At 37.9% G+C, this 56,248-nt stretch overlaps 2 protein-coding genes across 7 annotated transcripts; one reads left to right on the top strand and one right to left on the bottom strand.

The window, feature by feature from the left end:
- Window positions 1–410: 410 nt before the first annotated feature.
- LOC591840 (brain acid soluble protein 1) lies at window positions 411–29,745 on the bottom strand. Of its 6 annotated transcripts, none has more exons than XM_030983091.1 (8): window positions 29,318–29,745; window positions 21,304–21,375; window positions 16,062–16,094; window positions 15,111–15,398; window positions 14,296–14,361; window positions 12,844–12,903; window positions 11,840–12,202; window positions 411–4,727 (listed from the first exon to the last, which is right to left on the bottom strand). In XM_030983091.1, exons 1-8 carry the CDS (start codon window positions 29,490–29,492, stop codon window positions 4,669–4,671), a joined length of 1,116 nt encoding a protein of 371 aa, XP_030838951.1. In that variant the 5' UTR covers window positions 29,493–29,745; the 3' UTR covers window positions 411–4,668. The 6 variants fall into 6 exon arrangements, with proteins under 6 accessions (XP_030838951.1, XP_030838952.1, XP_030838953.1 ...); XM_030983092.1 differs by having other exon boundaries at window positions 14,296–14,358; XM_030983093.1 differs by lacking the exon at window positions 12,844–12,903.
- Window positions 29,746–33,087: 3,342 nt separating this feature from the next.
- LOC756999 (microcephalin) lies at window positions 33,088–39,684 on the top strand. Its single transcript, XM_011670703.2, has 6 exons — window positions 33,088–33,171; window positions 35,783–35,909; window positions 37,124–37,209; window positions 37,928–38,046; window positions 38,286–38,376; window positions 39,098–39,684. Exons 1-6 carry the CDS (start codon window positions 33,136–33,138, stop codon window positions 39,473–39,475), a joined length of 837 nt encoding a protein of 278 aa, XP_011669005.2. The 5' UTR covers window positions 33,088–33,135; the 3' UTR covers window positions 39,476–39,684.
- Window positions 39,685–56,248: the final 16,564 nt, after the last annotated feature.

The following is a 56,248-nucleotide window of genomic DNA, read 5'->3' as shown; positions in this document are numbered from 1 at the left end:
TCATTTTCGGAAGTGCCATCGACAAAAATTAGGTTTGAAAGCAGCCCTAAAAATGAAAGAACCGCACTTCCTTGTTCTTCCGTCAAACCCCTCTCTTCTCATAACCCCAATCCAAACCTCTCTCTTCAAACAGGCTCAGTCTCTCTCTTCCTCTTTTTTTTCCTCTCTCTCTCTCTCTCTCTCTCTCTCGCTCTCTGCGTCTCCCTCTCTCTTTCTCCTCTTTGCGTCTCTCTTTCTCTCTTTCTGTCTCTCTCCCTCTTTCTCATACTATCATCACCTTGTAAATATGTTTTTATTTTGTTTATTTGTATATTTAAAAAAATGTATATATAAATATTTTATTAGTTTAAATATTTGTACCAAAGTGTAGATTGCTGTACATGTACAAACAAGTCAAAAGAAGCAAGAAGTCATTGATTAAACCATTTATTCCAAGAATGTTATTATCCGGTCTCTGTATAAATGCAAGTACGTGCTCCTCAAAACGACAAGGTACATGTAACGATAGCTAATCAGCATGCCACTAAGAGTAATATATACACAGAAATTGCAAAAATTAGGTGAATAGAAAGAAAAATTAACAAGATGCATGTTTCTGTTGCATACACGTATAAGAAGTCATGATTTAATGAAACAACTGAAAACAGATATATTTACAAGTGCATAGGATCATTAATACCATTTTTCTTCTGAATTATCCAGAAAGTTCCGTCCTCCTATCCAACTCCATTTTATATTATGGGCTGAGCCAATCAATCAACATATATACAAATCATCTATAAACTTTACCAATATCCAATGTTTAAGGGCAATATTGTCTGAAATAAAATTAACATTTAATAATTACGATTCACTAGTGTCCATATCATTTCTTTTATAGTTTGCTGCAGCAATTTTTGAGGGGGTTCACCTTTAATAAGAATGAGGCTAAAACATGTTAACAAACCATATATTTCCCTGGGATCATTATAAAATTAAAAGCCTGGACGGATAAACATATCATACACAACTGGCGTTCACTCTCTACTCTTAAGAAACCTTCCCCTGAAATATAGCCCCTCGTCTTGCATCATTCAAATTGTTGCCCATCTATGCCTGATTTTGTCATCATTACAAATTCTATTTGTTCCTACGTGCGTCAGATATCTAGCTTTGAGGCGCTGGATGCAATGTAGCATTAATAATTAATGCATTGAGATGATTAAGGCACACTACACTCTATATTTACATACTTCCTTCCTTTTGATCATGATGTACTTTTGCACAGAAAAAAAAAACTAAATAAGAATACCGGTATTACTTAAGAAATTATGTACATCTTACTAAAACAGTAAAAATCAATGGAATGTGCATATAAAAATACAGGCTCTGCTTTCCGAGTTGATTTCACAGTTCAAATATCACATACACATAATTCCTAGCTTTTTTGAAGGGGATAAAGGATATGTATTATGAATTTCCAAGCAACCTTTTCTAGTTGAGGAGTTTATACTCTAGGTGATATCACTGTATAGATGTTTTATGAATGTAGAGTTGTGTTAAAATGGCAAAATTGAGATCAACCAAATTAAAATCATTGACAGAGAATTAATGATTATTTCAATCTGTCATTGTTCGAGTGAAGTTTAAAGCCCTTAAAATAGTCTAATACAGTACTAATTGCTGCAACCACCTAAATACAAAAACACTTGTTGATAAAAGTCACATATTTATGTCACTTGGGTTGAATTTGTTTTCCATGTGATTTAACTTCTGCAAATGTAAGACAAATAACCACCACTCTCAAACTCAAAGACCCCCCAAAATGTTTTGGTTGTAAATATTGCCTGTGGTGCGATATAATCATGTAACTCAGTTTCTGGCGATTATTTTTCTTCCTCATGTATATTTTGGAGTAAAGGACTGATTTGATATTCTGATAAACCCATAAAATGCATGTTTGCAAAATGAATGCCACAATGGATCTGCTTAAAGATGGTAGTCAATGCTCTAATAATCTAATCATGAAAGATTGTTTTCTCTTCAAAAAAGAAAACAAAATTGAGTTGGGAGGTTTTATCAACCAAATTTTGGGCCCATTTTATGAATTTTTTTTACAATGATGAAGAGAAATTGCTGTCAAGATTACATTTGATCGGCTGCGAGAACAGCATTTTGGCAAAAGGGTGACTTTGATCAAGTTTTATGGAATGGATTAAGGTTTCTGTGAATACTGAAAGTTCATACATTGCAACCATGTGGAAAATAAAAACACTTTTCATCATGATTTAGAAAGAAAAAAAATGTTGCTAGGCCTATAAAGTTTCATTGATATTGCTCCTGCTTAATCAATCCTTATTCCATGATTGTAAAAGTATCAACCATGCACTTCCTAGAATTTATTAAAACATGCCTTTGGCATCAAACTCTAAAATTAATTATCCAAGACATAACTTGTGCATAAACTTAATATTGTCTATTAGGAGCCAGATGGACATTCCCTCGTACACTTTTAGACAGGTAATACCCTTCTGGCTTTCAACAGATGATATGCATCAACACTAAAGTCCACATTTTTTCACACAAGACTATAAAGACCTAGTGAGACCTCACTGATAACTCTAACGATAATCAGAACAATAACGGTCCCAAAACACTTCCCTGTTGGCAAGTCAAAAACGAATTGGAAATCACTGTTGTAGGTCAGACCTCATCAATTTACGCTGAGTCTCCCTCAATTGTTTTTGTCGTCTTCTTGGGATCGCTCGGCCAACATTTCTTTTAGGGAACAGCCGCGACAATTACACAAAATGTCACTGCTTTGAGGCGACAACAGCAAAAGGGATGGAGGTGATGTTCGTAGTATTTGAATGAAACTTTTTTTTTTTGGTGCATAAATTTGTGGGGTGCGACCTCTTCAATCGTTATCAAGGAACTCGATCTGACCAGGTCTTTAAGACTTTTTTCCCTCGCCATAATTGCTAATTAATGGAATGACCATGAGTATTTTTTTGTTAGTATAAATTATACTATATACAATATAAGCCTTATATACACAATATACAAAACATACAATATCATGAAACTCTCAATATATACCTGTTTGAGACAGGCATACACACGTTTCAACATATAATTTACAACACATGTACTAGTTTGAATACATGAAGGTTTATATTTTACCATACAAGTATACCCACCCTACCGAAACATCATAATCATATAAAGTTTGTAAAACAATTTTAAAATGTTACAACTTGATGAGTTCAAATTTCACAAATTGTTTTCACACTCCTTCTTCAGAAGTTCTGATTTGAAGTCAATTTCCTTTGGAATTATACATTTTAACCCATAGGCTACAGGAACTAGGTGGTCCTGACTAAAATGAAGGGAATCACAGAATTCACTAGTCAACGGGTTGGGTATAAGCATGAGCTTTTAGATGAATATTATTTATGACACACATCTTTTAGGAAGGTTAAAACCTGAAATCTCTAGACTAAAGCGATTTTAACCCAAACACTTTTTTAAAACCCTTAGAGCTACAGTAATCACACATCTTTCAAAATATGGACGGAATTCAGAGACCCTAAACTCACACAATATGTTACATACATAAATTTCTTACACACTAAGCATTCATTAAAATATCTTTAAATCACCACAAAGATGTTTCTTTTAAACAAAAGAAGAGTTGGCAGGAGAGACGTAGAGTTGTCTAAAGCGATTTCAAACTCCCACAGACACACAGTAAAACCTGTTTATAAGCAACCACCTGTTTAGAAATACCACATGTCGATAAAGACCACAAACTTTGTTTCCCTTGATACTTATTTCTTGTTGAAACCTGCACTACCGAATAGAAACCGTATACGAAGACTACCTGCCTACAAAGACCCTCTTTCTTGTATTCCGGTCTTTATAGGCAGGTTCCACTGTAATTGATAACCGAATGAAATCCCATTTCCCTAGAATCATAATCACTTCTTTGAAATCAGCTGCCTAATTGTCCTCTGAAATATATCTCAATTTATTGACTGTAAACTGTCTTTCCTATAAAGGCAGCATTATCCAAAACTGGTGTTTATTAATTTGACGTTGTGTTTTTCTACAGTCCATGAAACCAATAGCCGACAAGACCAATGTCCAACAAGACTGACCACCCTCTAGACTGGCATTGTCAAACCTCAGTCACACTGTCGAACCACTTCCAAACCAACTGATTTTTTAGCCTTGGGGGTAATGTAATGTTTTGGTCAGTTTGTAGTCGGTCTGGCTTCGGTCTCAACGATGTGACCGGAGTATCGATCTCGTGGGCCGTCAGTCTACTAAGATGTCTCAGTTATAACGATAATCAGTTTTATTTGAGTTTACTCTTCCAAGACTTTTTCAAAAACTAGTATCTTCTCCCCACGTTCCCCCCCCCCCCCGACATGAAGAGAAATTTTTCTTGAAGCTACGTCATCCACTGTGCGTAGCCATGGCAACAGGATGATGTGCTAGCTGACTTGTCAGTGTTTCTTACGAGTATTACTAACTCCCCCCCCCCTTCCTCTCATCCATCACATGAAATGAACATTCTAAAATAACATTTTCCTTGATGTCGTCTCAGTGTCATCCACTGTGTGTATCCATGGCAACGAGATGAAGTGCGGTCTTGTTTGTTAATGGTGGTTAAGGGGTGCGTCTTTATTCTGCTGCTTGTTCGCCTGTAGCTTGTTCATCGCCATCAGCCTTGGCTTGTTCGCCTGATTGTGCAGAAAATAAGAGAGAGAGAGGGGGAGAGAGAGAGAGAGAGAGAGAGGGGGGGTGAGAGGGAGAGAGACAGAGATATGAGAGCGAGAGAAAGAGAGAGGGAGATAATGAGAGAGAGGGAGATAATTAGAGAGGGAGAGAGGGAGAGAGAGAGACATGAGAGAGAGAGAGAGAGAGAGAGAGAGATGGGAAGAACAAAAAAGTAAGACATTATGACTAGCTGCTTTCAGGTCTTCAGGTCTACTGTTTTAATCAATGTTACAGTTCTTGGGAAATATAACCTCAGTAAAATGAATAATGCATGTGTCAATTAATCTCATGTTAAAATTTGACATGGAATATTGAACTTGCAAACCTTTAAAAAACAGATTTTGAAAAATTATATTTGTAATTTTGGCATGGTAATATGTCTTCACACCATAAATGACTTTATAAGTTATGATCTATGATAATTGCTGAACCAGATCGGCGTCCCTGCAATTTTTTAAAACTTTCCTTTAAATGTTTCTCATAAGAACTATTTAAATGAGTAGATCCAAACATACAGATTACACATTTAAGGTAAATACAATATGTGTACATTATCAGCTTGTCTATAGTATTAAATGCTGAAAACCTTTTTCAGGGCTTTTGAAAAACAGCAGGGAAAAAGGTATACACAACATCATGAAAAAGAACTGTCTTCAGAAGAAGGAAAAAGGTTTGATGGATAAAGGCATAACATTTCCAAACTATACATTTCAATCATTTGATGTGGGAATAACATAACAATAACCATTTACAACACATATATATAGAATGATAAAACTACAGTATTGTGAAACGGGGAAACTACATCGAGATACAATAAGAAGAACTGACATAACATATACATTGATTGTGAATAAAACAATTACTAATATTAGATTAGATTTTTGGGGGGTAAAAAGGTCAAATTAGCAGTGTTGGAAAGCATAAGATTAGGATAAAATATTACAATGACATGCTAGATGAATATTAACCCCAAATCTGTAATTGAAAACATATGAAATCATGCATATGAATTGGAAATATAAAACAAATGGATGAAAAGGGGTAATTATTAGTAGTAAAGATCATTGTCTCTAAGCAGGATTGGCTCACATTCTTTAAATAGAATTGAGGCAACATGTGCACACTTACTTTTCTCTCAATAATTTAATGAATTCATTCATTCATTCATTCATTCATTCACTCACTCACTTATCCACACACTTACTCATTCACTCACTTATCCACACACACACTCACTCACTCACTCCCTCACCCATCCACTCACCCACCCACCCACTCACTCACCCACTCATTCATTCATCCACTCACTCACTCATCCACTCACGCACTCACCCACCCACTCACTCACTCACCCACCCACTCACTCACTCACCCACTCATTCATTCATCCACTCACTCACTCATCCACTCACGCACTCACCCACCCACTCACTCACTCACCCACCCACTCACTCACTCACCCACTCATTCATTCATCCACTCACTCACTCACCCACTCACTAACACACCCACTCACTCACCCACCCACTCACTCACCCACTCACCCACCCACTCACCCACCCACTCACTCACCCACTCACCCACCCACCCACCCACTCACCCACCCACCCACTCACTCACCCACCCACTCACTCACTCACTCACCCACCCACTCACCCACACACTCACCCACCCACCCACCCACCCACTCACTCACTCACTCACTCACTCATTCATCCACACATTCATTCCTTTTTGCCCTGTGTGGTGATACTTCAGACAACGATAGCTGATTTTACCATCTATAGGGGTTCAATAAATAATCAACGTACATGTATATTCATTGTAATATATTGGCTGATATTCTAACATAATTGTTATTTTTACGAATGTAAATATATAAGTATGTATGATTGTCATGTACATGTATAATGATTTGTACATTTTTTAGAAATGGAATGAATGAAGAACTGTGCTACATATCCTAAATTTTCTGTTTGGTACCACAATGGCGTTAAACTCATAATATTTTTAACAGAGTTAACTTCATAATGGCTCTATACAGACAAAATGAAATATTTTCATAACTGACAATATATGCCAATAACTGATGCTGTAGGAAAACATTGCTCATAAATCTTTCAAATAAAGCAATTTTTAATAATCATAGTTTGCATTTCCTTGGTTCAAAACCAAGTCGATGCACCACTGCCCTCTGGTAAGGGATCATAATCCTCATTACCAGGTCCCTCAGAGACGATCTAAAGCTGTCTGTCCACTGGTTGCTTACTAACAAGCATTTATGCTTTCTTAGCAATCAGGTAAAATAACCACCACTAACACGGTAACACATTAGTAAATCCATGGGAGAACATACTTCTAGTGACAGTCTCTTTCTGTGTAATTTGCTGGTTAAAAGCCTTCTCAATCAACAATAAATGCATACCGCATATCAAAAACATAGAAAGAAAAATAGTTATAAGAGATAGAATAGGAAATGGATCACCGATACTGAGTCCAATACTGAGTCTGTGCTGGCAGATAAGGAGTATGAAATCTCTAAGATTTAACACATTTCTATACAAATATGATTGATGGAACAATCATCATTATGTTGCCATGGTTACTCCTATATCTCTTAGGAAATGGCAGCATGAAGAGAAATGCTGCCTTACTATTTTTAGAAGAAAAGATTCAAAGCATTTTTCATGGTCAGTTCGCTGGCACAACGAGCAATAGCAAAAGTGTAAAAGAAAAAAACAAGTGAAGTATGATGCGTGTTTCTCATCATCAAATTGAGACGTAATATAGTTGGACTGAAGATTGCAAAATACATGAAAGAAAAAGAAATATTTTTGTTCTCTCTTATATTCATTCTCTCAGTGGATGAAATATCTGATTGAATACTACCAAAAGTAGACCTAAAGCAAATCAACTTCAATTTCCAAAAGTTCAGGTTTGCTTTGCTTCATTAAAAGAAAGGAAACTCTAAAAAGTAGATTAATAGTCAAATGATATAGCTCTGTACTTTCATCTAATAGATTATAACAAACTTCACACTGTACAACTTGCATACCCTACCGATTAAAGAATATTCAGTGGTTGCGGTTTGGGTAAGGAAAAAACGTCATATTCCCAGAATCCCAGGGCCCTACGTACATGAACATATTTCTTCTGGACCATTATTATTATTTCTCATTATTTCTGATCTCTTACTCCCTCCCTCCCTTCCTCCTACACTCCATTCCTTTTTCTTTTTTTCTCTCCCCCCCCCCCCCCCCCCCTTCCCCTCCTTCCCCCTCTCTCTCTCTCCTCCTTCCACTCCCTCTCCCTCTCCCACCCTCTCCATATTGAGCAGTAAATTATCCATTATAACACTGCTCAATTGCAATAGGACTTATGTCCATATGATCATTTTTTAATCACAAATTTTTGTGTAAACCTGCAAAGTAGCAACAAAAACAAAATAGAAAGAAAAAATTGTATAAAATGTGCACAAGGATTAAATTAAAAATACAAAATAATGTAAGTATAATCCAACCAGAATTCAATAAAATAGTGTGAAATTAATTGGAATAAAAATGATTTATGATTAATCTATGACAAAAAGATATATGTTTAAATGTGTACTGGTAGGTTTAAATTCATTCCTTCTCTTTGTCAATAGAATATATAAGATGGAAAATGAAAAGAAAGACCAAAGGCAGCGCGGAGAGGTGATGAGGCTATATATAGATATCTGATGCAAAATGAAAAGAACAAAATCATAAATCAATATGATTACCGGTAACAACATACATCCTTGAATCAGTTGGGCAAATCATTGTCAAAGAACACAATGATATGTACAGTTCAACATTGCCCTTTAACCCAATTCAATTAAAGGCCCACTGTACTACTTGTAGCTACTTGCTCCCTCTATATAAAAAACAATGCCTAATCGGTGACCATTGGTCCCCCATGATCCTCTTTTTCTTATGTTAATTGAGAGCTGACTTGATGAGATAGCCACCTGTCAGTGACCTTCCTGGGTGGTCTAATCCCTCCTAGCCAAACTAGTACAGATGAGCTTTAAACAAATTTTTACGAAAAATGAACATGTGACCTTTTGCAGCTGAAATATCTTTTTCATTGATAGCGCTGAGGGCATAGTCCTTGTGCATGTACCGTCGTCAAATAAACGACTTTTGTGACGGCCAATTGACGTTCCATAATTCAATTATTCATTGATCACTTTTCAATTCCTCCTTTTGTACTGCGACAATAGGAGAGAATGGCTTCCATGCCTGGCTTTATATTCATGGGGATCAATGGTATATAAGCAGCCACTCATGCATAGATCGTGATGGTATTGAAGATGAAATCATTCGCACTGAGGGTGTATTGTGGAATACAAAGACAATAATGAATTGTTATTCAATTACTGTTATCGTATTGGTTATATGGATATTTCCTGGATACCTTTTGGAAAGAATGGTAGAAAAAAAATCCTGTCATAAAATGGGTTATCTGAAGTTAAGCCAAACTATGTGGAAGCACTGTGGCATGTTGGTAAAGGCTCTTGGCTGTCATACGAGAGGTACTTAGTTCAGTTGAAGTTTTTAAAAGTAATCTAAATTGTATCTTTTTATTTGGCATACATGTATAATTAATTGTTCTCATTCATTTTTGTATCTTAACCCTGTTGTCATATTGTGCGTATAATGCTGCTACATGAGCAGTATTTATACTGATGTGGCTATCTTGACCAAACTATTACAATCAAATATTATTAACTGATTTATTTGTATCTAATTAGTGCCATTAAAATACTTCTCATCTCTTCCCTTCCTCTTTCTTTTTCTCTCCCTTTCTTTTCCTCTGTAGATCTCCCCCTTTACCTCTCCATTTCTCTCTTTTCTTTTCCCTCCCCTCTTCTCTCTCTCTCTCTCTCTCTCTCTCTTTCTCTCTCTCCCTCTTTCTCTCTCTCTCTCTCTCTTTATGTATATTTCTCTCCCCCCTGGCATACTTTAAAAAAATGTCAATTTATGCATCAAAACACTTCTTATCATGAAAAAAAAATTTATCTAATGATATCCATAGATCAACAAAAGTAATGCAGTATATTCTCATTGACGTTCAGATTTTTTTGTACCTAAAAAGACTAGATCGAGCTACCGCATATAAACCCCTTTCAGAGTGATTATTTCCCTCATATAATGGTAGACATAATACACTGTTTGTCTACGATCTGAGAGTGTTTTTTCAGTGAATTTCAGTTCTTGCCATTTATTTGAATTATATTTATCTATCTATGCATGCGTGAGTTAATTGAGCGGCAATTGAAGGCAAAGAACGCAAGGAACATCTCATGTAGAAACATTTCATGTGTCACCGTGATCATGCGTAAGAAACACGTAACCAGATGCATTGCGTGAGTGGTCTTGGCAGTGGCTTAAAACACGCCTCATAAACAACGAGAATTAGATATCCGTGAAATCATTTTTTTTTTAATGGACTAGGCATTCCATGAGGAAGGCTTGGAAGCATGTACATTTGGTTCTATATTTAACATCTTTTGTGCCGGCACAAAGCTCTTTCAATGATTAATTAAGGCATATAAACCTGTACTTTTGTGTAATATTCATCTTACATGTTAGAGAAATATTGCAGTAGTGTTAATAGAAATACTGTGTAGTAGTTTATTTCCCCTCTCTCACACACTCTCTCTCTCTCTCTCTCTCTCCCTCCCTCTCTCTCTCTCCCTCTTTCTCTCTGTCTCTGTCTCTCGATCTCTCTCTTTCTGTATATGTTTCTGTCTTAAATCTTTCTTTCATGCCTTGATCTCTCTCCTCCCCCTATTCCTCTCTCTCCTCTACATCTCTCTCTGTCTCTCTCTCTCTCCCTCTCTTTATGTCTGCTTGATTGAGTTCACAGTGTCACAGTTGGGAGAATTCTGGAATCTATTAGATCAGTTTTCCCAATTTTTATAATTAATAATGGTCTGTTTTCACTCAAACTTTCAGAATATCTTTCATTGTACATCTAGCATTATTAAAAGTCATCACCTTAGCACCATTTTTTCTCATCTGAGCAATGTTACCTATTCCCTTTAAAGGGGTTACGCATGCGGCATGGGGAATAATGTAACTAAAAGGTAGTCATAAAAGTATAATGATTGGTATCTAAATTGATGGTGAGAAACTATTGATGACATGTAAATGTTTAGATAGATACAACTGGTTTCCTTTAATGTGGGATATATACTAGAAAACTGTTATGTGATACTTAAGAAATTGTGCATGAACTGGGAATACTAAACACAAGGCTCATGCATGGGCTTACATGAATTCATCTCTGAAGGTGACATATATCGTCCCTGTTTTCACGAAGTGACGGTAGTGAGGAAAATCGTCACGCAAAGTGAATGCAATTTTTTTTCACTACCGTCACTTTGTGAAAACAGCGACGATATGTAAGTATCTAAAAAATGAGATGCTCAAAAATTTAGGACAAGACAGAATTATCTCACTCTGAGATATACTCTCAAAAACTACTTTATGATACTGCAATGAATTGTGCATGCAGTGGGAATAAATAAAGAAGGTTCATGCATGCGATCATATCTGGAAGTGACACAAATGTTGTAATATTTGATGGAAAATGATCCTCAGAACTTGGCAGGCACGAGTAGACACAAAGGAAACAAAGGGATAACCTCACTTTGATGTACACTTGAAAACTACTGTGAGATGTTGGGATGGGACAGTGGAACATGCATCAGGGGTAATATAATTAAACAAAACATTCATGCATGAACTTATCTGCTACAAAATGTTCATGTATCATACTTATATATAAGGATGTGACAAAAAATGTATAGGATTCTGAAGAATGAAGCTCGAAAACATGTTGACGACAATTAAGTCCTTGAGTAGAAAACGATGGGTTGACTTCACCGCGTGACTAAAAACTACTGTGATATGCCGGGAAGGAATCATGCAGCCATAAGGGGTATGATACAAAATGCTCATGCATGCGCTAATATCTGGATGTGATGTAAAGCCGGGCACCATGCAACATGCCTAAGGTAGGCATCACCTAGCTAGCTAACCTTCTCCCGCCGTCTCTCCCTCATCTTTTGCCGGTGAACCTCTTGCGTCTTCTACCGGCGACGCCGCTTCCGATACTGTTTCTCCAGCGCCCTCTGCTGGGGAATCCTTGTTTCCATCCGTTACGGGCGTGTCTTCTATCGTCGGCGTTTGCTCGTCGCTTTGCGCCTGAGCATCGTCTGCCACGTTTACCTCATTGTCCGTCATTTCGGCGTCGTTATTTAACGCCGATACCTCAACTTTATGCTCCCCCGTTTCGGCGCTAGGTGATGATGATGGATTATCATCACTAGGAACATTTGGTTCATTAAAGGCTGATTGCTCATCGTTTTTCGGTGATGCCGTAACAGGTGAAGCTGTGTTTGCTTTTGGTTTGACAAAAGTCAGGGTTAACACAAGGATAAAAAGTTTGACATTAATATTAGTCTTCCCTCCAAACATTCTACTGCTCTGTAAAAAAAAATGCATTTCATTCTCACATACTCACATACATGTCATTAAGACTGATATGTATTTATATTTCATCAATCTATTTGTACTCTTTTAAAGCTGAAGAAAGAGAAAGGGACAGGGTATAAAGCAGCAGGTAATTTTTAGTTAGTCATTGGTCAAAACATAAACTAATGAAAGTGATAAATGATTTAACAAGAAAGCTTTCTATCTGCTTTAGAAAATATAAGTTCAATTGGTGAAAACACACACAAAAAATTAGATGAAGAAAAATTGAAAGCTAAGCACAATTGCTATAGAATGGTAAACAAGCAGGTACAATTTCTTTTAATGGAAGCTCTTTTTAATCATATGACTGCTATATGAATAAAAGTAAAAAGGATATGTGTAGTTTTAATTGGGTTTGCTTAATTTCTTTCAACCTTTTTGAGTTGTTATCTTAACAATTGGACTCTAACTTTGGATATTACAGGAAGGAAGATATATCGAGGTATAGAGATATGAAGAAGGAGAAATTAGCTTCTTTCTTTGTGACTTTATCTAAATAATGATGTACCTTCGTCTTCGGCTTCTGCCTGAATCTCTACAGCCTGGATTTCCATATCAACAGCTGAGTCTTGGATTAGAGAGAGACATGATGAGAGGAAGGGAGAAGGACAGGAGGAGAGAGGGAGGGAGGGGAGATATTGAGAGGGGTAGGAGGGAAGGGAGAGAGAGGAAGAGAGGGAGAGAGGGGAGAGAGAGAAGGAAAGGAGGGAAGAGGGAAGGGAGGGGAGATAGTAAGAGAGAGGGAGGAGGGAAGGGGGATAGAGAGGGGAGAACGAGAAGGAAAGGAGGTAAGAGGGGGAGAGAGAGGATGACAGGGAAAAGAGATAGAGAGAGATAGAGAGTAGGTGGAAGATGGGGAATGGAGGGGGAGATTGAGGGGAGAGAGGGGGAGGAGAGCAGAGAGGGACAAAGGGAGGGCAAAATACAGTTGAAGAGAGAGCAAAAGAATGGAAAGGGGAAATATTGAGAGAGAGAGAGAGAGATACAGAGAGAGAGTGGGAGAGGGAGAGGGAGAGAGAAAGAGAGAGAAAGGAGAGTGGAGAGAGAGGGGAGAGGAGAGGTGAGGGGAAGAAAGGCTCCAGGGGGAAAATAGCAAGAGAGAGAGCACAAGAATGGAAGATGGAGAAAGGGGGAGAGAGGAGATATACAGAGTCCCATCACAACACAGACAGAGAGAGATAGCAAAAGCCAGAGATTGTATAAAGAGTTAGTTACGATTTTAAAGATAGCTAGCTTGTAGGAATATATGCTTTACGTAGGAATATGCTTTACAATGAAGTTATCAGGCCTATTCACAATCTAAATATTAGTAGGCGAGCAGCGAAGCCAAGATTCTAAGATTAGCTGTCATCACTTAATAGAAAGGAATATATGTATGACCGACGTTAAACGTAAGCTTCATCTATAGCTTTGTGTTCAAATTGTATTAGACAACAACTAGTTTAGTCTTTTGATTTCTCTGGCTTACATCTTGTTAACAGATGTATAGCTTGTTCAGACAAAGTTATACAAGACTCACTTGGAAAATCGCTGTACACTGAAATGCACACATACACACTGGATAACAATCATGTATAAAGCAACACTGCATAGAGATAGTTTAAGAGGCGTCTGACTAAAGCAGACCCTGATTCTATATCAAAATTCTATTCAAAACAATGCTCAAATATGCATTTTGCTACACTACATTTAAGTTAATACAACGTTCAGACTTACAAAATTAATTGCTTATGGAATCGAGGGGGAAGCAGGGGCGGATCTAGCTTTTCGCCAAGGGGGTGGTTTGACCCAGGATTTTACCAAAAATCACGCCGTTTTACTTTTCTTTCTTTTTTTCTTTTCATCTTCTTTTTTTTTCTTCCACTTCCCGCCAAAGGGGGGGGGGGGGTTAAACTGCCGAAACCCCCCTCCCCCTAGATCCACCCCTGGGGGGGTGGGAAAATTTTTTAATATGATTTACCTTCATCTAACTGAAGTTCATTTAAATCTGATGTTGCTGGATTTTCACCCTCATTCCCTGTTACTTCTAGCAAAAGCATGATGCAGAAAGAAAAAAGAAAAATGAAGAATGAACATGGTTAGTACAGTTATTATTGTAGAGAGCCGGGTGTGTCAATTCTGACCGATTTGAGCACTATAAAAGAACCCATGATGATTAGAATTATTTTTAATCTGCAAGTGCCATTCCAACAATAATTTGTGTCATATAAAATGGAAAAGGTGGGCTTAGATCTGCTGTATTTAAAACAAACAATGGTTGCTTGATACAAAGTTAGGCTTTTAGTGATAATGCTTTTTTAATTTTATTTGAGAGATGCAAGCAAAATAAAGGCATAGATTTGTTATCATTCTTTTTGAGAGGCAGGTGCAAAAAAGGAGACTTGTTAAAAGTGATAGATAAAAAGTGAAAGATATAAACATTACTATGCACATGTAAGAAAACTATAATTAATGCAACACCCTATTATGCACATTTGTGAGAAGCTGCTAGTTTCATTTTGTAAAAGAGAATTAGTTGAGAATCACATTTTCATACAAGAGCTGTTAGCTTAAAGTAAGCCACAAGAGTAAAGGAAAATGCACAGGCAGATTAAATGTTTCACCTGAAATAAGCATCATAAATTAGTTAAGAATCACTTTTTGATAGATTAGCTGTCAGTTTTTAAAAGTAAGCCAATTAAGAGAGAAAGGAATACACACAAGCTGATCAGAGACTTTGCCTGTCATAGAAAAGCATTTTAGCTGAGAGCGGATAAAAAGCAGATCACACAATACCTTCCGTTGGCTCTTCCGCTGGTTTTGCTTCCGTTTCTTCTGCCGCGGGTGCTGCGGGTGCTTCCGTTTCTTCTGCCGCGGGTGCTGCGGGTGCTTCCGTTTCTTCTGCTGCTGGTTCTTCTGTTGCCGGCTCCGTTACCTCTTCCGCTTGTGTGACCTCTTCTGCTTTTGTGACCTCTTCCTCTTTCGTGACCTCTTCCTCTTCCTTGACCACTTCAGGTTGTGCGACCTCTTCTGACGCTTGCGTCGCCGGCGTTTCTTCTTGTGTTACGACGGGCTTTGTTTCTTCTGAATTTGCATAAGAGAGCACACAAGCATTGACAGAAAGGTTGCACAGAAGCAAGAGACAGGGTGTTTGAAATAAAAGAGAGCACTCAACCACAACGCTGGTCAAATTATTATTTTCCAGTGTGAAAATTTAATAGTTTCTAGTATGAAAGACAGCTCATTGAAAGCACTGATTTGAAAACAGAGAAACAATTTTTCTTGGAAAAAATTACAACAGAAATGCATCACGACAGTACCAGTTGCATGACAGACCACAAAAAGAATCATGGTTACAATTTGGCAAGATATAGCTTAAAGTAAAACTTGTTTCAAAAGAAATTAGATTATTAAGAGCACTGCACTGAAAACAGAGCAGGACATTTCTTTTGCAAATGAAATAAAGAAAACAGAAGTGCACCAGGACATTTGCCAAAGTTGCATGAAAGACTGTATAAAGAGAATTACAATTTGGCAAGAAATAGATTAAAAATAAAACTTGCTGTTATTCCAAGTCAATGCTTTAGAAGAAAAAAAATTGCAGTTGGAAAGAGGAAAACATATATGCTTATCAATTAAATTGACCTGTATAGAAAGACCATGCACTTTTCTCCTTTATCGAACGGTCTTTCTACAGAGGTTCAAATGCCCAAAAGGGCAAGAGGGGGCAAGAAAGGGGCAATTTACCTTGTTCTGGTGTCTGTTCAGGGGCCGATTCTTCTGCAAAAAGGAGAAAAAGAAGAATTTTCAGTCTCGGTCAGTTAATTGTCGGCATTGTGATAATGATCGTGGATCATTTACGTAATAACTTGACTAAAACCGAATTAATTTGAAGTGGAGGTGTGGATGTGTGTGGTTCATTTGTTTGACTATCAATCCAAGGGCCGATGGTTTGATTTTCACTTTCCTAACTTCAACCCTAGTTCAAACAACCTTCCTAATCATAATCACCACCCTAACCCTATCCCTAATCCTAATCATAATCCTAATCTTAACCATAATCCTAACCCTAATCCAAATCCTAACCTAACACTGCAACCCTCAGCCTAACCCTCCGTCTTTGAAAAAGTAACGCCCGGAACAATTGTCGCCAAAATGAACGTCTGATCACCTGTAATTTTACTTCATTACATATTCATATACCGGTATAAGGGGAGCATAATTTTGACAAGACGGTCTTGGTCTTTTATGGTACCCTTAACTCCATGTATAATTATTTGCATCTTCTCTGTGTTTCTATTTATCAGATCGTCACTTGAACTTGAACTTGAATACATGATTTTGTTATAAATTCAGTTTGAGTTGGCAATATTGTCTGCTGAGTGCTAGAAGGGGGCTTACTCATATACCTTAAAGCTTGTCTGCACTAGTTTGACCAGGCGGGATAAGACCTCCCAGGGTGGTCACCAACAGGTGGTTATCTCATCAAATCAATTCTCAATTAACATAACATAAGAAAAGAAAGGGCATCATGGGGGATCAACAGGTACCATTTAGACATTGTTGGCTATATATAGAGGGCGCAAGTAGCTATAAGTAGTGCAGTGGGGCTTTAAAAGCATATTAAGACCTCTAAGAACTCGATCAGAAGGTCACCTCCAGTTTAACAAGTGAATTTAAAAGTGCGAAACAAACCCATCAAATCAAGGATTCATCCATTATTTCTTTTCCGCGTTTCACTAGCAACCATCAATATTGATCGCTTGTTACTAGAATACAGCTTCATGTCTAATACATGTTTACATGACTACCTCCGCAACAGCATCAACACATGGTAGGCAAACAAAAGTGCAGAATCCATGAGTTATGAGAAAGGAAGTGGGGAGGGGAGGGGAGGGGTAAGGGGGTACATGTACGTAAAACCACCCCCTTCTAAAATTTCAGAATTTCTGGCGGTACATCATCGTTTGGCTGGCAGAAAGGTGCTAGCAGACGCATATGCCATAAAGTATATATACAGTCAAACCTGTCTGTAAAGCGACCGCCCAAGGGAAACACAACAAGTGGTCTTTGTAGCCAGGTTCCTTTAGTACATGTTTCAATGAGAAACCATTTTCAAGGGAAACAAGAAATGTGGTTTTTGTAGACAGGTGGTCACTAAAGCAGGTTTGACTGTATTTGTTAAAGGGAAAGTCCACCCCCAAAATAAGTTTGTTTCGATAGAGGCAGAATAATAAGAAAATCAGGTGAGTGAAATTTTGAGCAAATTCTGAATGAAAATAAGAAAGTTATGAATTATTGAAGTTGTGATCAATCAAATACAAATTGGCAACTCTGTGACTTATTATACGAGCTCTCCTTCATTTGCTTTGTGCATAATATTCCATAAAATCATGTTTTCTTCGTTATTGATGATGGAATATATATTTGTTCCTTGCAGGGGGAGTATAGAAACATATTTGCAATTATTATATTTAGGGTGCATGTATGGTTGAAATTTTTCTTGAGGGAAAATGAAAATTTTAGATTTTTTTAGTACTGAGCAAATGGAAGTTGAGCTCGCATGATACGTCATAGAGTTGCCAATTTGTGTTTGATTGATCACAACTTCAAAAATCCTAACTTCCTTATTTTTAATCGGAATTTGCTCAAACTTTCACTGACTTGTTTCTCTCATTTTTCTACTCCTATTAAAACTAACTTAATTTCAGGGTGGACTTCCCCTTTAACTTCCTTCGATGGTGTTGGTTGCTCTATACAAGTTGAACCATTTTTAAACGTGCCTACCGGTAATACAGGGTTTTCCTTTTTTAAGTTTTTAAGTCTATTTTAAAAAAAGGGAAATGGATCGTAAATTTGTAACTACCTAATTTGAGTAGATTCATACCACATACAGTTAAGCAAAAAGCGCGATACACTAACACCCTTCTGTCAGCGGCACGACTATATTGTGTTATTGGCAAATCTGAATTTTTTGTGCACCTTTGCTGAAAAATTGGACTATCTGAGGACCTCTCCATTTTTTGTATTGCTTGCTCAAATACTTCTACCTCATTTAACAGTAAATGGTTCAACATCCTAGCTTGTATTTGTTCAAGCAGCATCCCTAGGAGAATTGTATAAATATGAAATGATCGTATGATCAACTTCTTTTGTAGTATTGGCAGAATGACAAATAGTCAGCTCTCGTGTTGGCATGGTTTGCAATAACAAAAATACACGTGAGCACATTTCCTTTGTTCGTTAATGGTGATGAGTACCTTGTGTGGTTTAAAGGTAGAGATCGAGACTTAAAATAAAACTCTTTAAAGATAAATTAAGTTGAGCTCTGGTCATGCGGAAGAACAAAAATGTCTGGAGGAGATTCGAAAAGGCTGATCAAGTACCACATAAATATAATATTGGTGTATGATAACTGAAGGTTTTTGAATCATCGACATGATAAGAAATTGGCCCAGTTTTCCTGAAAGTCACATGAACTGTACAGAGGAATGTGTATATGGTAGTACACAAACTGTTGGCATTTTTAGCTGTTGCTTGTCATAATTCGAATATGAGGGTATGGTATTGAAAGAGTCATATCCTTTTCAGGGGACATTATAATTTTCAATCAATCAATCAATCAATCAATTAATTAATTAATCTATTAGTCAATTAATCAATCAATCACCTGACCCTTTAAACATGAACTATATGTGATATAGACTTCCCAGATTTCAATACATAATGTACATGTTTACAGTTGTTAGAATGTATGTAGGGGCAACCAGACAATGGCTTGGCGTTGCTAAGCAATTACATATACATGTTTCATGGAAATATTACAATGTTTGCGCAACGTTGTCATAGACTAATCAAACTCATAAAGGGTTTAACCAATATTCACATTGATTGGAAAATCAATGAAGAAAAGGAGTACTGTACATGCATGAATCGATCTGAATGGGTTGGGTTTCACGACCCAATTAACTGGTGTATGTACTGTAGGTTATTGCTTTATCAAGATGCCATTATAGCTAAAGTTCTAAAGAAACATTGTCCACTCTTAAATGAATAATCGTACATTATGTGACTATGTTATGTATAAACATCGGCCTAACTAATCGGTGCAAATTTTGCATTGTCATGATCATGCTTTCATTGGATGTTAATGTCTGATAAACCTTGTTTATACTAAAATAAATCATCTTACAATGTGTGCATAAATGTGATTTGTATGACCATTTGCTTTATTAACAGGTGTAGGTATTGCGTCAGAATGAAGACATAAAAGATTTACTTCCTATGAAACAACTACTTTTAATTCACACTGAAATAAATAATTCTGTAATATGTAAATATACTACCCGGTATGTACAGTGTAATGTATGCAAATTGGCCTAATTAACACCATAAACCTTGTTCATACTGCATTAAATAATCTTACAATATAAACATGTAAGTATAAGGAATAGCCAACATAACCTGTGCAATCGTTGCTTCATCATGATCAAGCCAATTTAAGATGTAAATTAATAAATAAACCTACATCGTGTGAATATATACACTAAAGTATGAATATGGCTTTATAATTACCGGTAATTAGATCATTTTTCAAATTTCAGCTGATGGCTCGATAAGACTGTAGTATTGGCATTTGATTGATCTACATACATTGTATTAAAAGTAAGTCCATGAAGTTGGTTTTAAGAAAAAGCAGAAAATGAAAGAATTAGATCAGTGAAAGTGTCAGCAAAATCCCAAAATAGATAAACAATAAAAGTCATTCACTTATGAAATTATCTGTATCATATGAACTAGGGCAAGCAGTCCTTCCTTGTCTTTTGACTCCTGATAATACAACCTATACGTCAGAGGCGTTAATGAGGAAGGTAAACCCATCTTTTGTTGTCCAATTAAGAGAGTTGTTCGCTCTCAAACATCATGCATTGTACAAGGTAGCAAAGATTTTCACTTAGGCATCACTAGGCACAACAGAACAATAGGCCTGTTTTCATCAGCTTGAGTTAGCCAAATAACTTGCTATTTTTGACTCAGGATATTATCCTGAAGCTCGAAATTGTGTCCTCGCCAGACCGATCCGCTCATCACAAACTAGCTCGGATGGGCGCAAATAGCAGGATATTTTGGAAAGAAGACCAAGATTTCTCGGGATATTTTCTAAGGATATTTTCTTGACCAAATATCCCGCTGATTGCAACTGCAGGCTGATGAAGACGCAAATTAAATGGCTAATTTGCAAGCGGGATAGTTGAAATAGCTGGTTGTTTGGCAAACTCGAGCTGATGAAGCCAGGCCTATTGTTTTGTATGGCCCTTGCAAGGATGTTACCAAGGGAATAACTAATACTGTTGGGAACACCTTTCTTCTGAGCACATAATTAATTTTCCTTTCAGATACATTGTATGTAAGTATATGCACGTGACTATTTTCGGTAGCACAGGGTGGATTCAGCGTGTGAAGAGGCACCTGCGTCATATGAGGGGGGGGGGCAGACTTATTAGGGCTGGGGGGAGGGGGGTTAAATACAACAGAATAAGGTCATTAGTGAAGGCAGGAGGTTGAGGGGTGGGGGTGGGGGCATCATCTTCTTTGCACAATGTCTGCCCCCCCCCCCTCTCCCTATCGTTTCTCTCCGTTTCCCTTCTTCTTTATTCCTTCTATTTTTATATGCCATTCAAAGATGGGGCACATACATGCAGTGTGCCCCTCAGTAGCTTTGCACAAGAATAAATGCAGACAAATCAACCCATGACTACGTCTTTCAGATGGTGACGTCAAATGACTTTGACTTCTACTTCTATTCTGCTACTTGTCAAAGCCTGCTCAACATCTAGACAAGGCTACTTGAGTTAATGTTCATGCAGGCCTTAATAACAAATTGTTTTTGTCTCTACACGTATACTTCTAAGATTCCTGACAGCCTCCTGTTGTAATTTGTTTTATAATTATTTTATTCAAATATTATTCTGAGTGTTGTAAGACTTACCTATTTTTGTATCTTTCTCTGCATCTTTCTTCTCCTCTCCGTTCTCTACTATCGCTTCCTTGGGTGAAGAATCTGAAAAATATTCAATAAGAAATTGTTTGTACATATAGGTCTCTAATAGTTTCACAAGTGTGTACCTAGTTTACTCTGGCCACTAATGCATGCATTCAATCCTATGCTATGCCCCCCCCCCCCTCTCTCTCTCTCTCTCTCTCTCTCTATCTCTTGCTTCTTTCTCTCTTCTCTCTCTCTGTTTCTCTGTCCTTCTCTTTCTCTCTCTCTCTCTCTCTCTTTTTACTATTTTCTTTCTCTCTTTTTACATCTGCCACCATCTCTTTATTTCTACATATCCATTTCATAGTACTGAGTACAATGTTCTCCAATCTGGATTTCAATTTTTGGCATTCTTCATCATGGCACTCTTCAAATGAAGCTACCACACATAACAATTTCATACCATTTTTATGTCATTAATCATAAGTTCAAAACCACATACAAGTGACAAAAATGTAGATGCACATCTATGCACATACAATGTCTCTAACTTTAAGAGTATGTGTGCAAGCAAACACTCGTTCTCATGATCACCACTTGAGCAACACATTAAACATAACTTTCTTCCAATCATTCTAAGGAGCCTTATCATCAAATAGAAGATAAGATGGTGGAATTATAATCAAATAAAAAACTACCAGTAATTAAATTATCTTGATTGGTTTCAACTTGAACCCCTAATCGATTAGTGGGGGAAAGCAAACAGCTTTTTCGCCGCCTAGCAGTCCAAACATCAACACATTACTTAGCCACAACACAAAGCAGCATCATGACCAGAATGCTTGCTAGACATTGACCCCCGTTGCCTAGCAACCATTTTGTTATTAATTCAAAACATAGCAACTGATTGGCCAAACTCGCTGTTTTTCTGGGGTAAGAACCAAGAGATGGAGTTCTCACTCCGTCTTGGTATGCATAGTCTTGTCAGGGGGTGCATATAGGAGGTCTAGTCATTGCTTTGTTTTCCATCAGAATTTAGATTTGATGGCTTTGCACTTTAATACCAACAAAGATGGAGGTGCGTGCCGGTGCCTGGGCAACACCTTGGAGTCGAGTATATTAGCAGAGGCAGACAGGCTTAACTCCATCATCAATACAATATCTCATTATGATTCATTTAAAATATAGTACTATTTTGATAAATTTTAGAGATGGAATGTTATTATCTTTGCAGGAAGAATTTAGAATCCATGATCTACATGTTCAGTTATCAACTAAATTATTTATACCCTTTGTACATTTGATATTTAAGTCTTTTTTGTAAATCTAGAATGAAAGAGGGACTGGTTGAATTAGGTTGACTGATAAACATCCATTTCTTCAATATATGCAAAACTTAGGACCCAGACCCGAATATTGACCTCCGACCTAAATTCACTGAATTTGAGCAAAACAGGGGTTTCCCTTTCGCAACTACCGGTTCCTCTATTTATTACCATCTGGAGGTTATTTTTATCCTCTCAGCGTGGTGTAAAGTGGTATCATTTTCCTCCCATACCCCCTTGGTTGATAAAATATGACCGCTTACAAATATTATGATTGGTAATGAAACTATGAAGGCCTACTGGATTTCCTAATGTATTCTACATGTACACCTGTACTTACCGCTTAATAATCACCAACGTACTTTTGGAAATGTTGCATAAAACTTGCTATACATGTACCTATAAATATCAGTTTCGAAATAACAGAGGAACTTGTTTTCCGAAATGATTTTCGTGAATGATTCAACTATAATTTCATTCTCAAATTGGCACTTATTTGGGCTTACATTTATGTTTAGTTTCAACCCTTATTCCTTGTTAGAAAGGGAGGAAAAAGGAATATTAGGCCTAAAATGAGCTGTTCATTGTACGAGTGCAATGAAAGTATGAATGTGTAAAAAAAGTATTTACAAATCTTAAATTGTGCGTAGTCCCATATACATCTTTCTGTGTACAGTGCTTGTAACTTTACCAAGACTGGGCCAAATTTCTTATCATTTTGATGATTCCAGAACCTTGCAGTACACACCAATACTTATATGCTAGATGATCAACCTTTTCTGATCGATTCCACATTTCTTTCACAACGCAATCGCATGACCAGAACTGATCTTTATCTTTAAGAGTTGATCAGTTTAGGATTAAATATTTCCAACAGAGGTTGCTAATGGAACAAACTTAATTATGAAAACAAATTTGATTCTAAAGCTCACGGCCCGTTTTTATGGGTTCCCACTACTCGATCAACCATCCCTTTAAACAACAAAAATAAATACATGAGGTAAATAGAAAATATCTCTTTCCTGCATGAGTTTAATGCCTATACAGTGTACATCTGTGGGTTTTAAATCCTTCTTTTTTCACCCAGTGGTTGTTTGTGCACCTTGAACACATCACACTGATGCGATATAAATAAGACGTCTTATTGGTCGTCATGGCAACATAACCAGAGGGGAGTGAATAGTTGTATAGCTCTGTCTGTTGATAAAAACCATAAAATAACCTCTTAGGCGATTGCTCTTATGTAATAGCCGAGTGCAGTTGTTGCTTTGACTAGCGTAGTCTACTGCAATGTTTACAAGTTGTGTACATGTTCCATACATTGTAGCTCTGGCCGTTGATAACCATAAAATAGGCTCTGATGTGGTTGCTCTTGAGCGATAGCCGAGTGTTAATTTGAAAAAACCACAGCCTACGCAATGTTTACAAGTTACATGTTCATGTGACCTTACATTATGTATAGCTAAGAAAATACGAAAGAAGGAGCAGTTTATGGAGGAATGGAGAAAATGAGGAACGGAGAAAAGGAGAAAAGGAAAAAGAGGGAGAGCACATATGTGTTATAAAAGGAAAGGGGGGATAATTCAGTAAAAGGGAAAGGGAATGAGGAGAGATAGAACAGAGGGAAAAGAAGAGAAAGTGGTAAGACAGGGAGAATCTAGGATGAATGGATATGAAAGAGACAGAGAGAAGAAAGGAGTGAACAAAGGAGAAAGGATAGAATGAACGAAAAAGCTAGAAGAGAGAGAGAGAGATAAGGAGCAAAAGAATGAGAGAGCAAAAGAATGAAAAAAGGAATTGTTCAATGTTCATGCATATACAGTAAAAATATACACTCTAAAAAAAATTGAGTGATCACGGACGTCACTCCTCTGGAGAGTGAAAATATAGTGAAAATAGAGTGAACATTCACTCTTTTCTTCTTAGAGAGCACTCTAAAATCAACCGATTTTCACTCCTAAACAAGTGATCACGGACGTCACTCCTAAGAAAGTGAAAATAGAGTGAAAATTCACTCTTTTTTTTTAAGAGAGTAGAAAATCCGAGAAGGAGACCTGGATGAATAGCTGGGAAAGATAAATGGGAAAGAGAGAGAGAGAGAGAGAAAGAAATGAAAAAGGGAGACAGAAATTTATGGGGAAGATACAGAGAAATAGAGAGGACATGTATGCATTAGTGACTTATATTAGGATTGCAATCTAGACAGCTCTACATGTATGGATGTAGTGTGTCTAGTGTACTTAGTCTACTTTTTCAAGTTCCTGCACACAAAGCCCTTGTGCCTTGTGGCCCTTGTTAGTAACTATTTTGAGACCAATTGGTACTGGAACATACATGTATGGATAAAAGACAAAATGAGCATTAATGGACCAATCAAATTGAGAATCAGGCTAAATAAAATAGTCCTCCAGGAATTGGACAGACAGAGCAATGGACTACAATGTAAATGAAACATCTGACAAAAATAATGATTTTGACCTCATACTCTCTTTAAAAAAAAGAGTGAATTTTCACTCTATTTTCACTTTCTTGGGAGTGACGTCCGTGATCACTTGTTTAGGAGTGAAAATCGATTGATTTTAGAGTGCTCTCTAAGAAGAAAAGAGTGAATGTTCACTCTATTTTCACTACATTTTCACTCTCCAGAGGAGTGACGTCCGTGATCACTCGATTTTTTTTAGAGAGTAGAACGTAGGCAAAATGGGTATAGACACAAACAATGGAACTACCGGTAGACCAAATGAGGAAAGGATGAATAAGCATTTGACCAAATGACAGTTAATTGCAGCAATAAAGGCAATAATGATTAGGTCCTATGCCAAGATTTAAGTAGGCTTCATGTAACTACGACAAAGCCATAAAATCAGACTTTGGCCCTAAACTGCAAACAGCATAATCGCGTTTCCATGGACACAATTAAACAACTGCTGAGAGATACAGCTACAGTGCTAATATCATCAAGTAATGGCGTTCTTTATGCCTACACATATTGTATACCTATTGTTTGTGTGTGACATGGTTTCAGTAAAATTTTCATTTAATCTTGAAGAATACTTCATGAAAAAGACTAAACTCATTTATTTTCAAATACTGCTAGAAATTAACATAAAACCATAATTATAAGGCCAGTCTTGAATATTGGCATGATATTACAAGTAATGTATTTTAAAAGGCAATTGTATCTCGCTCATTCAAATGATTGGCAATTTACAAATCACACCCAATTCCAAATCCCTGACAGTGCTATGTGAAACATGAGAGTGCATCTATACATATTCCTGGAATATATACACTTCAAATTTCACTGACAGGTTTCACCAATTAAGAGCCGTCAAAATCGGATAAAGAGTAGGAGATTAAAGCACCTGTCAAAACTGTTACTGCACTTTTCATTTTGTTTTCTCTTTTAACAAATTTCTCAACTGTCACTTATTCTAATCTTTCTTTACACCTCCCTTACACTTTGACATGATCCAACTTTAGAAAGCATCAAGAATAATGCCTTATTACTGCCAACAAAGCCAACTGTCACTTATTCTAATCTATCTTTACATGTCCCTTTGAATTTGATGTGATCCAACTTAAGAAAGCATCAAGAACAATGCTTAATTATAGCCAACAAAGTCATGCTAAACAAGCCTAACCGCAAAGTCGCCACAAGAACATATATTTCCTGGCTTGATCTTAATATTAGGATGACATCCAAAGAAAAGCTCTTCAAAGATGGATACACAACAATAGCTGCACTGGGGGACTCGTTTCCTCGGCAACGGGTGCAGTCAAGGGGCTCATCGAACAAAAGATTTCTACCGTGTATCAACATGGAAAGGGGCTCTTATCCTCCAGTAACTACAATAAATGAAAACATCACAGGTATTGTTGAAGCGGGCGGCCAATCCCTGTAGGCCTCATTAGGCCTGTCTCCATCAGCTGGAGTTTGCCAAATAACCCGCTATTTTTAACTTTCCAGATCGCAAATTAGCCAGTTAATTAGCGTCTTCATCATCCCGCAGTTGCAATTATTGGGACATTTGGTCGAGAAAATATCCTGAGAAATCTTGGTCTTGTTTCCAAAATATCCTGCTATTTAACAATAATAATAGTGGGTTCTTGTATAGCGCTCATGTCTGTCAAATTTGACACTCCTGGCGCTCCCGATTCAATGCTTAAAAGCTTTAAAGCAAGACAAAAAACAGGCTAATTTGGGCTCGTTCTTAGCTAGTTTTTTATGAGAGTATCGGTCTAGTGAAGACGCAATTTTGAGCTTCGGGATTGTCTTCTTAGTCTGGAAATAGCGGGTTATATAATTGGCAAACTCGAGCTGATGAAGACAGGCCTATGCTATTATCTCTTGAGTGAGTTGTTTTGATTATCCTTATATAGAATAAGGCTATTCATCAGGATCATGACACAATGACAGAGAAAGGTGGTCAACAAAACCACCAAACTTGCTTTGGTGACCATGTGTAAACATACCACCCTGTAAGGAAGACCATTATATTTTCCCCCCTTGAATAGACTTGACACATGTATCTTTAAAGATCGCCTGCCTTTAAAGGTCAATTTTCTTGTCTCTCTTGAGTGGTCTTTATTTAACTGTACAAATGTTGCTGACAGAAGCAACAAAATGTACACAAAAGTGAAAAAAGCAGTTTAGATTTAGAATCCTTAAAAAAAATTTAAAAAATACTAATAATGTACAAAATCCCTCAGGAAGAAGTCTCTTTTAATTTTATAGAAAAAACTATTAAAAAAAGTACTTGTTCAACATTTATATATGCCTATCCATATACTGGTATATATTTTTTCTGTAACTATGATAATTAATCTCAATTTTTAACTATCATTTTATTAAGCCAGTGTAATAATATGATTGCAGGACCCTCAGGGAGAAACAGTAGGGTATTGACTATTGATAGTGATGAGGCTACGCTGGGCAAATAATACAGTGTACATATCATCTTTATTTTATCATCATCGACAATTCAACATTATCATCATTATCATTATTATCATTTTAATCTCATTAAGGACATGCACTGCCATGACCAATTTAATTTAGTATGGTATGTATAAGACTAGGACTTTGGTATGAAAGATGGTTCCTTTCTCTTTGATGTTGCCTTTTTACAACTTTAGAGGGCCATTTACCAACAGTCCTGCCTCTGCTCTGCCCCTTCCCCTTCCACACTTACAGCCCCCCCCCCTTTTTTTTGGTGGTTTTTAGTAAGGAATAATGATTGTCACTTCCTCAATTCAAAATAAAGACTTGTGCTAGAATATGATATTGATCAGAGTAATCATACACTCACACTTTACTTCAAAAAAGCAAACAAATTAAGTCTTTAAATTTAAAGATGCAAGGATCAATAAAAGACTTTATTAGTCAAAAGTAAGAATGGAATCAGTCTAAATTGCAATAAGAATAAAATCATGGTGTGGCGCCTTAGGTGAATGATAATAAATCTGGAAGACAAATTATCTAAACTGAAAGACTACACCATCAATGAAACACTTTAGGAGTCAAAAGTAAGAAAGGCATTGGTCAAAATAGAATCACTGTTTGGTGTCTATAGGGTCGCTGGGCAATGCAAGAAATCCTTTTATGCCATTGTATTTATTCAAGAGAAGAGTTTTGGTTACGTTGCAGTTGTGTACACGTTAATCGATGTAAGCATTGATTGAAATGCCAGGAGGGGATTGCTCTCTTTTTGTTTACAATAAGCTATTGATTTGCTTTCTGATGACCATCGAAATGATGTCTGCCACGTGAGTACCTCTTTGAGTCAAGATGAAAAGTCAGGCAGAAGAAGTTAAATATCAATACAGGTCGAAACCTTGCAGTCTAGCTGATTGCTTGATGTACATTTAACCTTAAAATTTGTTGTCTTGTATTGTTTGCTAAGATTGTATAACTGCAGTTATGTATGTCAGATTACAATTTACAAATGTTTGCAAAAGTAGAAGGACCCATTAGAAATGAGAAAAACGTGATGAAAAATCTGAAGAAGAGCTAAAGACATTTTCAACAATTTTTCAACTATGAAGGAGTATTGTACTTGTACATTGTATGTAAAGCGTACATATACAACTCGGCAGGGCTATATTGAAATATATTGCAAAAAATTTGCAATATGTGGACATTAAGAAGTGTGTAACATTTCATCACTAGTAAAGTTAGTTAAGCAATAAGCAATATCTTTTATCACTGGTAGGGCCTAATGAATACGACTATGAAAATAAAAACGGTGGTGATGATAATGATGATGATGATGATGATGATGATGATGATGATGATGATGATGACAATGATGATGATGACAATGATGATGATGATGATGACAATGATGATGATGGGGGGTAAAATAATGTTGAATAGTATTCTACATTTATTTAAAATGTAAGTAATTTAAAGGGAAAAGAAATAGTTCCAGAAGAAAATGTGCAATTTCAGCAAGAGCATGTACGGTACGCTTTATCATCATAATGTACTACTATTAGTAGTACTAACATTCTTTTTACATATTGCACATCCAAGTCCCCTCTTTCGGTTGTCTCTCACTTTTCTAATTCCACTTCATCGTATTTGGCTCGGTCAGTCAACTCAATTAATGTTAAAAATCTTCAGTGAAGTTTAAGTTCAAACCTCAAACATTATCAAAGTGAATCTGCATCTCCATAACCTCGTAACATACCTGTATTCTGCTGATCCTCTATATGTTTATTGCTATCTTGTGGTTCCTGTGTGGTTTTATCGGGTCCGTTCATAACTTTACCGGGTTGCTCTCCCGTTTGATGATTGTTCGTGTCCGCTGACGGACCTGTCTGATTCTCCACCGCCGTCGAACCCTTGCTATTTCCACAACCCATTTTCGCTCTAAGTTTTTTCACAAGTTATACAAAAATAAATTCCACAGTATTCCTCAAACTACGTCCCGTCCAAGTTCCTTATAATTTTCGCTCGGTCTTCTGGCTGGAATTACGTAGAAAATACAATTTTCCGGCAGTAAACAGAGTCAAATTTCTGAACTTCTCAAAACTAAACGGACTGTAATTTGACACCGGTTCACCGCTAAGATGTATACGAAGCGTGCATGTGTATAACGTTTAAAGAATTCACCTGTCGCTGTGTGTTCTCGATCTCGCATTAGTTGTTTGTGGGCGGAGCCTAGGAAGTATCTATAGCGACGAATGGGAGAAATGCGATTAAAGTGCTTAGCACTTAGCTACGCTGATAAAGAATTTAATTCCCCCAAAATAAACACTGCCCTTGAATGTTGACGTTTGTTAGTTAGGGGAGAAAACATGTTTTTATGTGATGTTTGCAAAATGTGTAACTTTGTAGCGATAATAATTCAACAGAAACAAAAACGGATAACTTCGGTAACTGGCTTAGATTTGAAGCAGAAATACAAAGACGAATGATGAATCTCTTTACTTTAGACGAAAAAGAAAGCTGAGATTTTTTCTCTCAATGGTTTCGATTACATAATAATGGGGAGTATGTGAAATGAAATGAGAACTCTCCTTTTATGTTTTTCCCAAACAACGTTGTTTTTTCGTGGAAGGCAGAAAATTGAGATATTGCGTTTTGAAACAAAACTTAATCACTCTCATTTCTCTCGTATACTTGTTCTCTACCCCCTCCCCCTGTTCTCCTTCGTTCATATCTGTATTTCTCCGATCCTTGTCTACTTTTTCTCATGTCCTTGTACTACACTCTAGCTTTGTTGCACATTGCTCTAAACGCATACGTTGCTATGTTGGTTGGATGCTTCTCAAATAAAGATTATCATTTCCTGACTGATGAAGCCCTATGACCGAAAATTCAAAGTTTTACTACTCTACAATAAATCGTGTATCTATTTATTTTCAACTTATATATATAAATATATCAAGATAACGTTTGAAAATTTTGATCAATCTGCTTATTCGAGAGTACTGTGACTTTTTTGTTTTGGTTTGGTTTCACACAATATAGGAATAAAGTTCACGTGCAAATAAGGGAATATATTAGGCCTTTCCAACAAAAGAGAGTAAATGATCCCTAACAAAAAAATTGAATATTTTAATGTAACTTTTGCAAAGTTGTATATATAAAAAAAAAAAAAAAAAAAACAAGCCTTAGGAACAACGAAGGCGCTGGTATTAAGTGATATATTCCATGAAACAAAGCAAAAATCAAATTCACTTTTATAGATCACAGCCTGATTTGTTTGCTATATTTCTTTAAGTCCATATAGAATGTAAGTTACAACATTGTTTGTTTCCTTGTAGATTTACGTTTTAGGCTCGTGCAGAGCTAATGAAATGAACTATATATCTTTATGGTATATGTAATATATTCTGGAAGGAGGCAGGAGCGACTTCTAGAAGGATTTGTGGGTGCCTTTTTTTTAGGGGGCGGAATATTGATTGAGGGAGCTTCAGATAGTTTATGTGTATACCTTGCGAATCGTTATTATTTATTTATTTATTGGTTCTTATTTTCAGCCCCCCCCCCCCCCATCACCCTTAGAACCGCTAGGGTGGGCATTGAACGGATCCTTAATATTATCTGAGCGAGCGAGCAACTTGGTCAACCAACCTCCCCCCCCCCCCTTCCCCGCCCCCTCAAAAGCAAGATAAATATAAAACACGATCAAAACTATTTTCGAAAAATCAATTCCCGGGCATTAGCAATACCCTATATATTGTATACATCGTCAATTTGTCATCATAATTATAGAAACCAAGCTCGGATTACATAATGCCTTATTGTCACGTTCGCACACTGACGCACAAGGCTATACTAAAATTGCCTTTAATAGGTTGAATTTTCAAAAGTAGTTGCGATCCGTGAAATACATCGGCATTTGTATCTTTACACACACAGGTCGTTATGTCACTGCCATTGTGTAAAAACGGATGATTTCAGGTCGTGACGTAAACCGTTTTAACTAAGGGAGTCGGTGGGGGAGCGGGACTCACTTTTGGGACATTCTAATTTCTAAACTTATTTTCATTAGAAGGAGAAGGAGAAAAAGAAGGAGAAGAAGGAGAAAGGAGAAGGAAGAAGAAGAAGAAGAAGAAGAAGAAGAAGAAGAAGAAGAAGAAGAAGAAGAAGAAGAAGAAGAAGAAAGAAAGAAAAAGAAGAAGAAGAAGAAGAAGAAGAAAAAGAAGAAGAAGAAGAAGAAGAAGAAAAAGAAGAAAAAAGAAGAAAGAATACAATTAGCTTGTCCCAAGTTTTGGAACTCACTTCCTATTGATGTAACTCATTCTATCAGTGTCTCTGTTTTTAGACGCAAACTGAAAGTACATTAATTGAGTTACTGAAAAAACTATGTCATCACATAATGATGTCGTATGTAATTTTTTTCTTGCATCATTGTCCCCCCCCCCCCCGCTCTCTCTCTCTCTCTCTCTCTCTCTCTCTCTCTCTCTCTCTCTCTCTTTCCAGGCTGGCCCTTACCTTACCTTACCAACAATTCTTGATTTATTAGAAAACTCGCTTTGTTCTGTTTTGCTCTATTGTACTTTTTTCTTTTCTCTCATCACTCTCTCTCTCTCTCTTCTTTTTTCTTCCCCATCACCATTTCCCCTACACATGACGTCTTCTTTCCTTCTCAACTTTCCTCTGTTGTTGTTTTGTTCTGTTTTGCGCTTTCGCTCTCCATCCTTTTGTACAATATCTTCCCATTTTCTCCTTTTAATATACATCAATCCATCTCTTTTGTAAATATTTCCCATATGTAATTGTTTCTAGTCTTATATGCAGTAGCATACGCAGGATTTTTTCAAGAGGGGGGGGGGGGGGTAACATTTTTAAATCGGGCCGAAAATTTCGCAACGACTCAGCCAGCAGCTGAATAAGCGGGGTTTAATAACAGGACACTTTTTTTTTTGGTCTAAAAAAAAAATCGCAACGACTCAGCCAGCTGCTGAATAAGCGTACACGCCTGCTTATAAGGTAGTTTAGTTGTTAAATGTTTTTTCTTCTAAGTAATTAAAGCATTCAGGTATTATATTCTGTTTGGGGACCTTGCTCTAACAAGCCCAGCATTATAAGGTCTCCTCTTTCTTTCATGCACATAACGTGATCTTATACATTAAGTAACTTTTTTTATAGAGTTTTATGTTGATATTGCACTTCAAATTATGTTTGTTATATTGATAATCTGCTGTTCCTGTTACATTTTTTGAAATCCTATGTACAAATGTTTGTGAAAGAAGAAATAAAATGAACTATGAACTATGAACTACGACTAAAACGAAGAAGAAAAAAAGAAGAAGAAGGAGGAGGAAAAGGAAATAGAAGAAGAAGAAGAGGAAGAAGAGGAAGAAGAAGAAGAAGAAAAAGAAGAAGAAAAGAAGGAAGGAAAAAAAAAAGAAGAAGGAAAAAAAAAGACAAAAGAAGACAAATGAAAAAGAATAATGCTGAACCGAAATCATTGTCAATAAACCAACTCTCAGAGCCATCTACTATAGCGCCATCTGCGATGACGTTTTTATATAGCGCCGCGATATTTTGAAAATGGGTCGGAAACGAAACTCAAGAGAGGAATTGTCGGTGAGATTTTCTGTTTTTATTTACAGTAAAATTGTGTAGTGAAAATAATGAGAGTATGACATTTTCGATGAATTGATTAATAATTTGTTTGTTTCTAGCTAATGCTTCTGAACTAATGAGTGAATGATGATGAGAGTTGACATTTGAAAAAACAGCACGGGCCTTTCGACCAGCGACTCGCACTCGTCCAAGCGGGCGCGGTGGGGTAGGCAACAGGCAGCGACCGGCTGGCTCCACCAACATGCACAACCACTGAACCAGCAATGATTTTCAATCTCTTTCAAATAGCAAACCTAACTTTCACTTTTTAGATCTACAGCCTATCTGATATTAGGAACAACGTTGACAGCTAGCACTCAGTGAAACTTTAACTTTGTTTTCTGATCAATCAAGCAATTCATAGACCTAAGTCATAATAACATAGGTCTACATGTAGGTCTAGATCTAGAATCTAGTCTAGATCTAGGGTGTCTGAACGATTTTTCAATTTTCAATTTGGGATCGTTTTTCACCATTTTTGTTGGATATTGGAGTAAAAAATGTAATCAGAATAATACCTTTCAAATTTCAAGACTCACCGATGTTTCTATCAAAAGATACAGCCCCTCAAAAACTGTGCAATATTCATAGCATTTTGGTCAGAATGGACAGAAAAGTGGTTCACGCAGAGTTATAATTTCTGCTCAAAAGCTGCACAGCTAATGCACAGCACGATATGCAAAGCGTGGAGCAAGGGTATTTTCAAACTGTTGTAACAAATGATCCCTTGGGACTAGAGAAAAAATAAGTGCATGGATATATTCTTTACAGCTGGCCCAACTTATCCCTCGGGGGGGCAGTTCGTGAAATTGGTAAATCTCCGAGTTACCATGGAAACGATGTTTAAATCGCTGTTTTGAGCAAGATATATTTAGAATTCCGGGGGTGGCCCCCTATGGGGAATATGGAGAAAAACCTGCTCTTTCATATGACACCACATTTATTGAGTTTCACCTTCAGGATCATTTGTTATAAAGGTTTGAATTTCAAATTTTTCATAAAATCATTGACCAATTTTGCTTGGTCGCGCAATGCATGTAGACCACATAGGGATGTGTGCAATCTCTATGGGAAAGATTTTAGCACACAACATCGGGTGCGCGATCAGACACCCTACTAGATCTATTATCATTCAACAATAGATCTAGACTTCTAACAGTTAGACCTATTTAGATTAGGGAGTAGGATCGGAGGGGGTCTATTGACTGGTTTCTTTTTTATTTTATTTTTATTATAATTACCATGGCATGAATTAGACCGAATTTTTTGTCTCTTTCGTTCGTTAAGCCTCTTATTTGGGTAGGGTCGGCTCTCTCTTTAGAGACGGAAGCCGACTATACGCATTCCCTTGCTATAACACCATGGCCATTTATGGCCATATTTTTATGCCCCGAAAATCCCCCCAAATGTCATTTTACCTTGTGCATATCCAATTTATGTTATATTGCAACTTAGGCCTAGGCTATAATACATCGGTTCCACTTACCAACTTGACTGAAATAATCTGTTTAGTGGTCCCTTTTTAGGAAATTATGGGTCAAAATCGACATCCATGATGATGTTGAAAATCTTTGCAAGCCGTATTTTAACTCTCGCTACGCATGACGTCATCTAAATCTCATCCCTTCTAGTCTACGCCGAAGCGACATGATTATGAAGGAAAAACTGCACGAGCTACACGTTCGTAATATCACGGTTTTTCATTTTCAATGACAAATGGGGGGATTTTCGGGGCATAAAAATATGGCCATAAATGGCCATGGTGTTAGCAAGGGAATGCATATAGTCGGCTTCCGTCTCTAAAGAGAGAGCCGACCCTACCCAAATTAGAGGCTTAACAAACGAAAGGGACAGAAAATTTGGTCTAGGCATGAATATGATTACATAGATCTAGATATCTAGACTCATACAAGTTGTAACTTGTACATTACAAATACAAGGTTAAAGATCGAGCACATACATGTACAGACATATAGTTTGTATTTACTGGATCCAAGTAGAAATTTCTTTCCTCATTGAAATAACTTCTAGGAAGCCTAATATTTGATTATCAGTAGGGGCGCTGGTCCGAGAATGAGGATCGTCTTCATAAACGAGGATCGTCTTCGTACACACGGACCGATGCGTCCTCAAAAATAAGGACCGTCTGCATTTTTGGAGACGTTTCATATTTTAGATCGGCACATTGGCGATCCAAAAAACGGATTCTGCAATGATTTTCTTAATGCATTTTACATTGACATTGTACAGAGACCTTCACATTATAAGCAATAAATCTTTGGGAAGACGGACAACCCATAAAAGTAGACGGTGAACTAGGGTTATTTTCCCCCCGGGAATCCATTTTTGGCATCGCCAGCAGGCCGTTCTGTAACATGAAACCCCCAGAGCGCTGATGAAAAAAAACGTCCTCGAAAATGCAGACAACCCTTATTTTTGAGGGCGCATTTTGTCCTCGTTTATGAGGATATCCTTGTTTATGAGGACGATCCTCAATCTCAGACCAGCACCCCTACTGATTATACTCTTTATGTTAGTGTATATGAACAACAGCCATAATCTCAAATTTCAGGGAGGAAATGAACTTAATGAAGAGGGCTCTGGTGATACCAATGCTGACGATGCATTCCTAATAATGGACAGTGAAGGAGAGGATGACATCCCAAACACACAACCAGCCGATGATAGGGTGCTCAAAGGTATGACGTTTAAATGTAAAAGGCTAATATGATCGATTCATGCTCAGGACTGCAACATTTCCTACACCAACCATTGAAAATATAACTATACCTTGTCTGCAATGATTTTTTTCTCCGATTTCGGTGAGATTCAGGCGATCAAATTCTTGAAGTTGAGAGTTCAATAACGTGTACCAAACCTTGTGACAGATGTACCAAGAGAAAACAAAGGAGACCCATTTGAGTACGGTGTACACGTTCGCCAACCAAATCCTAATTACTGCAATCAAAGCCCTAATCTTAACCTAAGTTCAAACCTAATTGCAAACTTAACCTTAACCCTATTTCTATAACAAATGCTCCTGTGTTTATTATGTGAACTATGCAATTGAAAGTTACAAATGAATACTTTGAGGGTTATGATGAAGAATACATCCTCAAATTATTGAAAACTATTGAACAAAATGTAATTATTTATACCAATTGCATTCATTTAAAGGGAAAGTCCACCCCCAAAATAAGTTTGTTTCGATAGAGGCAGAATAATAACAAAATCAGGTGAGTGAAAGTTTGAGCAAATTCTGAAAGAAAATAAGAAAGTTATGAATTATTGAAGTTGTGATCAATCAAATACAAATTGGCAACTCTGTGACTTATTATACGAGCTCTCCTTCATTTGCTTTGTGCATAATATTCCATAAAATCATGTTTTCTTCGTTATTGATGACGGAATATATATTTGTTCCTTGCAGGGGGAGTATAGAAACATATTTGCAATTATTATATTTAGGGTGCATGTATGGTTGAAATTTTTCTTGAGGGAAAATGAAAATTTTAGATTTTTTTAGTACTGAGCAAATGGAAGTTGAGCTCGCATGATACGTCATAGAGTTGCCAATTTGTGTTTGATTGATCACAACTTCAAAAATCCTAACTTCCTTATTTTTAATCGGAATTTGCTCAAACTTTCACTGACTTGTTTCTCTCATTTTTCTACTCCTATTAAAATTAACTTAATTTCAGGGTGGACTTCCCCTTTAATGCACCCAGAAATTCTCCATCTCCCCATAAAATAATCAGGAAGCAAATTCCTCTTTTAATATGCAGTGAATGATCATCTTATTGCTTGAATTGTCTCATAGTTGGCAATAGTTTTATGTACAGTTGAAACGCTTGCATCTTTCCCATGAAACGTTATGCTGTGACACCTTCCCCCTTCTTTCTTTTTCTTGAAGATGTCGTTGCATATGTTGAGGTTAGAACCAAGACAGAGAACCGGTCCAAAGGAGTGTCAAAGCAGCTGGAGCTCTTGGGAGCTAAGGTGAGTTCAAGTCCCAGTTGCGTTTAGTATAGCCTACATATTATAGAAAGTCTGTACATCAGAAGTCTATTGCCTGTTTTCTCAAGAGTGACCAAAGTTAAAGGGGAGGACGACCCTGATATTAAGTTGGCTTTATAATAGAAGCCGTAAAATTAAGCAAAACATATGAGTGAAAGTTGAGCAAAATTCATTGAAAATAAGAAAGTGAAGAATTTTTCAAAGAACCATTAAATCAAACACAAATTGGCAGAGGAACTTGCAAGATACGTTTCAGAGTTGCCAATTTGTGTTTGATTGATCGTAACTAAACTTAAAAAATTAATAAATTTCTTACTTTTAATTGCATTTTGCACAAACTTGACTGACCTGTTCATCTCGTTTTTCTGCTTCTATTAAAACCAACTTGATATCAAGGTGGACTTCCTAGCATAAGGGCCCCGTTTTTATAAAACTTGTTATCAATAACAACTTCCACAGTTCTATGACCAATCTGCTCACAGCCGATCAAATGTAAGGATTTCAGTAGCTTTTATTAATAATCAGTCTTACGAAACAGGGCCCAGGTGTTAAATTCAATAGTGTACTAGTGTAATCTTTTTTGTGATTTTAAAGCTATTCATCACAATTGTGATGAGATATAACCTGAAATCTAATAAATACTGCTCACACGCAATCGTATTTTAAAAATCTTTGATTCCTTGTTTTATTTTCTCATCAGGTGGAGAAAAAGTTCACCAATGATGTCACTCATGTGGTATGGAAAGATGGGAAGAAGTCGACACGAGACAGAGCAGTCAAGAAGGGCATCCGGCTTGTGTCTGTCCTATGGGTTGACAGGTAAGAAATAAATAAAGTGAAAACTTTGCACAAAGACCGCTCAAGAAAGTCAAAAATTTGGTCTGTTCATCAAGGAGAATAAATTCCTTGGTAACCTAGAAGAGCCCGCAAACATTGGAGTGCCTTGAGCACCGTGAATGGTGGATATGTGCGTTATAAAAATATCCAATATTATTATCATTATTATTATTATCATTTTCCATCTCATATTTTGATATTTTCTTTCTGCACTTGAACAGTTGTAAGCAGAATCAGGAACATGTGGCGGAGTCTCTCTTTCCTGTTTCAGCCCCTGATGATAAAGATGTTATTCAGATCGGCAAGTTGAAGGTATCTTTGATTGAGGTGTTCTGAATATTCTAGTGTGTGTGGAGAGAGGTGGAGAATGTAGGGAGGGAGGGAGAGGGAGGGAGGAAGCAGAACAACTATTTACTTCTAACATTGCTGTTAGGTAGTTGTGTTATAAGAATATGTGGATTTTATTTTATTTTTAGGATGTAAACAATCAAGCATCATTCAGGCAAAATTATTACTTTCACTTTGCCTACCATATTATCAATATGTATACATGCCTGAAAGTGATGTAACACAGTATTAAAAATTTGTTTTCTCTTTGTGTTTGTTTCTCTCTTCTCCCATATCCTCTCTCGCTCTCTCTTTCTGCATGTCTGTCACATTTGTTCTCTTCTCTCACCTTCTCTTTCTCCCCTTCCTCACTCCCCTCCCCCTGCCTCTTCTCTCTCTCTCTCTCTCTCTCTCACTCTCTTTCTCTCTCTCTCTTTCTCTCTGTCTTTATATCTCTCTCTCTCTTTATCTCTCTCTCTTTCTTTCTCTCTCTCTCTCTCTCTCTCTCTTTCCCTCTCCCTCTCTTTCCCTCTCCCTCTTCCCCCCTCTCTCTATCTCTCTACCCCTTATCTCCCTCTCTCTCCCTCCCTCCCTCTCTCTCTCCCTCCCTCCCTCCCTCTCTCTCCCTCTCCCTCCCTCCCTCTCTCTCCCTCCCCCCTCTCTCCTTCTCTCTCTCTCTCCCTCCCTCTCTCTATGATGCATGCAGAGGATGAAATCCATGCAGCCCAAGGGGGTTGAGGAGGACATTCAGAGGAGTGCTGGGAGGGGAACAAGGAAGAGGCGGGCCAGGATACTCCACCCGTCCCCAGCCCCTCTAACCGCCATCAATCCAGCAATCCTGGTGGCAGAAACACAGCCAATGTCACCACCAGTGAGTATTGATTTACCCCTTCATACAGATTTGGCTTTAGAGATCATTTTTCTCTTTGAGGGTTGGGGATTGTCAGAGATGATAAGAAGTGTTTACCTTGAAAGGGTCCTCATTTACGAGCTCAAGTCGCTCTTTAGAGGTCCCAGCCTATTATGTATTTTGTATTTAATGATTTGTGCTCAACTGTTTATGATGCCAAGTAAACTGAATTAAATTGAACTGAAATTTAAGTATACTATGGCTACCAAGTACCTGAAAATAACTTAAAGATAAGAAAGAAACAACAACAACGAACAAATCTGTGACACTACCAACTATGGCAACACTATCCCTGTCACAGCACTAATGTCCTGAAGGAAAACTTTAATCTGTGTTTGCCACACTCCACCCAGGTGAGGTAAATGGATTGCTGCTATTGTTATGCCTCCGCCACCGAAGGTGGTGCCGGAGGCATCATGTTTTCGGGTTGTCCGTCCGTACGTCCGTACGTCCGTCCCGTTTGACCGTTATCACAATATCTCAAGAATCATTTAAGATTTAAACTTAAGACTCGGGAATAGTATTTATCACCATAGGAAGACGATCTGATTAGATTTTGGAGTACGTAGGTCAAAGGTCACAGGTCACAGAGGTCAACTTATGAAATTCCTTGTATTGAGTTTGTTAGCGCGATATCTCAAGAACCATGTGAGATTTAAACTTCAAACTTAAGGATAGTATATATCACCATAGGAAGACGATCTGATTAGATTTTGGAGCACGTATGTCAAAGGTCAAGGGTCACAGAGGTCAACTTATGAAATTCCATACATTGAGATTGTTATCATGATATCTCAAGAACCACTGGAGATTTAAACTTCAAACTTAGTGATAGTGTGTATCACTACAGGAAAACAATCTGATTACATTTTGGAGCACGTAGGTCAAAGGTCAAGGGTCATAGAGGTCAACTTATGAAATTCCATACATTGAGATTGTTATCATGATATCTCAAGAACCACTGGAGATGTAAAAACTTCAAACTTAAGGATAGTATGTATCACCATAGAAAGACGATCTGATTAGCTTTTGGAGCACGTAGATCAAAGGTCAAGGGTCACAGAGGTCAACTTATGAAATTCCATACATTGAGATCGTTATCGCGATATCTCAAGAACCACTGGATAATTTTCACTTCAAACTTAATGATAGTATGTATCACCATATCATAATATCTCAAGAACCACTGGAGATTTAAACTTCAAACTTAATGATAGTGTGTATCACCATAGGAAGACAATCTGATTAGATTTTGGAGCAGGTAGGTCAAAGGTCAAGGGTCACAGAGGTCAACTTATGAAATTCCATACGTTGAGATTGTTATCATGATATCTCAAGAACCACTGGAGATTTAAACTCCAAACTTGTTTAAATTGCTCTATGGCGGAGGCATCATTTTCGACTGCGCGCAGTCAAAATTCCATCTAGTTTTTAATAGGCTAGTTTCTCCACAATGAATGTGCCTACATGCCATTAGATGGATCTTGACCCCCATATCCCTTTGAAAGGGGCATAGGGGCAAATATTGTGATAATTTGAATAAACACCAATTTCAGGCCAAAATGGTAAGGGCCGGGGTGGTTCAGCATTTTCGAGGAAAATATTATATTTTTTGAATAGGCTAGTTTCCCCACAATCAATGTACATACATGCCATTAGATGGATCCTGACCCCCATATCCCTTTGAAAGGGGCGTAGTGGCAAATATTGTAAAAATTTTAATTATCACAACTTTCGGGCCGAAATTGTAAGGGCCGGGGTGGTTCAGCATTTTGAAGGAAAAAATTATATTTTTTGATTAGGCTAGTTTCCCCACAATGAATGTCCATACATGCCATTAGATGGATCTTGACCCCCATATCCCTTTGAAATGGGCGTAGGGGCAAATATTGTGATAATTTGAATAAACACCAATTTCAGGCCGAAATGGTAAGGGCTGGGGTGGTTCAGCATTTTGGAGGAAAATATTATATTTTTTGAATAGGCTAGTTTCCCCACAATGAATGTACATACATGCCATTAGATGGATCCTGACCCCCATATCCCTTTGGAAGGGGTGTAGGGGCAAATATTGTAAAAATTTGAATTATCACAACTTTCGTGCCGAAATGGTAAGGGCCGGGGTGGTTCAGCATTTTGAAGGAAAAAATTATATTTTTTGATTAGGCTAGTTTCCCCACAATGAATGTCCATACATGCCATTAGATGGATCTTGACCCCCATATCCCTTTGAAATGGGCGTAGGGGCAAATATTGTGATAATTTGAATAAACACCAATTTCAGGCCGAAATGGTAAGGGCCGGGGTGGTTCAGCATTTTGGAGGAAAATATTATATTTTTTGAATAGGCTAGTTTCCCCACAATGAATGTACATACATGCCATTAGATGGATCCTGACCCCCATATCCCTTTGGAAGGGGCGTAGGGGCAAATATTGTAAAAATTTGAATTATCACAACTTTCGGGCCGAAATGGTAAGGGCCGGGGTGGTTCAGCATTTTGGAGGAAAATATATATTTTTTTTAATAGGTTAGTTTTCCCACAATGAATGTACATACATGCCATTAGATGGATCCTGACCCCCATATCTCTTTGAAAGGGGCGTAGGGGCAAATATTGTAAAAATTTGAATTATCACAATTTTCGGGCCGAAATTAGAAGGTCCGGGGTGGTTCAGCATTTTGGAGGAAAATATTTTTTTTTTTTCATAGGTTAGTTTCCCCACAATGAATGTCCATACATGCCATTAGATGGATCTTGACCCCCATATCCCTTTGAAAGGGGCGTAGGGGCAAATATTGTGATAATTTGAATAAACACCAATTTCAGGCCGAAATGGTAAGGGCCGGGGTGGTTCAGGATTTTGGAGGAAAATATACATTTTTTTTTAATAGGTTAGTTTCCCCACAATGAATGTCCATACATGCCATTAGATGGATCCTGACCCCCATATCCCTTTGAAAGGGGCGTAGTGGCAAATATTGTAAAAATTTTAATTATCACAACTTTCGGGCCGAAATTGTAAGGGCCGGGGTGGTTCAGCATTTTGAAGGAAAAAATTGTATTTTTTGATTAGACTAGTTTCCCCACAATGAATGTCCATACATGCCATTAGATGGATCTTGACCCCCATATCCCTTTGAAAGGGGCGTAGGGGCAAATATTGTGATAATTTGAATAAACACCAATTTCAGGCCGAAATGGTAAGGGCCGGGGTGGTTCAGCATTTTCGAGGAAAATATTATATTTTTTGAATAGGCTAGTTTCCCCACAATGAATGTACATACATGCCATTACATGGATCCTGACCCCCGTATCCCTTTGAAAGGGGCGTAGGGGCAAATATTGTAAAAATTTGAATTATCACAACTTTCGGGCCGAAATGGTAAGGTCCGGGGTGGCTAAGCATTTTGGAGGAAAATATATATTTTTATGCCTCCGCCACCGAAGGTGGTGCCGGAGGCATCATGTTTTCGGGTTGTCCGTCCGTACGTCCGTCCGTCCGTACGTCCGTCCGTCCGTACGTCCGTCCGTCCGTCCGTCCGTCCGTCCGTCCCGTTTGACCGTTATCACAATATCTCAAGAACCATTTAAGATTTAAACTTAAGACTCGGGAATAGTATTTATCACCATAGGAAGACGATCTGATTAGATTTTGGAGTACGTAGGTCAAAGGTCACAGGTCACAGAGGTCAACTTATGAAATTCCTTGTATTGAGTTTGTTAGCGCGATATCTCAAGAACCATGTGAGATTTAAACTTCAAACTTAAGGATAGTATATATCACCATAGGAAGACGATCTGATTAGATTTTGGAGCACGTATGTCAAAGGTCAAGGGTCACAGAGGTCAACTTATGAAATTCCATACATTGAGATTGTTATCATGATATCTCAAGAACCACTGGAGATTTAAACTTCAAACTTAGTGATAGTGTGTATCACTATAGGAAAACAATCTGATTGGATTTTGGAGCACGTATGTCAAAGGTCAAGGGTCACAGAGGTCAACTTATGAAATTCCATACATTGAGATTGTTATCATGATATCTCAAGAACCACTGGAGATTTAAACTTCAAACTTAGTGATAGTGTGTATCACTATAGGAAAACGATCTGATTAGATTTTGGAGCACGTAGGTCAAAGGTCAAGGGTCACAGAGGTCAACTTATGAAATTCCATACATTGAGATTGTTATCATGATATCTCAAGAACCACTGGAGATTTAAACTCCAAACTTGTTTAAATTGCTCTATGGCGGAGGCATCATTTTCGACTGCGCGCAGTCAAAATTCCATCTAGTTTTTAATAGGTTAGTTTTCCCACAATGAATGTCCTTACATGCCATTAGATGGATCTTGACCCCGATATCCCTTTGAAAGGGGCGTAGGGGCAAATATTGTGATAATTTGAATAAACACCAATTTCAGGCCAAAATGGTAAGGGCCGGGGTGGTTCAGCATTTTCGAGGAAAATATTATATTTTTTGAATAGGCTAGTTTCCCCACAATGAATGTACATACATGCCATTAGATGGATCCTGACCCCCATATCCCTTACAAAGGGGCATAGTGGCAAATATTGTAAAAATTTGAATTATCACAACTTTCGGGCCGAAATTGTAAGGGCCGGGGTGGTTCAGCATTTTGAAGGAAAAAATTATATTTTTTGATTAGGCTAGTTTCCCCACAATGAATGTACATACATGCCATTAGATGGATCCTGACCCCCATATCCCTTTGAAAGGGGCGTAGGGGCAAATTTTGTGATAATTTGAATAAACACCAATTTCAGGCCAAAATGGTAAGGGCCGGGGTGGTTCAGCATTTTGGAGGAAAATATTATATTTTTTGAATAGGCTAGTTTCCCCACAATCAATGTACATACATGCCATTAGATGGATCCTGACCCCCATATCCCTTTGGAAGGGGCGTAGGGGCAAATGTTGAAAAAATTTGAATTATCACAACTTTTGGGCCGAAATTAGAAGGTCCGGTGTGGTTCAGCATTTTGGAGGAAAATATATATTTTTTTTAATAGGTTAGTTTCCCCACAATGAATGTCCATACATGCCATTAGATGGATCCTGACCCCCATATCCCTTTGAAAGGGGCGTAGGGGCAAATATTGTGATAATTTGAATAAACACCAATTTCAGGCCGAAATGGTAAGGTCCGGGGTGGTTCAGCATTTTGGAGGAAAATATATATTTTTTTTAATAGGTTAGTTTCCCCACAATGAATGTCCATACATGCCATTAGATGGATCTTGACCCCCATATCCCTTTGAAAGTGGCGTAGGGGCAAATATTGTGATAATTTGAATAAACACCAATTTCAGGCCGAAATGGTAAGGGCCGGGGTGGTTCAGGATTTTGGAGAAAATATATATTTTTTTTAATAGGCTAGTTTCTCCACAATGAATGTACCTACATGCCATTAGATGGATCTTGACCCCCATATCCCTTTGAAAGGGGCATAGGGGCAAATATTGTGATAATTTGAATAAACACCAATTTCAGGCCAAAATGGTAAGGGCCGGGGTGGTTCAGCATTTTCGAGGAAAATATTATATTTTTTGAATAGGCTAGTTTCCCCACAATGAATGTACATACATGCCATTAGATGGATCCTGACCCCCATATCCCTTTGAAAGGGGCATAGTGGCAAATATTGGAAAAATTTGAATAATCACAACTTTCGGGCCGAAATTGTAAGGGCCGGGGTGGTTCAGCATTTTGAAGGAAAAAATTATATTTTTTGATTAGGCTAGTTTCCCCACAATAATGTACATACATGCCATTAGATGGATCCTGACCCCCATATATCCCTTTGAAAGGGGCGTAGGGGCAAATATTGTAAAATTTTGAATTATCACAACTTTCGTGCCGAAATTGTAAGGGCCGGGGTGGTTCAGCATTTTCGAGGAAAATATTTTTTTTTTTTAATAGGCTAGTTTCCCCACAATGAATGTCCATACATGCCATTACATGGATCCTGACCCCCGTATCCCTTTGAAAGGGGCGTAGGGGCAAATATTGTAAAAATTTGAATTATCACAACTTTCGGGCCGAAATGGTAAGGTCCGGGGTGGCTAAGCATTTTGGAGGAAAATATATATTTTTTTAATAGGTTAGTTTTCCCACAATGAATGTCCTTACATGCCATTAGATGGATCTTGACCCCGATATCCCTTTGAAAGGGGCGTAGGGGCAAATATTGTGATAATTTGAATAAACACCAATTTCAGGCCAAAATGGTAAGGGCCGGGGTGGTTCAGCATTTTCGAGGAAAATATTATATTTTTTGAATAGGCTAGTTTCCCCACAATGAATGTACATACATGCCATTAGATGGATCCTGACCCCCATATCCCTTACAAAGGGGCATAGTGGCAAATATTGTAAAAATTTGAATTATCACAACTTTCGGGCCGAAATTGTAAGGGCCGGGGTGGTTCAGCATTTTGAAGGAAAAAATTATATTTTTTGATTAGGCTAGTTTCCCCACAATGAATGTACATACATGCCATTAGATGGATCCTGACCCCCATATCCCTTTGAAAGGGGCGTAGGGGCAAATTCTGTGATAATTTGAATAAACACCAATTTCAGGCCAAAATGGTAAGGGCCTGGGTGGTTCAGCATTTTGGAGGAAAATATTATATTTTTTGAATAGGCTAGTTTCCCCACAATCAATGTACATACATGCCATTAGATGGATCCTGACCCCCATATCCCTTTGGAAGGGGCGTAGGGGCAAATGTTGAAAAAATTTGAATTATCACAACTTTTGGGCCGAAATTAGAAGGTCCGGTGTGGTTCAGCATTTTGGAGGAAAATATATATTTTTTTTTAATAGGTTAGTTTCCCCACAATGAATGTCCATACAGCCATTAGATGGATCCTGACCCCCATATCCCTTTGAAAGTGGCGTAGGGGCAAATATTGTGATAATTTGAATAAACACCAATTTCAGGCCGAAATGGTAAGGGCCGGGGTGGTTCAGGATTTTGGAGGAAAATATATATTTTTTTTAATAGGCTAGTTTCTCCACAATGAATGTACCTACATGCCATTAGATGGATCTTGACCCCCATATCCCTTTGAAAGGGGCATAGGGGCAAATATTGTGATAATTTAAATAAACACCAATTTCAGGCCAAAATGGTAAGGGCCGGGGTGGTTCAGCATTTTCGAGGAAAATATTATATTTTTTGAATAGGCTAGTTTCCCCACAATCAATGTACATACATGCCATTAGATGGATCCTGACCCCCATATCCCTTTGAAAGGGGCATAGTGGCAAATATTGGAAAAATTTGAATAATCACAACTTTCGGGCCGAAATTGTAAGGGCCGGGGTGGTTCAGCATTTTGAAGGAAAAATTATATTTTTTGATTAGGCTAGTTTCCCCACAATAAATGTACATACATGCCATTAGATGGATCCTGACCCCCATATATCCCTTTGAAAGGGGCGTAGGGGCAAATATTGTAAAATTTTGAATTATCACAACTTTCGTGCCGAAATTGTAAGGGCCGGGGTGGTTCAGCATTTTCGAGGAAAATATTTTTTTTTTTTAATAGGCTAGTTTCCCCACAATGAATGTACATACATGCCATTACATGGATCCTGACCCCCGTATCCCTTTGAAAGGGGCGTAGGGGCAAATATTGTAAAAATTTGAATTATCACAACTTTCGGGCCGAAATGGTAAGGTCCGGGGTGGCTCAGCATTTTGGAGGAAAATATATATTTTTTTTAATAGGTTAGTTTTCCCACAATGAATGTCCATACATGCCATTAGATGGATCTTGACCCCCATATCCCTTTGAAAGGGGCGTAGGGGCAAATATTGAGATAATTTGAATAAACACCAATTTCAGGCCGAAATGGTAAGGGCCGGGGTGGTTCAGGATTTTGGAGGAAAATATACATTTTTTTTTAATAGGTTAGTTTCCCCACAATGAATGTCCATACATGCCATTAGATGGATCCTGACCCCCATATCCCTTTGAAAGGGGCGTAGTGGCAAATATTGTAAAAATTTGAATTATCACAACTTTGGGTCCGAAATTCTAAGGGCCGGGGTGGTTCAGCATTTTGGAGGAAAATATATATATTTTTTTTAATAGGTTAGTTTCCCCACAATGAATGTACCTACATGCCATTAGATGGATCTTGACCCCCATATCCCTTTGAAAGGGGCGTAGGGGCAAATGTTGTAAAAATTTGAATTATCACAACTTTTGGGCCGAAATTAGAAGGTCCGGGGTGGTTCAGCATTTTGGAGGAAAATATATATATTTTTTTAATAGGTTAGTTTCCCCACAATGAATGTCCATACATGCCATTAGATGGATCCTGACCCCCATATCCCTTTGAAAGGGGCGTAGTGGCAAATATTGTAAAAATTTGAATTATCACAACTTTCGGTCCGAAATTGTAAGGGCCGGGGTGGTTCAGCATTTTGGAGGAAAATATATATTTTTTTTTAATTGGTTTAGTTTCCCCACAATGAATGTACCTACATGCCATTAGATGGATCCTGACCCCCATATCCCTTTGAAAGTAGGGGCAAATATTGTGATAATTTGAATAAACACCCATTTCAGGCCGAAATGGTAAGGGCCGGGGTGGTTCAGCATTTTGGAGGAAAATATATATTTTTTTTAATAGGCTAGTTTCTCCACAATGAATGTACATACATGCCATTAGATGGATCCTGACCCCCATATCTCTTTGAAAGGGGCATAGTGTCAAATATTGTAAAAATTTGAATTATCACAACTTTCGGGCCGAAATTGTAAGGGCCGGGGTGGTTCAGCATTTTGAAGGAAAAAATTATATTTTTTGATTAGGCTAGTTTCCCACAATGAATGTCCATACATGCCATTAGATGGATCTTGACCCTCATATCCCTTTGAAAGGGGCGTAGGGGCAAATATTGTGATAATTTGAATGAACACCAATTTCAGGCCGAAATGGTAAGGGCCGGGGTGGTTCAGCATTTTGGAGGAAAATATGTTATTTTTTTAATAGGCTAGTTTCCCCACAATGAATGTACATACATGCCATTAGATGGATCCTGACCCCCATATCCCTTTGAAAGGGGCGTAGGGGCAAATATTGTAAAAATTTGAATTATCACAACTTTCGGGCCGAAATTAGAAGGTCCTGGGTGGTTCAGCATTTTGGAGGAAAATATATATTTTTTTTAATAGGTTAGTTTCCCCATAATGAATGTCCATACATGCCATTAGATGGATCTTGACCCCCATATCCCTTTGAAAGGGGCGTAGGGGCAAATATTGTGATAATTTGAATAAACACCAATTTCAGGCCGAAATGGTAAGGGCCGGGGTGGTTTAGGATTTTGGAGGAAAATATATATTTTTTTTAATAGGCTAGTTTCTCCACAATGAATGTACCTACATGCCATTAGATGGATCTTGACCCCCATATCCCTTTGAAAGGGGCATAGGGGCAAATATTGTGATAATTTGAATAAACACCAATTTCAGGCCAAAATGGTAAGGGCCGGGGTGGTTCAGGATTTTCGAGGAAAATATTATATTTTTTGAATAGGCTAGTTTCCCCACAATCAATGTACATACATGCCATTACATGAATCCTGACCTCCATATCCCTTTGAAAGGGGCATAGGGGCAAATATTGTGATAATTTGAATAAACACCAATTTCAGGCCAAAATGGTAAGGGCCGGGGTGGTTCAGCATTTTCGAGGAAAATATTATATTTTTTGAATAGGCTAGTTTCCCCACAATCAATGTACATACATGCCATTAGATGGATCCTGACCCCATATCCCTTTGAAAGGGGCATAGTGGCAAATATTGGAAAAATTTGAATAATCACAACTTTCGGGCCGAAATTGTAAGGGCCGGGGTGGTTCAGCATTTTGAAGGAAAAATTATATTTTTTGATTAGGCTAGTTTCCCCACAATAAATGTACATACATGCCATTAGATGGATCCTGACCCCCATATATCCCTTTGAAAGGGGCGTAGGGGCAAATATTGTAAAATTTTGAATTATCACAACTTTCGTGCCGAAATTGTAAGGGCCGGGGTGGTTCAGCATTTTCGAGGAAAATATATTTTTTTTTTAATAGGCTAGTTTCCCCACAATGAATGTCCATACATGCCATTACATGGATCCTGACCCCCGTATCCCTTTGAAAGGGGCGTAGGGGCAAATATTGTAAAAATTTGAATTATCACAACTTTCGGGCCGAAATGGTAAGGTCCGGGGTGGCTAGGAATTTTGGAGGAAAATATATATTTTTTTTAATAGGTTAGTTTTCCCACAATGAATGTCCTTACATGCCATTAGATGGATCTTGACCCCGATATCCCTTTGAAAGGGGCGTAGGGGCAAATATTGTGATAATTTGAATAAACACCAATTTCAGGCCAAAATGGTAAGGGCCGGGGTGGTTCAGCATTTTCGAGGAAAATATTATATTTTTTGAATAGGCTAGTTTCCCCACAATGAATGTACATACATGCCATTAGATGGATCCTGACCCCCATATCCCTTACAAAAGGGGCATAGTGGCAAATATTGTAAAAATTTGAATTATCACAACTTTCGGGCCGAAATTGTAAGGGCCGGGGTGGTTCAGCATTTTGAAGGAAAAAATTATATTTTTTGATTAGGCTAGTTTCCCCACAATGAATGTACATACATGCCATTAGATGGATCCTGACCCCCATATCCCTTTGAAAGGGGCGTAGGGGCAAATTCTGTGATAATTTGAATAAACACCAATTTCAGGCCAAAATGGTAAGGGCCTGGGTGGTTCAGCATTTTGGAGGAAAATATTATATTTTTTGAATAGGCTAGTTTCCCCACAATCAATGTACATACATGCCATTAGATGGATCCTGACCCCCATATCCCTTTGGAAGGGGCGTAGGGGCAAATGTTGAAAAAATTTGAATTATCACAACTTTTGGGCCGAAATTAGAAGGTCCGGTGTGGTTCAGCATTTTGGAGGAAAATATATATTTTTTTTTAATAGGTTAGTTTCCCCACAATGAATGTCCATACATGCCATTAGATGGATCCTGACCCCATATCCCTTTGAAAGGGGCGTAGGGGCAAATATTGTGATAATTTGAATAAACACCAATTTCAGGCCGAAATGGTAAGGTCCGGGGTGGTTCAGCATTTTGGAGGAAATATATATTTTTTTTAATAGGTTAGTTTCCCCACAATGAATGTCCATACATGCCATTAGATGGATCTTGACCCCCATATCCCTTTGAAAGTGGCGTAGGGGCAAATATTGTGATAATTTGAATAAACACCAATTTCAGGCCGAAATGGTAAGGGCCGGGGTGGTTCAGGATTTTGGAGGAAAATATATATTTTTTTTAATAGGCTAGTTTCTCCACAATGAATGTACCTACATGCCATTAGATGGATCTTGACCCCCATATCCCTTTGAAAGGGGCATAGGGGCAAATATTGTGATAATTTAAATAAACACCAATTTCAGGCCAAAATGGTAAGGGCCGGGGTGGTTCAGCATTTTCGAGGAAAATATTATATTTTTTGAATAGGCTAGTTTCCCCACAATCAATGTACATACATGCCATTAGATGGATCCTGACCCCCATATCCCTTTGAAAGGGGCATAGTGGCAAATATTGGAAAAATTTGAATAATCACAACTTTCGGGCCGAAATTGTAAGGGCCGGGGTGGTTCAGCATTTTGAAGGAAAAATTATATTTTTTGATTAGGCTAGTTTCCCCACAATAAATGTACATACATGCCATTAGATGGATCCTGACCCCCATATATCCCTTTGAAAGGGGCGTAGGGGCAAATATTGTAAATTTTGAATTATCACAACTTTCGTGCCGAAATTGTAAGGGCCGGGGTGGTTCAGCATTTTCGAGGAAAATATTTTTTTTTTTAATAGGCTAGTTTCCCCACAATGAATGTACATACATGCCATTACATGGATCCTGACCCCCGTATCCCTTTGAAAGGGGCGTAGGGGCAAATATTGTAAAAATTTGAATTATCACAACTTTCGGCCGAAATGGTAAGGTCCGGGGTGGCTCAGCATTTTGGAGGAAAATATATATTTTTTTTAATAGGTTAGTTTTCCCACAATGAATGTCCATACATGCCATTAGATGGATCTTGACCCCCATATCCCTTTGAAAGGGGCGTAGGGGCAAATATTGAGATAATTTGAATAAACACCAATTTCAGGCCGAAATGGTAAGGGCCGGGGTGGTTCAGGATTTTGGAGGAAAATATACATTTTTTTTTAATAGGTTAGTTTCCCCACAATGAATGTCCATACATGCCATTAGATGGATCCTGACCCCCATATCCCTTTGAAAGGGGCGTAGTGGCAAATATTGTAAAAATTTGAATTATCACAACTTTGGGTCCGAAATTCTAAGGGCCGGGGTGGTTCAGCATTTTGGAGGAAAATATATATTTTTTTTTAATAGGTTAGTTTCCCCACAATGAATGTACCTACATGCCATTAGATGGATCTTGACCCCCATATCCCTTTGAAAGGGGCGTAGGGGCAAATGTTGTAAAAATTTGAATTATCACAACTTTTGGGCCGAAATTAGAAGGTCCGGGTGGTTCAGCATTTTGGAGGAAAATATATATTTTTTTTTATAGGTTAGTTTCCCCACAATGAATGTCCATACATGCCATTAGATGGATCCTGACCCCCATATCCCTTTGAAAGGGGCGTAGTGGCAAATATTGTAAAAATTTGAATTATCACAACTTTCGGGCCGAAATGGTAAGGTCCGGGGTGGCTAAGCATTTTGGAGGAAAATATATATTTTTTTTAATAGGTTAGTTTTCCCACAATGAATGTCCTTACATGCCATTAGATGGATCTTGACCCCGATATCCCTTTGAAAGGGGCGTAGGGGCAAATATTGTGATAATTTGAATAAACACCAATTTCAGGCCAAAATGGTAAGGGCCGGGGTGGTTCAGCATTTTCGAGGAAAATATTATATTTTTTGAATAGGCTAGTTTCCCCACAATGAATGTACATACATGCCATTAGATGGATCCTGACCCCCATATCCCTTACAAAGGGGCATAGTGGCAAATATTGTAAAAATTTGAATTATCACAACTTTCGGGCCGAAATTGTAAGGGCCGGGGTGGTTCAGCATTTTGAAGGAAAAAATTATTTTTTGATTAGGCTAGTTTCCCCACAATGAATGTACATACATGCCATTAGATGGATCCTGACCCCCATATCCCTTTGAAAGGGGCGTAGGGGCAAATTCTGTGATAATTTGAATAAACACCAATTTCAGGCCAAATGGTAAGGGCCTGGGTGGTTCAGCATTTTGGAGGAAAATAATTATTTTTTTGAATAGGCTAGTTTCCCCACAATCAATGTACATACATGCCATTAGATGGATCCTGACCCCCATATCCCTTTGGAAGGGGCGTAGGGGCAAATGTTGAAAAATTTGAATTATCACAACTTTTGGGCCGAAATTAGAAGGTCCGGGTGGTTCAGCATTTTGGAGGAAAATATATATTTTTTTTTAATAGGTTAGTTTCCCCACAATGAATGTCCATACATGCCATTAGATGGATCCTGACCCCCATATCCCTTTGAAAGGGGCGTAGGGGCAAATATTGTGATAATTTGAATAAACACCAATTTCAGGCCGAAATGGTAAGGTCCGGGGTGGTTCAGCATTTTGGAGGAAAATATATATTTTTTTAATAGGTTAGTTTCCCCACAATGAATGTCCATACATGCCATTAGATGGATCTTGACCCCCATATCCCTTTGAAAGTGGCGTAGGGGCAAATATTGTGATAATTTGAATAAACACCAATTTCAGGCCGAAATGGTAAGGGCCGGGTGGTTCAGGATTTTGGAGGAAAATATATATTTTTTTTAATAGGCTAGTTTCCCACAATGAATGTACCTACATGCCATTAGATGGATCTTGACCCCCATATCCCTTTGAAAGGGGCATAGGGGCAAATATTGTGATAATTTAAATAAACACCAATTTCAGGCCAAAATGGTAAGGGCCGGTGGTTCAGCATTTTCGAGGAAAATATTATATTTTTTGAATAGGCTAGTTTCCCCACAATCAATGTACATACATGCCATTAGATGGATCCTGACCCCCATATCCCTTTGAAAGGGGCATAGGGCAAATATTGGAAAAATTTGAATAATCACAACTTTCGGGCCGAAATTGTAAGGGCCGGGGTGTTCAGCATTTTGAAGGAAAAATTATATTTTTTGATTAGGCTAGTTTCCCCACAATAAATGTACATACATGCCATTAGATGGATCCTGACCCCCATATATCCCTTTGAAAGGGGCGTAGGGGCAAATATTGTAAAATTTTGAATTATCACAACTTTCGTGCCGAAATGTAAGGGCCGGGGTGGTTCAGCATTTTCGAGGAAAATATTTTTTTTTTTTAATAGGCTAGTTTCCCCACAATGAATGTACATACATGCCATTACATGGATCCTGACCCCCATATCCCTTTGAAAGGGGCGTAGGGGCAAATATTGTAAAATTTGAATTATCACAACTTTCGGGCCGAAATGGTAAGGTCCGGGGTGGCTCAGCATTTTGGAGGAAAATATATATTTTTTTTAATAGGTTAGTTTCCCACAATGAATGTCCATACATGCCATTAGATGGATCCTGACCCCCATATCCCTTTGAAAGGGGCGTAGGGGCAAATATTGTGATAATTTGAATAAACACCAATTTCAGGCCGAAATGGTAAGGGCCGGGGTGGTTCAGGATTTTGGAGGAAAATATACATTTTTTTTTAATAGGTTAGTTTCCCCACAATGAATGTCCATACATGCCATTAGATGGATCCTGACCCCCATATCCCTTTGAAAGGGGCGTAGTGGCAAATATTGTAAAAATTTGAATTATCACAACTTTGGGTCCGAAATTCTAAGGGCCGGGGTGGTTCAGCATTTTGGAGGAAAATATATATTTTTTTTTAATAGGTTAGTTTCCCCACAATGAATGTACATACATGCCATTAGATGGATCCTGACCCCCATATCCCTTTGAAAGGGGCGTAGGGGCAAATGTTGTAAAAATTTGAATTATCACAACTTTTGGGCCGAAATTAGAAGGTCCGGGGTGGTTCAGCATTTTGGAGGAAAATATATATATTTTTTTAATAGGTTAGTTTCCCCACAATGAATGTCCATACATGCCATTAGATGGATCCTGACCCCCATATCCCTTTGAAAGGGGCGTAGTGGCAAATATTGTAAAAATTTGAATTATCACAACTTTCGGGCCGAAATGGTAAGGTCCGGGGTGGCTCAGCATTTTGGAGGAAATATATATTTTTTTTAATAGGTTAGTTTTCCCACAATGAATGTCCTTACATGCCATTAGATGGATCTTGACCCCGATATCCCTTTGAAAGGGGCGTAGGGGCAAATATTGTGATAATTTGAATAAACACCAATTTCAGGCCAAAATGGTAAGGGCCGGGGTGGTTCAGCATTTTCGAGGAAAATATTATATTTTTTGAATAGGCTAGTTTCCCCACAATGAATGTACATACATGCCATTAGATGGATCCTGACCCCCATATCCCTTTGAAAGGGGCATAGTGGCAAATATTGTAAAAATTTGAATTATCACAACTTTCGGGCCGAAATTGTAAGGGCCGGGGTGGTTCAGCATTTTGAAGGAAAAATTATATTTTTTGATTAGGCTAGTTTCCCCACAATGAATGTACATACATGCCATTAGATGGATCCTGACCCCCATATCCCTTTGAAAGGGGCGTAGGGGCAAATTCTGTGATAATTTGAATAAACACCAATTTCAGGCCAAAATGGTAAGGGCCTGGGTGGTTCAGCATTTTGGAGGAAAATATTATATTTTTTGAATAGGCTAGTTTCCCCACAATCAATGTACATACATGCCATTAGATGGATCCTGACCCCCATATCCCTTTGAAGGGGCGTAGGGGCAAATGTTGAAAAAATTTGAATTATCACAACTTTTGGGCCGAAATTAGAAGGTCCGGTGTGGTTCAGCATTTTGGAGGAAAATATATTTTTTTTTTTATAGGTTAGTTTCCCCACAATGAATGTCCATACATGCCATTAGATGGATCCTGACCCCCATATCCCTTTGAAAGGGGCGTAGGGGCAAATATTGTGATAATTTGAATAAACACCAATTTCAGGCCGAAATGGTAAGGTCCGGGGTGGTTCAGCATTTTGGAGGAAAATATATATTTTTTTTAATAGGTTAGTTTCCCCACAATGAATGTCCATACATGCCATTAGATGGATCTTGACCCCCATATCCCTTTGAAAGGGGCGTAGGGGCAAATATTGTGATAATTTGAATAAACACCAATTTCAGGCCGAAATGGTAAGGGCCGGGGTGGTTCAGATTTTGGAGGAAAATATATATTTTTTTTAATAGGCTAGTTTCTCCACAATGAATGTACCTACATGCCATTAGATGGATCTTGACCCCCATATCCCTTTGAAAGGGGCATAGGGGCAAATATTGTGATAATTTAATAACACCAATTTCAGGCCGAAATGGTAAGGGCCGGGGTGGTTCAGCATTTTCGAGGAAAATATTATTTTTTGAATAGGCTAGTTTCCCCACAATCAATGTACATACATGCCATTAGATGGATCCTGACCCCCATATCCCTTTGAAGGGGCATAGTGGGCAAAATTGGAAAAATTTGAATAATCACAACTTTCGGGCCGAAATTGTAAGGGCCGGGGTGGTTCAGCATTTTGAAGGAAAAAATTATATTTTTTGATTAGGCTAGTTTCCCCACAATAAATGTCCATACATGCCATTAGATGGATCCTGACCCCCATATATCCCTTTGAAGGGGCGTAGGGGCAAATATTGTAAAT

This window comes from Strongylocentrotus purpuratus, unplaced genomic scaffold, assembly GCF_000002235.5.
Source record: "Strongylocentrotus purpuratus isolate Spur 01 unplaced genomic scaffold, Spur_5.0 spur5_scaffold_13, whole genome shotgun sequence".
In the NCBI taxonomy this organism is placed as follows: domain Eukaryota; kingdom Metazoa; phylum Echinodermata; class Echinoidea; order Camarodonta; family Strongylocentrotidae; genus Strongylocentrotus; species Strongylocentrotus purpuratus.
This window is presented reverse-complemented; position numbering and strand designations above follow the sequence as displayed.

Excerpts from the sequence above, each read along its gene's own strand:
- LOC591840 (XM_030983091.1), bottom strand. The coding sequence starts at position 29,492 with ATGGGTTGTGGAAATAGCAAGGGTTCGACGGCGGTGGAGAATCAGACA. Across the intron at positions 21,376-29,317 it reads AGAGGATCAGCAGAATACAG|ATTCTTCACCCAAGGAAGCG; the intron begins GTATGTTACGAG and ends AATATTTTTCAG. Across the intron at positions 15,399-16,061 it reads TGAACAGACACCAGAACAAG|AAGAAACAAAGCCCGTCGTA; the intron begins GTAAATTGCCCC and ends ATGCAAATTCAG.
- LOC756999 (XM_011670703.2), top strand. The coding sequence starts at position 33,136 with ATGGGTCGGAAACGAAACTCAAGAGAGGAATTGTCG. Across the intron at positions 37,210-37,927 it reads TGGAGCTCTTGGGAGCTAAG|GTGGAGAAAAAGTTCACCAA; the intron begins GTGAGTTCAAGT and ends TTTTCTCATCAG. Across the intron at positions 38,047-38,285 it reads TCTGTCCTATGGGTTGACAG|TTGTAAGCAGAATCAGGAAC; the intron begins GTAAGAAATAAA and ends GCACTTGAACAG.